The sequence below is a fragment of the Phalacrocorax aristotelis genome, chromosome 2 (assembly GCF_949628215.1).
Source record: "Phalacrocorax aristotelis chromosome 2, bGulAri2.1, whole genome shotgun sequence".
Lineage (NCBI taxonomy): Eukaryota > Metazoa > Chordata > Aves > Suliformes > Phalacrocoracidae > Phalacrocorax > Phalacrocorax aristotelis.
Genome location: NC_134277.1, coordinates 139918850 through 139990527, shown reverse-complemented (window position 1 = coordinate 139990527; position 71678 = coordinate 139918850). Strand labels below are relative to the sequence as shown.

At 44.1% G+C, this 71678-nt stretch overlaps 2 protein-coding genes across 5 annotated transcripts in view; both read right to left on the bottom strand.

The window, feature by feature from the left end:
• Positions 1 to 11413, bottom strand: part of LOC142053552 (Y+L amino acid transporter 2-like) — a 24851-nt gene extending 13438 nt beyond the window's left edge. Inside the window, exons 1-4 of one of the 3 annotated variants that reach the window (XM_075085351.1) lie at positions 11121 to 11413; positions 10957 to 11045; positions 4186 to 4703; positions 987 to 1112 (exon numbers count right to left, since the gene is read on the bottom strand). In XM_075085351.1, the coding sequence (XP_074941452.1) occupies positions 987 to 1112; positions 4186 to 4687 (628 nt within the window). In that variant the 5' untranslated portion in view covers positions 4688 to 4703; positions 10957 to 11045; positions 11121 to 11413. Of the gene's footprint in view, positions 1 to 986; positions 1113 to 4185; positions 4704 to 10956; positions 11067 to 11120 lie in introns of those variants that run through there. The other 2 variants (XM_075085352.1, XM_075085353.1) reach the window with 2 other exon arrangements.
• Positions 11414 to 29045: 17632 nt separating this feature from the next.
• RIPK2 (receptor interacting serine/threonine kinase 2) lies at positions 29046 to 64866 on the bottom strand. Of its 2 annotated transcripts, none has more exons than XM_075085348.1 (11): positions 64499 to 64866; positions 60253 to 60406; positions 58891 to 59046; positions 54544 to 54701; positions 51362 to 51411; positions 50859 to 51020; positions 47782 to 47867; positions 47510 to 47599; positions 46787 to 46892; positions 30852 to 31031; positions 29046 to 29646 (listed from the first exon to the last, which is right to left on the bottom strand). In XM_075085348.1, exons 1-11 carry the CDS (start codon positions 64684 to 64686, stop codon positions 29321 to 29323), a joined length of 1656 nt encoding a protein of 551 aa, XP_074941449.1. In that variant the 5' UTR covers positions 64687 to 64866; the 3' UTR covers positions 29046 to 29320. The 2 variants fall into 2 exon arrangements, with proteins under 2 accessions (XP_074941449.1, XP_074941450.1); XM_075085349.1 differs by lacking the exon at positions 64499 to 64866 and adding an exon at positions 64291 to 64360.
• Between the last annotated feature and the right edge of the window lie 6812 nt (positions 64867 to 71678).

Here is a 71678-nt window from a genome sequence, read left to right as displayed (position 1 = left end):
TTGAACAAACCCGAGACAACTTGCATGCATGGGTAACAGCTACAGAATTAAGCTGTCTTAAAGTCTGGTGTTGCTTTAGATCATAACAGCCAATGCATTAGAACTACAGCTGAGGAAAGCAGAAGGCAGCAGACAAGTGAAAACAAGCACGCTCAGTAGGTTTGTCTAGCTAGTTTCAGCAGGAGAAAAAGAATTTCACAGGAAAGGAAAATGAAGAAATCCTAGTAACTAAGCAACAGAGCTAGAGTTGGAAGAGACCTCGCTGTACCAGAGATGCAAATTAATAAAGTCAAATCTATTGTCACACGCCAAGATCAGAGGTAGCACTGGAAAAAACTAGTCTCTGGCTTTTCAGTGTATTCACTTCAGTCCAGGTACTGCTGCTACAGGGTGGCTCATCTGTCCTGTGGTGTCTTACAGTACCGCAGTGATTCAAAGGACCACAGTATTACAGCCTTTTCCCTTGTTTCTAGGAACAAGCACGCCCTCTCACCAATGAAGGAAAGGACCTCCCCTGTCCTCTCCCCACGCAGGGCGCCGTGTCGGCTCTCTGCCACGGGCAGGGCAGGGAGAGCGGCGGGGTGAGGAGCGACGCAAAGGATGTGTCCGGCAACTTCTGCTGTGCTGTCCTGTCACAGGACAAGTAGCAACACTAGCCTTTAACATGCGTGAGTCAGAGACACTGAGGCTGACTTTAAAGCAGTTAGCACTGAACCGATGTTAATTCAGCTGCTATTTGCTACTCAGCCTGAGCAGCGTAGAACTTGGTGTGTGTTGGTTTGCCACACTGAGGGTAGAAGAAGAATTCAACCCCCGTTGCTTAACGAGCCTTAAAATTCCTCTAATCCTCCTATGGCAGACAGGTGTTTTCCAGTGTAATTAGCACTTCTTGTGTTAGTCTTAGGAAGTCTGATCTTCCTGCACAGATTTTGAAACTCCTATATGGTTCGTTTTTAAGAATTGAAGTAAATGAAAAACATTCTCACCTTTACCGATTTTGTAGAGGCCAACAGATATCACCAAGATGAGAGCCATAACTTTTGCATATGTGAAAATATCTTGTACACGGGTTCCCCACTTCACATTAACACAATTAATAAAAGTTAAGGAACCTGTAGAGAAACAGAATATGCATGAGAGGAGCACTGATCTTTCATAATATCACCTAAAGCACATTTCAAATACTTTCTTCCAGATCCCACCCCTCTTTCAAGAAATAAAGCCAAACCAAATCTCACCATTTCAAGACCACCTGGACTTATTAAAAAGAATGAAATACCTGATTTAAAAGTTACACAATAGTTTTTTGGAGGATACTTTTTTCCTGACAGTAGGTAAGACAAAACGCATCACATTTTGAATTTTAGGACTCACTCCTGCTCCTTTCAAATAACCTTTGAATGTTACTACAGCCAGCAGAGTTGCTCACATGCAGAAGGTGATCTTTCTCTAGAGTCTTGTCTTTATGCTGAAGTTCTTCCTGAAGTTCTCCATGCCAATGTGAACCCTAGTCTACGTAGAGCGTAAGGACAGCTTCTGCACCAAAAAGCTGGGACGTGCTTGACCAGATGCTGAACTGAGCCAGGCCAGCATGCTGTTAGTCTGTGCCCTTGGCTTAGCAGCTGTGTCGTTCATGCTTTGACCCCAGCCCTGAAGATTACAGAAGTACTTACTTTGAGAGTTCTCTCAAGCCTCAATTTTGATGGAATTGAATATAAATAACAAAGCAGTGTGGTTGCAGAGAGTGGGTGGGATCAGTTAATTTTCCTTTCCTCCTTCTGCCGTATTCTTTGCATTCAGTTTTGTTGGAGAAGTTAGACCCCGATGAGCAGCTAAAGCACTGTGACCAGCACTGCTGCTCGGCTGGTGGCGCGTCCAGCCAGAGCTCCAGCCGTGTGCCCACCTCCTCTCGCTCTAGTACACGCACACACAGCATCACAGGCAACTTCTCTCTCTTACAACTCCATAACTCAAAACAGGGGTAGACGAGGAAAGGAAAGGGTATGCATTGGTACCAGGTACAAAGCCCAGCTGCTGGCTTCGTACAGCAGGCCAAATGCAGCACGGGCGGTCCAGAGCGCTCCCAAGCATGGATCAAAATGGGCTACTTCTTCTCTAGCAGTCTTGTTGGTCTTTCCTTGTCTTTCTTTGACCTGCTTATAATCTCCACTTCAGTTTTGAAAAGAAGAGAAAGGGTTTTGTGGTGCTTAAAATGAAAACCATTTAGAAACCTTTCTATGTAGGAAGGAAATCAGCATCCACCCACGGATGCTCACAGACTTCTTGCCTTCATTATCACAAGTGACTCTGCATATTTGCCAGAGAGTCCTGTCATCTGTCAAGGTAATAAGAGACCTATTGACAGGAGTGGGATCTGATTTGCCTCCACTATTTCCCCTTAATATACCAAAAGTGTGCAATGGGGACAGAACTTTGGTTTTATTCTGGTATTAAAAAATCCCAAAAGGTTCTACAATGATTGCTCATGCCTAGTGTCACGTTTGAATATAATTTTAAACCTGTCTGTAAATAATGACTTCTGTAAACCTTGCTGTGGTAAATGTGGCATTTATATTGAAATAAGATTTTATGCTCTATAGTTAAAAAAATGTGCCCTCAGTGGAACTTAACCATATAACTCTTTCTTAAAAGTATGGTAACACAGATCAGTTACTGTTAGAATTATAGGTCTACGTCTTGAAAATTATAAATTCAGTGTTGACTGATGTTTTTAGTACTGAACATTTAGGGGTCATTTGTGATGCTATGAAGTGCTATTTCAAACACTGCAAAGGGTATGGTTACTGCATCTTCGTATGACACATATCCTGTATCACGTGATGCAGTGCAATTCAGTTCAAGGCAACGGGATCTTGACATGGAATTCCCAGTAAATTCTAGTCCATATATATGGTTAAATAAGCTCTCCACTCTGTTGGTGAAGTGCCAGTTAAATCCATGATCCTGAGCCTTGCCTAAATTGCTCAAGGTAGGAATATATTTGCTATCTGTCACTGCTAAATTGCGTCTCACGGCTAATATAATACCCTGTAATTTTCCCTACAGTCTGGACTGTTACTCAAAATGCTAAGCCTAGTCAGTGGTGAGGCAGCTACTTTACTGTATGAGAAAGCAGCAGCTGCCAGCCACAGCAGGGGCATGACTCAGAAATCAGAGGTGCTGCAGCACACAGCTGAATCGCATGAAGACCTCAGCAAGACTAACTACAAAAATGAAGGCTTAAAGAAATATCAGCAATTGAAGGCTGCTTCTCTTAAGTGTTAGGATTTCATGAGGGGGACCTAGAACACTGGGAAAAGCAATTTTGGTCTAATAAATCACTGCTTTTCTGTGCAAGTGGAGAATTTCAGCTGACAAACTCTTTTGGTGTAGGGTTAGTTCCCTTTTTGAATGCTGAGTGGTCATGATGGTCTCAAGCTCCTGCACAGAGCCTCTTTCAGAAGTGGACTTCCTCTGCACCACAGTGGCAAGAGTCAGGGCCACAGAGAAAACACCTTCTCAGAACTGTCAGTATACATTACACTATCTTAATTTAAAATTACTTATCCTTTTGGAAGCTTTGGTTGAGTTGTACATTTTAAGCCATTTTTAAGAGATCGTGCGATAGCACGGCCTAAAAGGAACACATATTCCATCTTGACAAATCCACGTTTAAAAGGAAAAGAATCTGAGTGCAGTTCATCTACCAGAGGATAGGTTTGTAAGGCTCATCCCTGTGGTTACCTAAGACATAAAGTCATGACAAAGTCAACTCTGATTACACTACACATTTTTTCTGGAGACAAACTTAATATTAGGCAGAACATTATTAATTCCATGTGATTTTTGAGATTTCTGTTCATTTTTTGTGATGTGCAAGAAATAGGGGAGAGAGGACACGGACCAAGCGCAGGCTGTGAATTAGGTGAATGATCCATAGATGTATGTACCTTTAACCAGCAGTCACAGTTTCCCCCCAGAGAAGTGGCTGTAATTGTCCTCTCCCCTCTAACAATCCTAGCCCTAGATAAAATCCATCTGGAGTACAGATTATTAGATCCCAAGAACTTGTTTTAGAGAGGCAGTAATTATTTTCACAGAAGGAGAAGGAATAGAAGTTCTGAAAAATCCCCTGGGCACCTACAAGTATAGTTCTTAACTTCTAGGAATCATAACTTTACTTACAAATACAAGCAGCTGCAATCAACCTGACTGCATCGTACGGCGGCTCACATTGAGGAAAAATTGGTTGAACAATATAGTTAGCAAAGGTGATTGCTATCACTGCCTGGGTAGTTGGTTCGATAATTAGCAAGGAAGACCACAGTCGGATGAAGGCTACAAAGGAACCAAAGGCTTCCAGGATATAGGCATAACTGGCTCCAGATTTAACAATGGATGTTCCCAATTCAGCGTAACACAAAGCTCCAAACAGTGAAAACATCCCACCAAGTGCCCAGATGACTAGTGAGAGTCCATAGGAGGCACTGTACATTAAAACACCTCTGGGTGATACAAATATCCCAGAGCCAATCATGTTCCCTACAATTAAAGAAACTCCATTTAGTAACGTGATTTCTTTTTTCATCTGCATTTTTTCACTTGTGTCTGCCATGTTGTCCATTTCAGCATTTCCATTTTTAGTTTTGGGTTTTTTATTGCAGCATATTTGCCAGGGGAATGGCATCCTCGACTACTGTTACCTGAAAACAAAGGAAGAGAACATCTTTTGTAGCACACATGGCATCAGAGACATAGATGAGATAATTAGTAGACAAGGCATAAATGGTAGAAAGAGCAATTATTTTGCCTATTTTTTATCTTGCAGCCCAGGAACCACATACTACTGGATTTTCTTAACTTCTACTGTTCCTTACCTTTTCAATGGATAAAAGTGAGGCCACAGTCTTTGGTTATAGATTCTGAACCTTTGATGAACTCCAAGTACACTTCTATTACTTATCTTGAATTGTAATTCTATGTTCTGTTATTGAAGTTACCTTAGGACAGAAAGAGACTCTGTACCCCTGGAAACATACTCTAATACAGCTAGAGTGTCCCACACAGGTATACCTCTCCCTAAGTTTTGCTCTCATCCCAGGAAGGACTTCACTTCATTATTATTTGTTTCATCAAATCGCACCCACCTGAAAATTATCTGCTGAGGAACAGCAGAGAAAAGAGAAAAGTTTACTCAGGAACTCCAGCCTCAGGAGGTTAATGCTAATGTCAGGATAAAGAAAAGAGCTTTAGTTGTCCCTAGAGATGAGATTGCTGCTGCAGTGAATAATGCAGCTTGTTTAGTTACTAACCTCACTTGATTTCTGGCAGAAGCCACTCGCATGCATAGGGACTGAGTTTTGAACACCCTGTTCCTGGAATGCTTTTGTGTAAGGGAGCCCAGCAAAACATGACTGTAAAAGCTTCCCACTCCGATGCTCACAGGGCGGGATCCAAGTATGGGGGGAGCTGGGAAGAATGATGTAACTGCATAGTTACGTCAATAAGTCAGCCTTGTGCAGACATCGCACCCCTCTGGGGCTGTGGTCCTCAGGGGCAGGGAAGGGAAATATAACAGCCGGGACCGTAGCGGCCGTCTCAGTTCTTTGGTCCTGCTGACCCATACCGATGCTTACTTAGAACAATGATTTCTTTTGGTGCCTGCCTCAAAAGAAATGTATTTGTCCTTCCCTTGCCCCCTCCACACGCACTCTAAAACACTTCCAAAGAAAACTTCCTCAAAATTGTGTGAGCCAAAGCCAAGTTCTCCAAGCAGAACAAAGCTCCCCCGTGCGACGCTGGCCAAAACCATTTGACCACAACTTCATGTTGTTAAAGGGTGGGTCATTGGCCAGTTTAAAACAACCAACCTGCCCTCCCCAAACTTCCCAAAAGGTTTGCTTTCCTTTGTAAAGTATGTCTGGTTTAGCACCCCTGAATAATTTATAATTGGATGTGTTCTTTTCCAGCTTTTTTTTGGTGCAACTCAGTTTTCTAGTTGATCAGATAACCAATGAGGCCTGATGAGGATTACGTATTGAAAGATGTCAAACTCTCTTGAAAGATTAAATGCTTCTCTCATCCCAGTGGCACTTTCTCTAACCGCAGGAGCACTGTGGGAACATCGGGGTAATCTTAAACATTAATTTTTGCAATAGGTGTTCAAGCATGACTGCTGAGTCTCCTGTCTTTTGCTGACCTCCTCTTCACACATGGGTGTCGCCTCTTACTTCTTCCTTTGTGCCTCTAAGAAGAAAAAAGTCACCTTGGTCTGGGGGGAGGAGTTTCAGGCATCCAATACAACAGTCACATATCTTCCTTAAAATTCCTGGTAAGCACTCCCAGTTTCCTACCACAATCACATTTTTTTCTGATTGTGTGAAAGAAAGGAGTGGAAATATGTATGTCTGTTTCGCCCTGTCCCGTCTGTGTCCCCTTCCCCCCTACTCCCCCGAAATACATGCTAATACTTCTAGAACTTCCTGGCTCCTTTTCTGCTCTCCACAGCATGGGAGATGTTGACAGAAATCTCCTCCCATGATCACAGCTGTCGGACCAGAGGGCCCATCAGCACAGCAGCACACTAGAAATTTGGGCAGAACTCTGTATTAAGATGTCTTTGGCAGCAGAGCTCATTTAAAATCACATAGTGCTTCTTGTGCCTAATCTGGTATTTTTTTCATCTCTTATTTTTTATTTTATTTTTAAATGTGGGTCATTCAGAGGCCTACTGTGAGCCAAAATGCACTGTTGTTTAAGTGGGTACAGCTCAAAGGGAATGAGAATTTAAAATGCAGCTGTTCCTGAGATGATGTGAATGTGGAGCTATGCAAGTAGTGATCAAAAACAATGGCTATCTGTTTTCCTGAAATGAAGTCTTACTGATAAATGACATGAAGTTATTTTCCTGTAAAGTAGGATGAATAATGCAGTTGGTAGGTTTTCACTAGTACAGGTAACTGGCATACATAATATCCAACAAGAACTTTGAGGTCTAGTGCAGATGACCTGGTAGCTAAAGGGAGTTTGAGCATCTAAATTGGCAATGCTACTAGAGCCTAGTATAACTTTTACAATTTGTAGCTTTCATGACAGCACAAAGGTAATGATTATTTTCTAAAGTAACACAACGTTTTGCACATTTTTAATTCCCTCTTGTGCTAACGAAAGATTATTTCAGATCTCCAAAAACGTGTAACCAGAGCTGTGTAGGGATATATTTCTTTCACAAATAAGTGACTGTGGATGAAACTACTTTGAACAAAAAACAACCAGAAGAAGAAACAGATCAAACTTCTGTACTTTGAGAGATGTCACATTAGCAAAACTTTTAACTAGACCCTGAATTAAGTCCAGGAGTAGGTACAGCCTGAGAACCAAAGGATAAGAGATTCTGTTACCGTAACCAAGGTGTGTAACTTCACTGTAGTTAAGTTACCCCAATTTATATCAGCTGGAAATCTGCAAGAAAGTAGCAATTTGAGAACAAAAACATTTAAACAGCTTCTGCCTGGTCCTGTTCCCCACCACCCCCACTCAAATCAAAAGCAATATTCCCACTAGCTTTGACAGGGCACTGATTTCATTCACTGCGGTGACAATGTTGAAGTTGTTATTGATTTCTTTATTCAGGACTATGTCTTCCTTAAATAAACAATGTTTGAGTGAAGCAGGACTTATGGTGGTTCTTAGCAAAGTCTTCATACTATTACGAAAATCAGCGGAATATAGGAAATAGTCTCCTGTACAGGTCTTCGTCTGTAATAGGAAAATGAGAAGAATTTTTTCTCAAAAGTATAAAGAATTTCCTGCTGTTACAATCCAGGCAGTGATGAAAGCAATTTGAGCATATCCCCAATGTCGCCCTCATTTATAGCTTCTGCTATTTTCTTCCTACTGACCCTGGCCCACAGTTCTGCCTTAGTGTCACCGCTGTCACTTTGTCCTCATCCTACCGTCTTTCCTTTCTGGGGCCACCACTGCTGTTTCTGCCTCAAGATCGTGTCCCAAGAAGCTTAAGCTAAGAAGCGCAGCTGTTCAAGCACGTCTCTGTTCTCTGTCACTTGGGCACCTCCGTAAGTGCAGTAATTTATGCGGTAATTTAAAAACGGAGGTTCTTTGCATTCAGGCATTCTGCTTTAGCATGGTTGAGTTTTTAAAGGCTAACCCTACAGAAATAGTAAAACTTTATGGCACCAAAAATATAAGTACAGGTATTTTAGTATCTCTTGTGGATGAAGTCTGAAGAGCAAGTCATAAAAGCTTCCTGACATGAAGGAAGGTCCCTGTTCTCTTGGTCCCCGTGGACTGTGACAAGCAGAAAGAGCTTCTGCGCTCTTGAAATCAGAGATTCAGACAGGCATCGACATGCCAGTGTGCCTCGGAGCCTGCAGCAGGCTAAATGAAAGCTGCAAACACTTGCCTGTGCCTGCGTCAGTAAGGGAGCTCGACTACAGAACTTCAGCACCCTGTTTTCCTGCAGGTCCTGCTCTTCCTTAGGGCCTCTCTTGACAAACAGAGGAAAATTTTCCTCTCAGAGACAAAAGAGAATGCCTTGGGAGCACACACAGGCATAATGGCCCTAAATTCTTTACAGTCTCCTGTTTACCTCCCGACTGTATGTACAAAGAACAACAGAAAGGAACTCGCAGAGCGACACCTGAGAAGTTCAGGTGATTCTCCACAGCTCAGTTTTTTCATCAAGCCACTGCCAGAAACCATACAGAAAAGTGCAGGAAGAAGGGACAGCTGGATAGAAGTTGAAAACCGAAGTTGAAATCAAAGTCAGTTCTTCCATAAATTAGTGCAGGACTGGTTTGTCAGGCCAGGGTTTTCTCAGACACTTGCCATCCTTCAGGGATCCACATGCTCATGAGCGATTCCCTCCTCCTCCTCCTCGATTTGGCAATCAACCTTTGCCAAATAATTAAGTAAGGCTTGGTCAGGGGTTATGGAAGTGTGAACGGCTCCATAGATTTCCAGAGGGACCCAGCTGCCTCAATTTGTTAGGACCCTTTGAAATTCTCAGCTTTTAATTCAAGAAGTACTAGGGAATAAATCCGAGGAGCTCTCTCAGAGACCAAATAATATTTGCAGATTCCATTGGAAACTGAGGGCATTTAGAAAGTCATCTCCTATGAAAGATGTTGGAACATGCTGGACAGCAAATTTACTCCTTAATATTATTTCAGATACTTTCACGGCCTTTTCTCTCAGTGATTGTTGTCTACTGCTGCATCATTTCACAATAATGAAAGTGTGCTGTGCCATCAATAAACAGCAAAGTCAAACCAGGCAATGAAAGTGGTAAAACCCCAATATTTTCTCATTTCAGTTGGCAAATGGATGACATTAAGGATGTTGTTTAAAAAAAAAACACAACAAAATCCAGTGTATTTTAATTAAGTTTGTATTAGGAAACAATATATGTGTAGAAAGCCGTTTTAAAGTCATGAGCAATCTCTTATTTTCCCCAAGTACACTCTAGGAAGTTTTTTTTCCTGCGTGCAGCAGATTGACCAAAATAAAAATCCCCAGTCATATATATTTCTATGAGTAGCTATTGGAACATGAAATCAGAAGAGCCAGCCGTTTTCAACAAGACCAAAATGTGTAGATCAAACCTCAAAACACTGTTTTTTTAGCATGAGCATCAACAGGTCTTAAAAGGAGTATTCCTGGCAGATTACACTGATGAACAACTTCCAGTGTAAGAGAAGATCAAGCAAACGAAAGAAACTTATGTGTGAGGAAGGAACAGCATAGAATAAAACTTTTAGCAATAATAATAAGAAAAGAAACTACAACAATAGAAAAACCAGTTTGATGTCCTCTGAAGAAAACATATCCCACAGCAGTAGGGAAGGAGATTTCCTTTTGGTTTTTGCATTATGTGTTTATAAAAATACTCAGTAAATTAATTCTTCACATGCTCCAATCACATCTGTATGGTTTCCCCATCAGGGGGACTTGCTCCACCCTTGCTACTCCATTCCCACCCCAAAGCAAATCACATAGGATATTTGAGAGAGAAGCTATGGTGGTCCAAATCTAGGAATGTATTAAAAAGAGAAGGTAGCAGCTTATCAGAGAGTAGGTGATGCGCTTGTTCCCTTTAGCAGAAAGGCTACTGTAACTGAATAGTGACTCTCTAGCTGCTGCTCTAAATAAGCACACATCTGTTGCACTAGGATGGGTAAGATAATGCTGATACGAATAGCCTCTTCTCTCACTCTTGGTTTAGCCTTGCCTTTAGCTGCTGTTTTTGATACAGTCGCATGAATACTAAAATCAACGAGAGCTTTCAAGAAAGAAGATCCCAGACTCCCCTGGAATGTGGTTTCTCCAAACAACCTCAGCTGAGGTCATTAGCAGGCAGAAGCAGGCAGCTGAAATATCTGCTGCTCTCTATTCTTTAGGAAGCTGGGATAGAAATTAGACAAAAGGAAAGTTAAAAAAAAATAATTTAAAAATCCTTCATCCAGGTGTCACTGAAACCAAGAACAACATTTTCCCAGGTGCTAATGTGAAAAAATACAACCTAGTGCCTTCTTGTTAATTTAGAAAGCCAGAATGAGACTTGTTACTAGCACTGTACACAAAGATGTTGTTTATTATTGCATCATAACTTGCCAAAGCAGAAGGATTTTCAGAATGGGGAGACTAGCAAAGAGTGGTAGTTAACTGAAAATCGTAGGTATTATTTTATTTCAAACAACTTAATGTTTTTAAGTTTACTTTTGTTTCTATATTTTCTTTTAAATTTAATCTACTCATTATTAAATATTTTTCAACTTAGTTATCTTTCTTAACTGGAGAACTATACATCTGTGGTTTTTCTAATAATTTATGACATGCATGGTACACAAAATAGATTGATCTCATGTTAATATCTTAATTAAATAAGCCTTATAAAATAGTTAAGATAAAAAATAAACAAATAAAGAAATTACTTACACAATGTATTCAGCTTTGTCTTCTGAAACAATATGTTGCCCTGTCAATTAAGTGCTTTTGGAAAGCCAGTATGCCATACAGCACAATATCTACCGAAACAAGTAACCATTCAGAAATCAGTTTTCTGGGCAGAGCAAAAAGTTAATGAATGCAAGAGGACTAACCTGGGATTTTTGTTTTCCATGAACGACCAGGCCAATAGCAAGTCAAAAAATTGTATTCATGTGTCAAAGGGCATCTGGAAGCAGCTGATTCAGCAGGTCAAGAGTCTTAAGTCATTGGACTCAGTTGAGGATTCAGATAAAGGACTTCATGAAAATGAGCTACTTATCCACACAGGAAAGTGAAATAATTTAATTCAGAGCTATCTCTCCATTCAGCCTCAGTAATCCAACTGGAAAACAAGCAGGAGAGTTGCATCATGTTGCACATTCCATTCTGTAACCCATAGTGACTCAAAGGAATAATAAAAACAACGCAAGTCTTTCTAATATAAGTCAGTGCTCCGCCTATTTCTTCCTTTTAAAGTCACATCTTGTAAAAACATGCTTTCTGTGATAGATTGAGACAGGTCTACAGTTAATGTTTATACAGAAATGGCTGTGCTTTTTTAAAACAGAGTTCCAAGCAGGGATGTGACAAGTATTTTGAATAGACAGCCTCCAAGTTACTTTATTTTCATCTGTGAAGGGCAGTTATTTATCCCTGAGAGCTCTTTATGTCTGCCTGAAGAGATTGCACAACTCCAGCTGCCTGCAAGTGTATCGTTATGTACATCATAACATATCAAGAATCATTTTGGCAACAGAATTGTTTTGCATGGATGTTGCTCTCTGCTGGAAGCGCAGAGAACCTGAGTGCCATATTCTTTGATCAGGGCCTCTGCCATCTTATAATCTTTTTCTTCTGTCAGGGCAGTGTTAACAGACTATAGCCTAGAAGCCAGAATGCATATCTCCAAGAATTCATAATTACTTTCACTGTGAAATTTGAACTTGAATTTGTCCTGTTTGTGATCTGGGGCAGCAGACTGGTTTTTGATTGAGTGCTACACTGAGAGACTCTGTCATCAGACATTTGTCCCCTTAGAGCTGGAGAGCACCTTTATATTGTTCATATATCCCCCTCCTAAGCCACTTTCAGCCTTTGTTTTAGTTCTGTGTAGGCTGCATGTTGGAACACGAAACAAAACGAAACAAAACATTTTCTTCATTAACGCTTCCCTTATTGCTATTGGTCTGACCCTGATGGTTATGTCATACCTGACACTTCCCACAAATTTACGGTATCAGCACATAAATCAGCATTAAGCAATAATGCTGATTTATAAAGGATGCAGTGTGCATGAAAAACATTTCTTTCCTGAACATGTCTTCTCTGAACACAAAATCTAGTTCCCTTGCGAGGGAAGATGACACTTATTTGCATTTTAAGTGAGCAGGATGGATAATGTGAAGAAGTGAATGTAGCTTGCTTTGTAATATATTAAGTGTGATTAAAAAGATACTGCCAAACACCTTCTGCCATTATCTGCCAGAGTCTGAATGACGAACAGAGGCCACCCTTTTTGTTGTCTTGGTAAAATCTGATATTTACTTACTTTCCCATGAAGTTGATGCAGGATAGAGCCTAGTGTACAGACCAGGTCAAGAAACCTCTACCAACCATGGTAACTCAAGTTATGGGAGAAGAATGTGAGGATCCACAATGCACAGCACATACAGCAGTGAACTCGATAGCTGGTCAGTGTGACAACAACACATGCAGGCCTGAGCTCTGGTTGGCGTTGGCTTGCTCATCATTATATGTACATTAGATGCATGTAATGCACATGCATATATATGTGTGTGTGTCTGTATACATGTATGTATACACACATGTGCATTATATGCATATGCACAATATACGTATATTATATGCCAACCAAATTATGTTGGCACTAGTGCTGAATATTTCTAAAGTTTTCTTTTTGAAGAGTAGCAGCACATCACCAAATCCAGATGGCTTCCAGGTGCTGTGAAGGAAGACAAGTATAGTAAGGATGGTGAATAATAACCTAATGAAAGAATATATTGAGCGTAGTCAAAGATGATTGCAGAGACTTGAAGCAGTTACACTACGAAGTGCCCAGGTGCTAAAATGGCATAGGAAAGCTAATGGTAACAAGTGCAAAAGAATATGTATAATCCTGTACATCAGTTGGCGAGGAGCTCAGCAGCAGCAAGGGCGAGTCCCATGGCACAGTGCTAGGTGGGGGCAGGCAAAGTGGTTCCTCGTACCCGAGAAGCCCGGGGGTGAGCAGAGGGGCCCATCAGGAGCCAGCAGCTCTCGCGAGCGAGGCTGATGCGCAGCTGACGTGGCGTGGGGCGTTGCCAGAAGCAACGGCGGGAGATTTAAACGTCCCCTAGGGAGCGCGAGCGGCCAGGGCGTGGCGCGGCAGAAGGGCGTGGCGCGGCGGTTCGCGCAGGCAGGGCGAGCGGGAGGGACGCCGCAGCCCGCTTGTAGGTCTACAGCTCAGGCAAGGCCTTGGGCAAAATGGTGGGCACTCGCCTCAGAGCTAAAACCGCTGTTCGTGGAGCAAAAGCCCCCGAGATGTCAGATGCAGCCACCCAGGCGGGTCTGGTAAGAAAGGACACATCAGTACAGGCGGTGGGTTGCGGCAAATGCCCGAACGCCCCTCCTGACGAAAAGGTAAGTGCCTGCACGAGGTGTGCACAGGTCGATGACCTGTTACATCAGGTGGCCGAACTGCAGGAAGCAGTTAAGAGGCTGCGCAGTATTACAGGAGCTGGGGCAGAGATAGACAGGTGGCTTCAGAATCATGTTCCTGTCAGACACTGCCGAGAATGAGGCCCCTTGGACCCTGGTGACTAAGAAGAGCAGGATTCCACATCAGCCTGCACTCTCCACCATCACAATCAGAAACAGATATGAAGCCTTAACGACCGAGCACACCCAAAGTCTGCAAAGTCCCCTGCAAGGGTAAACTGCACCAGCAACAGACAGTAGACATTGTGAAAAGAAATGATGAGTGCTTGTGGTGTTGAAGGGTACTGAGGCACCCATCTGTCAACCTGACAGGGAGTCACGAGAGGTGTGCTGCCTTCCAGGAGCCAAGGTCCGAGACGTTGCTGAGAGGGTGCCACAACTCCTCAGGGAAACACACTACTATCCACTATTACTATTTCATGTAGGCATGAATGACACTGAGAGCTGCAACCTGGGTAAAATCAAGGAAGATTTTTGAGCCCTGGGGAAGCAAGTGAAAAACATTGGCGCCCAGGTGATATTCTCTTCCATTTTGCCAGTTCGAGGGAAGGGGGCAGCCAGAAACAGGTGCATAATGTATATCAACTCCTGGCTACGTGGTTGGTGCCACTGTGAGGGGTTTGGCTTCTACAACAATGGGGTGTTCTTCAATAACTACAACATGCCAGGGAGGGATGGAATCCACTTGTCTAAAAGGGGTAGGGGAATCTTCAGCAGTAGGCTGGCTAATTTGGTGAGGCGGGCTTTAAACTGAAGGACCTGGGGGGTGGGATCCGTGGAGAAAACGCTCACACCAACAAATCCAACGTGGGAGTAAGTTAGGCCAAGCAGTGTGGTGACAAAGGCTCCTTAGCTCTCTCCCAAGAGGTAAAACAGAAGAGTAATCACTTCAAGTGTAAGTACAAAAATGCACGCAGTCCAGGAAACAAACAGGAGGAACTGGAGCTCCGTGCCCACTCAGAGGTTATGACATCGTAGGAGTAACCGAAACATGGTGGGACAACTCAAACAACTGGGGCATCGCGATGGATGGTTATAGGCTCTTTCGTAAAGACAGGCAGGGTAGAAGAGGTGGAGGAGTGTTCTCCACATGAAAGAAAACCTCGAATGTATTGAAGTCAGCTATGGTGATTGCAACTGCTCTATCGAATGCCTCTGGGTTAAAATCAGAGGGGTCGTCTCCAAGCAGGACCTCACAGTGGGCATCTGCTACCGACCTCCTAACCACAAAGGCAAAGCCGACGAAGCAATATTTGGGGCACTAAAGCAAGCTTCTGGCCAACAGAACCTGGTCCTGATGGGTGACTTAAACTACCCAGACATTTGCTGGAAGAACAATACGGCAGCTCGCATGTCATCCACCAAGTTCCTGGAACGCATAGAGGACTGCTGCCTGATACAAATGTTAGATGTGTCAACCGGGAATGAGGCACTGCTGGACTTGCTATTCACAAACCGAGAAAGCCTGCTTTGTAGTATCTCAGTTAGTGAGAGCCTTGGCTGCAGTGACCACAATATTGTGGAGTTTGGGATCCTCCTGAGCATGCTGAAGGTCAGCTCTAAGACAAGGGTTCTGGATTTTAGAAGAGCAAACTTCAGTTCACTCAGAGCTCAGCTGGGAGGGATCCCGTGGGATGGTTCCATGGAAGATAAAGGAGCTAGTGAGTGCTGGGAGTTCTTCAAGAACTCTCTCTTGGAAGCAGAAAACCTGTTTATCCCCTATAAAGGAAGGGGAAGTAAGTGGAGCAAGAGGCTCCCTTGGCTCAACCATGAACTCCTGGGTCTACTCAAATCCAAAAGGGAACCATACCAGAAATGGAGAAGTGGAGGATTACACGCCAGGAACTACAAGGGCATAGCCAGAGATTGCAGAGATGCGGTCAGTAAAGCAAAAGCCCAATTTGAATTGAAACTGGCTGTAGACATAAAAAATAACAAGACATGTCAACCACAAGCAGAAAAAGATGGAAAGCAAAGGCCCACTGTTAAACAGAAAAGGAGAATCAATCACCAATGATGCAGAAAAGGCAGAGGTTCTCAACACCTTCTTCACCTCGGTCTTTACCAGCACTGTCAGGTCCCAGGCTTTGGGAATGAAATTGCCAATTGAACCAAGCACTGACCCACCATCGGTGAAGGAAGAGTTAGTATATGAATTACTACAGGAGCTTGACCCCCGCAAATCAATGGGCCCTGACGCCATCCACCTGAGGGTGTTGAAAGAGCTTGCTGACATCATCGCAAGGCCGCTCTCCATAATCTTCGAGAAGTCATGGAGAATGGGGGATGTCCCAGAGGACTGGAGGAAGGCAAATGTTACCCCTATCTACAAGAAAGGCTCGAGGGAGGATCCAGGTAACTATAGGCCCATCAGCCTTACTTCAATCCCTGGAAAAGTTATGGAACGAATCCTCCTGGGGGCCATCACAAGTCAAATGAAGCACGTGATTGGGAAAAGACAACACAGCTTCACAAAGGGCAGATTGTGCTTGACAAACCTGGCGGCCTTCTATGACAAAGTGACTTGCCTGGTTGACATGGGGCTGGCGGTGGACATTGTCTACCTGGACTTCTCCAAGGCTTTTGAGACAGTTCCTCACAGCCTCCTCCTGGAGAAATTGATGCGTTATGGCCTAGACAAGTGGTCTGCGCAGTGGGTGGGGAGTTGGCTGACAGGCCACACCCAAAGGGTGGTGGTAAATAGCTCTTTCTCAAACTGGCAACCTGTCAGTAGTGGGGTCCCCCAGGGATCGATACTGGGCCCAATGTTATTCAACCTCTTCATAAGTGATCTGGATGACGGGATCAAGTGTAGCCTGATGAAGTTTGCGGATGACACCAAATTGAGTGGGGAATGAGACACTCCAGAAGGGAGAGCTGCTCTGCAGGGAAATCTGGATAGGCTGCTGCAGTGGGCCAACAAGAACCTTATGAAGTTCAGCAAGGACAAGTGTAAGAGCATGCACCTGGGAAAACATAATCCGGGAGTGCAGCACAGACTGGGATGCACCTGGCTGGAGAACAGCTCTGTGGAAAGGGACCTGGGGGTCCTGGTGGACAGGAAGCTCAACATGAGGGAACAGTGTGCTGCAGCGGCCAAGAAGGCCTACAGGTTGCTGGGTTGCATCAAAAAGGGCATCGCCAGCAGAGAGAAAGAAGTCACCATCCTGCTCTACTCAGTGCTTGTCAGGCCACACCTGGAGTACTGTGTACAGTTCTGGTCCCCGCTATACAAAAAGGATGTGGACAGGCTGGAAGGGGTCCAGAGAAGGGCCACCAAGATGATCAAAGGACTGGGAAGCCTGCCATATGAGGATAGGCTGGGAGAGCTGGGTTTGTTCAGCCTTGAGAAAAGGAGGCTCAGAGGGGATCTCATCACCGTCTACCAGTACTTAAGGGGTAGCTTCAAAGAAGATGGAGACTCCCTTTTTACATGGAGTCACATGGAGAGGACAAGGGGGAATGGACACAAGTTGCTCTTGGAGAGATTCCAATTGGACATGAGGGGAAAATTTTTCACAGTGAGGACAGTCACCCATTGGAATAATCTCCCATGGAAGTGGTTGACTCCATCACATTGGACACTTAAGATTCGGCTGGAGAGGGTGCTGGGCCATCTTGTTTAGACTCTGCTCATCCCAAAAATGTTGGACTAGATGATCCCTGAGGTCCCTTCCAACCTGTGATTCTGTGATTCTGTGATTCTGTGTTTCTATTTTTCTCCATGTCTATGTAAGAAGTTGTTTTTACATGTACATTTTTAAAAGATTTTCGATGAGCTATTACAACGCGGATAAGATTCTTATTTTCAGCAAGGCCAGCACTCTCAAACATTAGCAGCAGTCCTCCTCAGAGTCAAAAAGCCGAAGTCTGTTAGGAATCACTAATGAAGAAGTGAGGAGTGCACAAAATAATGTTGTGCATCAGAAGGTGGGGGGGGGCATACAGCAGAAAAAAAATCTACCATCTTTTCAAATGGTAGTCTTCCCGAGTGCTTTCAACCATTTCCCTCAGAAACCATGGCCCCACCTACCACATCCAGAGGTCTGGCATGACTGTAGCAGACACCCCAGACTTGGGCTTCCTGACAGAGAAAAGTCATGCATAAACTGCATGACCTGGTGGACCCTGGACTTGCTGCCACAGTCAAAATCAGTGCTGAGTGTTCCAGTTGCACAGAAACTCTGTTCCTCTTTCATAGTACTGGAGTTAAACAACAGAAGGGTCAGACTTTGACTCATTGGCTCAGCTCTCTAATTTTTGCCTCCACACATCCTTCACACATCCTGTGTAGCTGTGGTAGGTTGACCCGGGGTGGGCGCCAGGTGCCCACCAATGCAGCTCTATCACACCTCTCCTCAGCTGGACAAGGCAGAGAAAATATTACAAAAGGCCTGGGGGTTGAGATAAGGACAGGGAGATCACTCAGCAATTACCATCAAGGGCAAAACACACTCAACTTGAGGAACTTAGCTTAATATAGTACCAATTAAATCAGAGTAGGGTAATGAGAAATAAAAACAAATCTTAAAACACCTTCCACCCACCCCTCCCTTCTTCCCAGGCTCAACTTCACTCCCCATTTTCTGTACCTCCTCCCCTCCCTGAGTGGTGCAGGGGGATGGGGAAGGGGGGTTGCGGTCAGTTCATCCCACATTGACTCTGCTGCTCCTTCCTCCTCAGGGGAGGACTCCTCACACTTTTACCCTGCTCCAACGTGGGGGTCCCTCTCATGGGGGACAATCCTTCACAAACTTCTCCATCATGGGTCCTTCCTACAGGCTACAGCTCCCCATGAACTGCTCCAGCATGGATCCTGTGTGGGGTCACAGTTGTGCGAGAAAACCAGCTCCAGCATGGGCTCCTCCCTCCATGGGTCCACAGGTCCAGCACAGGCTTCCTACAGGGTCACAGCCTCCTTCACGCATCCACCTGCCCCAGCATGGGGACCTCCATGGGCTGCAGGGGGACAGCCTGCCTCACCATGGTCTTCACCATGGGCTACAGGGGAATCTCTGCTCCGGCTGACGTTACTGTTGTGCAGCAAACTTTTTTTCCCCTTCTTAAATCTTTTGTCCCAGAGGCGCTACCACCGTTGTTGATGGGCTTAGCCTTGGCCAGCAGTGAATCTGTCTTGGAGGTGGCTGGCATTGGGTCTGTTGGCCATGGGGGAAGCTTTTAGGAGCTTCTCACAGAAGCCACTCCTGTAGACCCCTTCCACCAGAACCTTGCCACACAAACCCATTACAGTGACTCAGGCACACAGCATCTACCTCCCTTCCCTCATGCCTACCCCAAAGCTTTCTCCTTATCCCCTCTTCTGTACCCAACAAGTCCTGAGTGTGGCTGCTGCCGTCCTGCATTTCACTCTTGCGGAAACCAGTGTGCTTAACATGTTGGAGAGGGCCTGTTCATGGATCCTACTCCCTCATGGAGAGAGGCTCGGGGTTCAAGGAAAGAAGAGGTAGATAGGATTGAGTTCTTCTATCGAGCGGCCTCAGGGTTTCCTTGGAGGGCTGGGCTTTGGCTGGAACAGCACTTATGGCCTTTCAGATGCATGTATATTCAGGGCTGGGTGTAGAACATTACTTTTCTTGCAGTTGGGCCACCTCTAGGTGGTGGCAGATGAAGAGGGGTAGCCCTTCATGATTGCAGCAGCATGACAGTACCATTCCTCAGTGTGACACAGCAGGCCAGATTTGTCATTATCATTATTATTATTATTAACTGACCTCAAGCTTGTTCTCTACTGAGAAGCAAGAGTCAGCAGAGTTCAGAAAGTGGCAGGATGCTCTTTTCCCTCAGCTGGGTGTCCTATCAGTGGTGCTCATCTTTATGTCTAACATTTCCTCTCCACTATGAAGAGATTGGAGGGTGGACAACTAGCACAGCTGCCTTGGTGGCACCTGGAACAGCTCTGGGCTCTTTCCCGTCTGTTCCCTGGGACTCCTCCGCCCGTCCACATGACCTCTGTGGAACAGTAGCTCATGGGGTCCTGGCAGAAAAGCTGCAGTAGGCACGTTGGCAGGTTGCAGAACATGTCAGGGCTCAGTATTGGGGCTGGTCCTGTACAATATCTTCATTGATGACCCGGATGAGGGGACTGAGTGCACCCTCAGTAAGTCTGCAGATGACACCAAGCTGGGTGGAAGTGTCAATCTGCTGGAGGGCAGGAAGGCCCTACAGAGGGACCTGGACAGGCTGGATCATTGGGCCAGAGCCAACGGTATGAGATTCAACAAGACTAAGTGCCGGGTCCTGCACTTTGGTCACAACAACCCCACGCAACGCTACAGGCTTGGGGAAGAGTGGCTGGAGAGCTGCCTGGAGGAAAAGGATCTGGGGGTGTTGGTTGACAGCTGGCTGAACATGAGCCAGCAGTGTGCTCAGGTGGCCAAGAAGGCCAGCTGCATCCTTGCTTGTATCAGGAATAGTGTGGCCAGCAGGAGCAGGGATGTGATCATGCCCCTGTACTCGGCACTGGTGAGGCCACACCTTGAACACTCTTTTCAGTTTTGGGCCACTCACTGCAAGGAGGACATTGAGTTGCTGGAGCGCGTCCAAAGAAGAGCAATGAAGTTGGTCAAGGGTCTAGAGAACAAGTCTTAGGAGGAGCGGCTGAGGGAACTGGGGTTGTTTATTCTGGAGAAGAGGAGGCTGAGGGGAGACCTCATCGCTCTCTACAACTACCTGAAAGGAGGTTGCAGTGAGGTGGGTGTTGGTCTTTTCTCCCTAGCAACAAGCGATAGGACGAGAGGAAAAGGCCTCAAGGTGTGCCAGGGGAGGTTTTGGTTGGACATTAGAAAAAAATTCTTTACCGAAAGGGTTGTCAGGCATTGGAACAGGCTGCCTAGGGAGGTGGTTGAGTCACCATCCCTGGAGGTATTTAAAAGAAGGGTAGATGTGGTGCTTGAGGATATGGTTTAGTGTTGGACTTGGCAGTGATAGGTTAGCAGTTGGACTTGATGATCTTAAGGGTCTTTTCCAACCTTAACTATTCTATGGTTCTGTGATTCTATCCTATACGTCATCTCTAGGCATACAGAGGACAAGAAGGGTATCAAAAATAGTCAACATGGATTCACCAAGGGAAGATCATCCTTGACCAACCTGATAGCCTTCTACGATATGTGACCGGCTGGGTTGATGAAGGAAGAGCAGTGGCTGTTGTCTATCTTGACTTCAGTAAGGCATTCAACACTGCCTCTTATAGCCTCCTCACAGGCAAACTAAGGAAGTGTGGGTTGGATGAGTGGACAGTGAGGTGGATAAAGAAATGGCTCAACAACAGAACTCAGACAGTTGTGATCAATGGGGCACAGTCTGGATGGAAGCCTGTCACTAGCGGTGTTCCCCAGGGGTCTGTGCTGGGTCCAGTCCTGTTCAGTATATTCATCAATGATCTGGATGGGATAGAGTGCAACCTCAGCATGTTCGCTGATGATACCAAGCTGGGAGGAGTGGCTGATACACCAGAAGGCTCTGCTGCCATCCAGGGAGACCTGGACAGGCGGGAGAGCTGGGCCGAGGGGAACCTGATGAAATTCAACAAGAGCAAGTGCAAGCTCCTGCACCTGGGGAGGAACAACCCCATGCACCAGTCCAGGCTCAGGCTGACCTACTAGAAAGTGGCTCTGTTGAGAAGGACCTGGGAGTGCTGGTGGGCAACAAGCTGACCATGAGGCAACAATGTGCCCTTGTGGCCAAGAAGGCCAACAGTATCCTGGGATGCATTAAAAGGAGTGTGGCCAGCAGATCAAGAGAGGTTATCCTCCCCCTCTACTCTGCCCTAGTGAGGCCACATCTGGAGTACTGTGTCCAGTTCTGGGCTCCCCAGTTCAAGAAGGACAGGGAACCACTGGAGAGAGTCCAGCAGTGCACTACGAAGATGATCAGGGGACTGGAGCACTTTTCTCATGAGGAAAGGCTGAGATTCCTGGGTTTGTTCAGCCTGCAGAAGAGAAGACTGAGGGGGGATTTCGTCAATACCTATAAATATCTAAAGGGTGGGTGTCAGGATGATGGGGCCAGACTCTTTTCAGTGGTGCCCAATGACAGCACCGGGGCAATGGGCACAAGCTGGAACACAGGAAGTTCCACCTGAACATGAGAAAAATCTTCTTTCCTGTGAGGGTGCCAGAGCAGTGGAACAGGCTGCCCAGGGAGGCTGTGGAGTCTCCTTCCCTGGAGATATTCAAAACCCATCTGGATGTGTTCCTGCGCCCTTTGCTCTAGGTGTCCCTGCTCAAGCAGGGGTGTTGGACAAGATGATCTCCAGAGGTCCCTTCCAGCCTCTTCCATTCCGTGATTCTGTGAAACCAATGGAGGTGTGAGATCTGCTCCTTTTCAGTGATTCAAGCTTCATTGTGGGCATTACTGATTGACAACAGCTTAATTATTTTAATATCTGTCTTAACTTATTTTGTGACTTAAATCACAAGAATATGATGTATAATTAATTGGATAGGAAAGGGGTTATTTTTATTTTTATTGAAGTAAGTTTTTGGAATAAACTGGGAATTTGATTTTTATCCTGCTTCTCTCTGAAGGCTGTAAATTCCGACTAGATAGCTGAGACCAGCGCAATGGTGCAGTGAACTGTCATGGGTTTTGTAGAGCAGACCTGAAGGTGTCTAGCAAGGACAGGCTCTGAGGACAGGCTCTGAGGATAGATGCTAGCCTTGCCAGTGGGAGTTTGGTGCCAGAACTGTGTGTTTCACTGCACGTCACATTTTAAGCTGTGTTTGTTCATTACTACTAGTGCCTAAAGAAATATACGTGTCAAGCAAGGAAGGAAAATCACATTTCACCATGTATTAAGAGCTTTCCTGAATTGTGGCTTTAGTAACTAGAAGAACAGAGGCTTCTACAGGGGTATCCTTTTACCAGGTGGTATGTTGTTCTTGTAGTATGGTCTGCAGGAGTTGCAAATTTTGTGATTTATTATTTTAAATTAGGTGTAAGAAGGTAAAGGCAGTCCTACAACGCTGGGGGCGGGGGGAGGGGAGGGGAGGGGAGGGAAGAAAAAACACAAGCTGAGGGTGGTCCTTGGCCTGCCAGGTGGTATCTGATATCTCATGCCTGGGGGTCTGCACCTTCTTCCTATTTTCCAACTCACTAAAAGCAACTTCTGCTTTAGAGCAAAGAGAACTGGAGCAGAGCACTGATACTATGCTTCCTAGCTCTACGTGCCATGCACACTACATGATGATGCCTGTTCAGGCTGGCAAGCTCTGTTCCAAGTTCATGATTCATGGTGTTAATCCTGGTGCTGCTGCTGCACCTTTGCACTCACTTGCTTCTGACATAGAATCATAGAATCATAGAATTGTTAAGGTGGGAAAAGACCCTTAAGATCATCAAGTCCAACCACTAACCTGTCACGCCAAGTCCAACACTAAACCATATCCTCAAGCACCACATCTACCCTTCTTTTAAATACCTCCAGGGATGATGACTCAACCACCTCCCTAGGCAGCCTGTTCCAATGCCTGACAACCCTTTCGGTAAAGAATTTTTTTCTAATATCCAACCAAAACCTCCCCTGGCACACCTTGAGGCCTTTTCCTCTCGTCCTATCGCTTGTTGCTAGGGAGAAAAGACCAACACCCACCTCACTGCAACCTCCTTTCAGGTAGTTGTAGAGAGCGATGAGGTCTCCCCTCAGCCTCCTCTTCTCCAGAATAAACAACCCCAGTTCCCTCAGCCGCTCCTCCTAAGACTTGTTCTCTAGACCCTTGACCAACTTCATTGCTCTTCTTTGGACATGCTCCAGCAACTCAATGTCCTCCTTGCAGTGAGTGGCCCAAAACTGAACACAATAATGAAGAAGTGACTGGCCGCCAACTGGATTTGACTCCATTCACCACCACTCTCTGGGCTCAGCCATCCAGCTGCTTTTTAACCCAGTGCAGAGCGCACTTGTCCAAGCCGTGAGCAGCCAGCTTCTCCAGGAGAATGCTGTGGGAGACAGTGTCAAATGCCTTACTAAAGTCCAGGTAGACAACATCCACAGCCTTCCCCTCATCCACTAAGCAGGTCACCTTATCATAGAAGGAGACCAGGTTAGTGAGGCAGGACCTCCCTTTCCTAAACCCATGCTGGCTGAGCCTGATTCCCTGGGTGTCCCACATGTGCTGCATAAAGGCATTCAAGATGATCTGCTCCATGACCTTTCCCGGCACCGAGGTCAGGCTGACAGGCCTGTAGTTCCCCGGATCCTTCTTCCGACCCTTCTTGTAGAGGGGCGTGACATTCGCTAGCTTCCAGTCATCTGGGACCTCCCCGCTTGATCACGACTGCTGATAAATGATGCGGAGTAGCTTGGCGAGCTCCTCTTCCAGCTCCCTCAGTATCCTCGTGTGGATCCCATCTGGCCCCATGGACTTGTGAACATCCAGGTGAAGGAGCAGGTTGGTGACTGCCACCTCTTCAACAACTGGGACTTCATTCTGCATACTATCTCCATCTCCCAGCACAGGGGCCTGACAATTATGGGGATGACCAGTCTGACTATTAAAGGCTGAGGCAAAGAAAGCATTAAGTGTCTTAGCCTTCTCCTCATCTTTCGTGGCAAGGCTACCTTCCACATCCAACAAAGGAGGGAGATTCTCCCTGGCCCTCCTTTTGTCCCTTATGTATTTATAAAAACATTTTTTCTTATCTTTAACAGTGGCAGCCAGTTTAAGTTCCAGCTGGACCTTCGCCTTCTTAATCTTTTCCCTGCACAACCTCACAACATCCTTGTAGTCCTCCTGAGTCACCTGCCCCTTCTTCCAAAGGCGGTAAGCTCTCCTTTTTTTCTTGAGTTCCAGCCAAAGCTCACTATTCAGCCAAGCCAGTCTTCTCTCCTGCCTGCTCGACTTAGGGCACATGGGGACGGCCTGCTTCTGCGCCTTGGAGACTTCCTTCTTTAAAAACATCCAGCCTTCCTGGACTCCTCTGCCCTTCAGGACTGCCTCCCAAGGGACTCTGTTAACCAGACTCCTTAACAATCCAAAGCCTGCCCTTCTGAAGTTCAGGGTAGTGGTTTTGCTGACCCTCTTCTTTACTTCTCCAAGAATCGAGAACTCTATTATGTCATGGCTGCTGAGCCCAAGACAGCCTCTGACAACCACATCACGTACCAGGCCTTCTGTGTTCGTAAACAGCAGGTCCAGTGGGGCACCTCCCCTGGTTGGCTCACTTACCAGCTGCGTCAGGAAGTTATCTCCTACACGCTCCAGGAACCTCCGAGACTGCTTCCTCTCTGCTGTGTTGTATTTCCAGCAGATATCTGGTAAGTTGAAGTCTCCCATGAGAACAAGGGCTAGAGATTGTGAGACTTCAGTCAACTGCTTGTACAGTACTTCATCTGTCTCCTCATCCTGGTTGGGTGGTCTATAGCAGACTACCACCAGGATGTCTGCCTTATTAGCCTTTCCCCTGATCCTTACCCATAAGCACTCAACCTTATCATTACTGTCGTTGAGTTCTAGACAGTCAAAACACTCTCTAACATACAAGGCTACCCCTCCACCTCTCCTTCCTTGCCTGTCCCTTCTAAAGAGCTTGTAGCCATCCATTGCAGCACTGCAGTTGTGTGAGTCATCCCACCATGTTTCCATGACAGCGACCACATCATAGTTTCCCTGCAATGGCTTCCAGCTCCTCCTGTTTATTGCCCATGCTGCGTGCATTGGTGTAAATGCACTTCAGTTGATCTATTCATCTCTTCTCCAACACAGGCATGCCACCCCTAGGCTCATCCCTAGCAAGCCTGGTTTTATCCCCTTCTACATTCGCATCTAGTTTAAAGCTGTCTCAATGAGGCCTGCTAACTTCTGAGCCAGAATCCTTTTCCCCTTTTGCAACAGGTGAAACCCATCTGTCTCCAGCAGGCCTGGTGCCATGTAAACTGCCCCATGATAAAAAAAAACCCAAAATTCCACCACTGGCACCAGCCTCTGAGCCACATGTTAATGAGATGGGACATCCTGTTCCTTTCTGTCTGCTTCCCCACTAGTGACGGATGAAGGAAAACACTACCTGTGGTTCTGATCCATCAAGCAATCGCCCCAATTCTCTAAAGTCCCTTTTGATTTTCTTTGCACTTCTCTCAGCTAACTCATCACTGTCAACCTGAACAACCACTAGCGGATAATAATTGGATGAACTGCTCCATCACCTTTCTGGGGATGGAGGTGGGGCTGACTGGCCTATAGTTCCCCAGGTCCTCCTTCTTGACCTTTTTGAAGATTGGAGTGACATTTGCTTTCCTCCAGTCCTCAGACACCTCTCCTGATCTCCACAACCTTTCAAAGACGATGGAGAGTGGCTCAGCAAGAACACCCACCAGCTCCCTTACCAGGGCCCCTTCCTTGTTCAGCAGTGGGCCCACTGTGTCCCCAGTCTTCCTTTTACTGCTGATGTATTTAAAGAAGCCCTTCTTGTTATCTTTGACATGCATATTTAATTCCAAGTGGGCCTTGCCCTTCCTCGTCACATCTCTGCACACCCTGACAACATTCCTATATTCCTGCCAAGTGGCCAGTCCCTTTTTCCGCATATTGTGAACCTCCTTCTTCCATTTGAGTTTCTCTAGAAGCTCTTCGCTCATCCATGCGGGTCTCCCGTCTCCTCTGCTTGACTTCTTCCTCCTAAGGATGCACTGATCTTGAGCCTGGAGGAAGTGGTCCTTGAATACTGTCCAGCTCTCTTGGACTCCCCTGCCTTCCGGAGGAGCACTAGCCAATGGGATTCCTCCTAGTAGGTCTTTGGGCCAAAGTTGGCTCTTCTGAAGTCCAGGGTTGTAACCTGACTCAAAAGGTTGGACTAGATGATCCCTGAGGTCTGTTCCAACCTGTGATTCTGTGATTCTGTGATTCATAGCCCTGCTTCTTCCCTCGCAGTATCCTAAACTCGTCCATCTCATGGTCACTACAGCCAAGGCTATCCCCAACATCCTCAACCAGCCCTTCCTTGTTTGTTAGGATAAGGTCAAGCAGCACATCTCATGTCGTTGGCTCCTCCACCACTTGCATGAAAAAGTTGTCCCCGATGCTCTGCAGGAACCTTCTGGATCGTGCATGGCTCACTGTGTTGCTTTTCAGGAAAATATCAGGGTGTTTGAAGTCCCCCATGAGAACCAGGGCCTGCGACTGCAAGGCTACTTCCAGCTGTCTGTAGAAGGCTTCATCAACTTCCTCTTCCTGATCAGGTGGCCTGTAGCAAACACCCACAACAGCATCACCCATAGTTGGCTGTCCCTTAATTTTTACCCACAAGCTCTCAACTTGTTCTCCTTCCACTCCAAGGCAGAGCTTGATGTAATCCAGTGGCTCCCCCACATAAAGAGCAACTCCTCCACCTCACCTTGCTGGTCTGTCTTTCCTGAAAAGCCTGTAGCCACCCATGACAGCATTCCAGTCATGTGAGCTATCCCACCATGTCTCTGTGATTGCAATGAGATCATGGCCCTGTGACCACACGCAGACCTCTAGTTCCTCCCGTTTATTCCCCATGCTGCGTGTGTTGCTGTACAGGCATTTCAGAAAGGTGCTTGAGCACACAGGTTTCCCTGGAGGGGCGTACGAGGACCCACTATAGCTGTGCAGACTCTCGAGGTGGTTGGTCTCCTGGTTGCCATTGCATGAGACTGCCACAGCACCTTTATCACTGCTCAGGTTGTCCTGTCTTATTTCCCCCATTGTGTGTGATGGCATTAGCATTGCCAGTTTGTCCCCCTCTCCCCAAGTTCCTCAGTTTAAAGCCCTCCTCACCAAGTTTGCCAGCCTTCTGCCAAAGATTCCCTTGCCCCTTCCAGACAGGTGGAGTCCGTCCCTCCCTAGCAGCCTATGGTTGTTGAAGAACACCCCGTTGTCATAAAAGCCAAAACCCTCACACTGACACCAGCCACGTAACCAGGAGTTGATTTGTATTATTTGTCTATTTCTAGTTGCCCATTTTTCTCCAACAGGTAGTATGGAGGAGAAGATAACTTGGGCACCAATATTTTTCACTTGCTTTCCCAGAGCTTTATAGTCTTGCTTAGTTCTGCCCAGACTCTGGCTTGCAGTGTCATTTGTGCCCACATGGAAGAGTACCAGAGGATAGTAATCAGTGCTTTTGACAAGTTGTGGCACCCTCTCAGTGACGTCTCAGATCTTAGCTCCCGGAAGACAGCAAACCTCTCGTGACTCCCTTTCAGGTCAGCAGATGGGTGCCTCACTTTCTGAACAGCCATCACCATCACTTAGGCTTTCTCATTTATCTGCTCCTTTTTATATTGCAACTTAGGCAGATTTCAGCTTTCTTGTGACAGAAGTTTGGATTTTCCGAAATTTTAGATAGCATTAGCAGAATTTGTAATTATTTATTAGTGCCTGTGAAAATCATTGCCTGTGCTTTTCTGACAAATTAAACCCAGTAATTTCTTTACTGGGTTTGAAGCCACCTAGGTAAAAAACTCTAAGGCTTTCTGAAATGATAAAAAACCCACCTGCACACGTACCTTTTACTCTCAGATGGCCCCATTTGTGCCTCAACCTATTGGCACCATCCTTCAGACAAAAAAGGATAGCAGAGATGTAGTCCAGAGAAGGTTAAGGCAGACCATGGCAGGAGAGACCCATTCACATCACTTCCAATCTGGCAGGGCAGTGCATGCTTGATCTTTGTACAGGCCCAAACTACTGCTCATCATGTAAATACTGAAAATAAAATTTAAGTAGAAGCTTGATCCAGCAACATGACATGAGAAGCATTTGTGGCAGACGACAAAGTTAAGGGATGCATTAACTAAGGCAATGTAAAAGGGGCATTAACAGAGGGTTCCCTTCTATGAGCTGTGTGTGGATCTCATCATACTACAATTTCAAGAGGAATTTAAGTGGGTGTAACCAAATAATGTAAAAGGCTATAGCTGCACCCTTTCTAATGTATCAGTTCTCAGCAGAACAAAGATGATCAGCACAATGTCCTCCTTGGCCCCCAGCTCCTTTTTGGACTGACTTTCTTCTTAAGCAGCGGTCTGAAGCAGTTGCCCTGGCAACCAAATGGGAACACCAAAACAAAATGCAATAAAAATCCTGTAAAAATGTAGTGTAACTTCCTCCCACCTATTGCTCTTCTCAGGTTTCTTGGGAGGAGTAACCAGTATGGCAGAAAGAAGAAAATTTATTACAAACACAGCAAACAAGCCCCTAAATAGAGCACCTAGATTTTTTTCTCCCTCTTTGGGAAAGACTAGATGGAGGGAGAAAAAACAACATGCCAAGTTGAGATGGGTTGTCTCAATCCTGTGAGGTGAAAGGAAAGGATATGTATAAAGAGAAAATATGTAAAGCAGGGAATATTTAATGGTTTTTTCTTTGTCATGTATAAACAAAATACTTGTATGAATTGAGTCAAAAAGTGCCAAGTGTTTGGCTTTATGACTGCACTCCAACTGATTAATTTGTAAGTCACCAAATGCAGTCTAGATGAACTCAGTGTCCTTTCTGAGACTCTAGAAAGGCACATTGAAGACAAAGCATTACATATATAAAACTACTGCATGAGAACAAGAATTGTGTGGTAAGAAAGATTCACATGGCTTCACACATAATGAATAAATTCAAAGATGCAGTCTTAGAGAATTAGATGCAATGTCTGGGTAAGGTTGAAGTCCTAGCTGTTTGTTATCTTTCAACTTTTGTATTATAATTCTGGCAAATTCCTCTCCTTGGCTATCTGAAGTATCAAGAAGTTGTCGGACTTTTGATGTCCTTGTAGGTTTGGTGCTTATAAGTTCATAGTCTTCCTTCATGAGTAAAAATCTTGATAGAAGAGCATCCAGTGACTGATTCAAACATGCTTCAGTCATCTGATCAATAATTTCTTCTCTTTTACTTTGGATCCATTGATGAGCTACATTCTGTTGCATGGCTTCCAAAACAAAATCTGAGATGGGAGAGGATGAAAATAAAATTAGCATTGTAACTATCTATCAATAAATAGTGCCATAGGACAAAGAACAAGCTGAGAAAAAGCTGTTTAAAAGTTGGTTTTGGTCAGAAATACCCGAGACTACTAAACACACTTTTAACATTTCATTATTTTATTCCATGTTTAAAATGTACCAATTTGTCAGATTTGGTGGTTAGAATCCGAATCATGGAACAATTTAGGTTGGAAAGAACCCTCAAGGAAGTCGTCTGGTCTAATGGCCTGCTCAGAGCTGGGCCAACTTCAGGGATAATTCAGGTTGCTCAAGGCCTTGGCCAGCTGACTTTTGAGCATCTCCAAGTGACGGGATTCTACAGCCTCTGTGGGCAACCCGTTCCAGTGTTCAACCCGACCTGGTACGAAAAAGAGAGTGGTGGTAACTTCACTTTCCAGTGAGACTTTTATTCAGGTTTACTCAAAACACGCCTGTATTTCCTGTGTGTTTTCCTCAAGTTGAGGATTTGCACATTGAAAAGGTGCTGGTTCTCATATTTCCAGAAGAGGGATGATATGGCAGAGCTTTACGAAGTTGCATTTTATTCTGTGGCCCATAAAAAAAATCTCTCTGAATAATTCATCATGCATTAAAGTTTCTTTTTGTTATTTTTTTTGGAAGCACACTTTTAACAGTTATTGGATGCTTAGGAACACCATGCAGTAGACTCTCAGCTAACACAGTAGATAAAGGTGAGATGCTGACAAAGCTGCTGCTTCTCTTTGCCCTGTCATTACTAGGAGGAAGATTGACAAGCCTAAAAAGTGAGGAGAAGTGACAGGCAACAAGGTGAGTTAAGCTTGAGCTAAAGTTTATTCCTTTTTTGCTGGATTGCAGCACTGCTACAGCAGCAAGAGAAAGGAGAAATAATATCAGCAAAGGGAATGGCATAAAGATGACCCAGGGCAGCAGGAGTTAAGTTTGCTTAAAAGGACAGAAAAAAGCTAGGAGCTACAGGTATGTGTACTAGGTCACTTTTTACATTGGTTTTACTTACTTTGTAATATAAGGCTACAAGGACAGAATTACTGGCATTCTTAATTGTAGAATGCTTTATTTTAATTTTACAGGTGAAGAACAGTTCCCGTTTCCATTTCATACACACATATATTTCATATTAGGACACTTATTGTGGGTCTTGGAATTAAATCAGTGTTTGCTGTACCTGAAGGAATTGGTGACGACCGCAGCATACATGGTGCAGAATTTGAGGCATCTGAAATACTCTTGTCAGATGAAGGAGAATAGCTATATGGATGCACAAGAAGTTTGGCGCCCTGAGTTACAGAGATATTTTCATCCGTGCTCTGACTGCTGAGAGAGTGTAGACCTGAAGAATTTCCATCTTAAAAAAAAAAAAGAAAGGGCGGGGAAAAAAAAAAGAGAGAGTTGTATTACCTCTATGTTCAAATCAAATACAGCCATCAGAGACTATTTAGAGCAGTCCCATAAAAGAAGTCGTAAACAACGTAAATTCACTTCAAATAAAACACATTATTCCTTATACTCAGGGTCTGAGTACATTTATGTCCCTTATCTTTCATCTTTGACCATGGGTTTGGAAGTCTTGTTCTGTTTTAAAAGAACATTGAGAGAATAAATCACTAGATGTGAACTTTAAAAACACTCTGACAGAAAATTTCTGTAGGGACTGGAAGAACATAATAACTCCTTCGAGTGTTTGGAGAGGTAGCTAGGGGTCATAATGAAATTTGATTTTTTTATTAACTTACTTTTATGAAGTTTGGCAGCGTAACAAAGGTGGAAAGACTGAAAGAAAGATTCAGGTGAAGGGAAAGAACATGAGGACCAATGGTGACATTCGTTGGAAAGTCAATGGAAGCTTTTGGTAATCTGTCAAAACAACATATGACTTCAGGAAAGCTTCATGTAAACATTTGCAAAGAAAGGGAGAAAAAAAGGGATTTTGTCGGGGGAAAGCTTAATATTTTCTATTTTTCGGATTTTTTTTATGGCAGAAAAAGATGATGGATGTGAATCCAGCAGTAGGAATCACTCAAAGAAGAGATGACAAATGGCTGATGAGAAACCAATTACAGAGCGTATGCCTAATTCTGTGTGTAGTTTTCATTACAGACTTCCACAGTGTCACTTGATAAAGAGCTTCAGAGATATTAACTAAGAACCAGAGGGGCAGCTGTAACAATTCAGACGAACATCTAAAGACACAGTAAGAACAGGTAGCCCCCTAGACAGCTCAGAATTTATAGATACCCATCCAACGGGTTATTTGAAGGTGTATTCCTAGATCAGAGTGTGACCTGTGGAAGAATAGGGCTATAAGTACATGGAGCAGGAACAAGAATATGTGAAAGAAATGACACTCTCATTATTTAACAAATGGTGGACTAGAACTCATAATAACTAGCATTTAATTTCATTAAAGAGAGAGAAAGCAGCCGGGCAGAGCTATGTGGTGTGAAGCCGCAGATTGTTATCTACTGCATGAATGAGAAAGGATTAGGACATAATCAGTGTCAGTGAAAGATCATTTTAGAAAAGGATTTTAAACAGGTCTGCTGGGATATATTGTTACAGATTTCTAGGTGCACACACAGATTTTTAATAACACTAGAGACATAACTACTGAGATTGTACCAGTATGAGAGAATGACCTTGACCAGTGACCATAGCACAGAATATAGAAACATGCTAATGAAATTTGCAGGTCTCATTCAGAAAGAATGGGTTGAGCCAGGTTACTCAGAAAGAACCTAGTTGACCTAGAAGACTGGAGTAATAAAAAAGGAAATTCTGCAGCAAAAAGATGACATCTAGACTTTCTGCTTCGAGCTGGGGCAAATGATTCGGAACTGAGATGAGATTAAAAACAACTAGGTAGACTATTCTGTAATGAAGGATCTTGTGAGAAAGGAAAAATAAAATTCTAAGGTGTATTAAGTAAAGATTCTTTTTTTCAGACAGAAATGATTTAGAATCAGAGAATCATAGAACATCCTGAGCTGGAAGGGACCCGAAGGACCATTGAGTCCAGCTCCTGTCCCTGCACAGAACAACCCCAAAATTCACACCATGTGTCTGAGGGCATTGTCCAAGTGCTTCTTGAATATGGATAGGCTTGGTGCTGTGACTGCCTCCCTGGGGAGCCTGTTTCGGTGCTCCACCACCCTCTGGGTGAAGAACCTTTCCCTAATATCCAACATAAACGTCCACTAGCACATCTTCCTGCCATTCCCTCAGGTCCTGTTGTTGGTTGCCAGAGAGAGAGATCAGCGCCTGCCCCTCCTTCTCCCCTCGTGAGGAAGCTGTAGACCGCGATGATCTCTGCCCTCAGTCTCCTCCAGGCTGAATAAACCAAGTCAATTTAGCTACTCCTCACATGGTTCCCCTCTAAGCCATTCACCAACTTCATGGCCCTCCTCTGGACACTCTGTAGTAGCTTTATATCTATAACGTACTGTGGTGCCCAAAACTGCACACAGCACTCGAGGTGAGGCCGCACCAGCGCAGAGCAGAGCGGGACAATCCCCTCCCTCAACCAGCTGCAATGTAGTCCTTGATGCACCCCAGGGCACTGTTGGCTCATGTTCAACTTGCCGTCAACCAGAACCCCCAGGTTCCTCTCTGCGGAGCTGCTCTCCAGCCTCTCGTTCCCCACCCTGTACGTACATCCAGCGTTGCCGTGCCCCAGGTGCAAAATCTGGCACTTGCCCCTGTTAAACTTCATACGGTTGGTGATTGCCAGGCTCTCTGATTTGTCTAGATCTCTCTGCAGGGCCTCTCTGTCCTCGAGAGTGTCAACAGCTCCTCCAGATGTTGTGTCATCAGCAAACTTAATTAGCATTCCTTCAAGTCCTGCATCCAAGAGATTAAAGTGTACTGGCTTTAAAATGGATCCCTGTGGGACCCCACTAGTGACTGCCTGCCAGCCCCATGTAACCCCATTTACTACAACCCTTTGAGCCTGACGCATCAGCCAATTGCTCACCGACTGCATTGTTTATCCCACTATATGCTGGACATTTTGTCCAGGAGGATATGTGAGAGATGGAATCAAAAGCTTTACTGAAATCCAGAAAGTTCACATCAATCCAAAAAGATTACATTGTCACACCTCTTTCATAATGCTAGGAACAGATGTCTGGTACCCTTAGTTCAATGACTTAAGTTAGAAAATGTTTGGCAGTGATGAGGTTGTGGAGAGGAGTCCTAGAACAATCAAAAGGAACTTCAGGGCACTGGGGCAATTGGTTAAAGGACCAGGAGCACACATAGTGCTTTACTCAATCCCATCAGTGACAGGGAAGAATACTGAAAGCAACAGGAAAACTCATCTCATTAACACGTGCTCAGAGGCTGGTGCCATCAGTGGAATTTTGGTTTTTTTGATCATGGGGAGGTTTACATGGTACTGGGCCTGCTGGCTGCAGATGGAGCTCATCTGTTTCAAAGGGGGAAGAGGATTCTTGCACATGAGTTGATGAGTCTCATTGAGAGGGCTTTAAACTAGGTGTGAAGAGGGAAGGGGGTATAGCCAGGCCCACTAGAGAGGAGCCTAGGGGTGGCGTGCCAATGTTGGGGGTGAAACCGATAGCCCGGCCCAAGTGCATCTACACCAATGCACGCAGCACGGGCAACAAACAGGAGGATCTAGAAGCCATTGTGCAGTGGGATAGCTATGACTTAGTCACCACCACAGAGATGTGGTGGAATGACTGTCATGACTGGAGTGCTGCAATGGATGGCTATAAGCTTTTCAGAAGGGATAGGCGAGGAAGGAGAGGTGTTGGGGTGGCTCTATATGTTAGGGAGTGTTTCCGTTATATAGAGCTTGGCAACTGTGATGATAAGGTCAAGTGCTTATGGGTAAGGATGAGGGGGAAGGCCAACAAGGCAGATATCCTGCTGTGTGTCTGTTGTAGACTATCCAACCAGGATGAGGAGGTAGATGAAGTGTTTTACAAGTGGCTGGTAGAGGTCTCACAATTGGTTGCCCTTTTTCTAGTGGGGGAATTCAAGTTACCAGGTCTGCTGGAAACACAACACAGCACAGAAGAAATGGTCTAGGAGGTTCCTGGCGTGTGTAGGAGACAACTTCCTGACACAGCTGGTAAGTGAGTTTACCAGGGGAGGTGCCTCGCTTGACCTCCTGTTCACAAACAGAGAAAGACTGGTGGGGGATGAGGTGGTCAGAGGCCGTCTTGGTGTTAGCCACGATGATATACTAGAGTTCTTGCCTGGCAAAGTAAGAAGCGCAGTCAGGAAAACCACTACCATGGACTTCTGGAGGGCAGACTTTGGCCTGTTCAAGACATGGGTTGGGAGAGTCCCTTGGGAGGCAGTCCTGAAGGACAAAGGGCTCCAGGAAGGCTGGGCTTTCTTCAAGAAGGAAGTCTGGAAGGCGCAGGAGCAGGCTGTCTCCATTGGCACAAGACAAACCAGAGGGGAAGACGACCAGCCTGGCTGAACAGGGAGATTTTGCTGTGTCTCAGGAGAAAAAGGAGAGTTTACCACTTTTGGAAGAAGGGGCAGGCAACTCAACAAGAGTACAGGGATCTCATTAGGTTGTGCAGAGGGACAATTAGAAAGGTAAAAGCCCAGCTAGAAATCAATCTGGACACTGTTGTAAGGGATAAAAAAAAGTTTATACAAATATATTAACCACTAGAAGAGAACCAAGGAGAATCTCCATCCTCTATTGGATGTGGAGGGGAACATTGCCACCAAAGATGAGGAGAAGGCTGAGGTGCTTAATGCCTTCTGTGTCTCAGTCTTTAATAGTAAGACCAGTTATATCCAGGATATTGATCCCCCTGAGCTGGGAGGCAGGGAGAGATCGCAGAACAAACTCCCCATAATCCAGGAGGAAGCAGTTTCATAGAATCATAGAATGGTTTGGGTTGGAAGGGACCTTTAGAGTTCATTAGTCCAACCTCCCTGCAGTGAGCAGGGACATCTTCAACTAGACCAGATTACTCAGAGCCCCGTCCAACCTGGCCTTGAATGTTTCTAGGGATTGGGTATACACTACATCTCTGGGTAACCTGTTCCAGTGTTTCACTACCCTCATAGTAAAAAATTTCTTCCTTATATCCAGTCTAAATCTACTCTCCTTTAGTTTAAAAACAATACCCCTTGTCCTGTTACAACAGGCCTCGCCGAAGGGTTGCCCCCGTCTTTCCTATAGTCACCCTTCAAATACTGTAAGGTTGCAATAAGGTCTCCCCGCAGACTTCTCCAGTCTGAAAAACCTCAACTTTCTCAGCCTGTCCTCATAGCAGAGGTGCTCCAGTCCTCGCACCATTTTTGTGACCCTCCTCGGGACCCACTCCAACAGGTCCATGTCCTTCTCGTGTTGAGGGCTCCAGAGCTGGACGCAGTACTCCAGGTGGGATCTCACCAGAGCAGAGTAGCAGAATCACCTCCTTCGACCTGCTGGCCATGCTTCTTTTGATGCAGCCCAGGATACGGTTGGCCTCTGGGCTGCAAGCGCACATTGTTGTCTCATGTCCAGCTTTTCATTCACCAGTAACCCTATGTCCTTCTCCGCAGGGCTGCTCGCAATGCTTTCATCTCCCAGCCTGTATTGATACCGGGGGTTGCCCTGACCCAGGTGCAGGACCTTGCACTTGGCCTTGTTGAACCTCATGAGGTTCACACAAGCCCACCTCTCCAGCTTTTCCAGGCCTCTTTGGATGACATTGTCCTTCTGGTGTGGCAACTGCACTGTACAGCTTGGCGTCATCTGCAAACTTGCTCAGGGTGCATTCGATACCATTGTCTATGTCATTGATGAAAATATTAAACAGCACTGCTTCCAGTATGGGCCTGTGAGGGACACCATTCATCACCAGTCTCCATCTGGACATCAAGCTGTTGACCACTACCCTCTGGATGCGACCATCTAGCCAGTTGCATAGCCACCAAACAGTCCACCCATCAAATCTTTACCTTCCCAGTTTAGAGAGAAGGATGCTGTGGGGGACCATGTCAAAGGCTTTACAAAAGTCCAGATAGATGACATCTGTTGCTTTTCCCTTGTTCACTGATGCAGTCACTCCATCACAGAAGGCCACTAGGTTGCTCAGGCAGGACCAACCTGCCCTTGGTGTAGCCATGCCAGCTGCCTCGGATCACCTCCCTGTCCCCCATGTGCCTTAACATAGCTTCTAGGAGGACGTGTTCCATGATTTTCCCAGGCACAGAGGTGAGGCTCACGGGTCGGTAGTTCCCTGGGTCCTCCATTCTACCCTTTTTAAAGATGGGCACAATGTTTCCCTTCTTTCAGTTCCCAGGGACTTCACCTGACTGCCATGACTTTTCAAATATCATGGAGAGTGGCTTTGCAACTACATCATGGTGTAGTTTTGGGTACATTTATGGTGTAAATTTTGTACATTTTTGTGTACATTAATGGTATAAATTTGGGGTTATCCTGTGCAGGGAGAAGAGCTGGACTTGATGATACTTTTGGGTCCCTTCCAACTCAGGACATTCCATGACTCTATGATCAGCCAATTCCCTCAGGACTCTGGGATGCATCTCATCAGTCCCATAGACTTGTCGATATCAAGGTTCCCTGGTGGTCACAAACCTGATCTTCCCTTAAAGTGGGAGGGGTTTTACCCCCTGGTCCCCGTCTTGTGGTCCATCGACTCAGAAGGGTTGGGGAGAGAGGCTACCAGTAAAGACTGAGGCAAAAAAGTTGTTGAGTACTGTAGGGAAATAGACAGGGATCAGCGACTGGAAGATCACGCGCTGTGACAGAAAGATAGACTCCTCCCCGTAGGAGTGGCAGGAACAGGAAGCGCAAGAGCTATAGAAGTGTGTGACGCAGCTAAATAAATGGACATTTTGCATCCATCATACTGATGTCTGTGCATCACTGTCCCCAGGGTGGGTAGAGCCCTGTGTCCCGGAGATGTGCGGCCCAAGATAAGTTCTCCAACAGAAGCGTACGGCAACAAGTGGTGACCCCGACGTGATCGGCGGGGCGACACAGCAAATTCGCTGGGGAGAAATGATAGCTTGAGGCACGCAAGAGTGGGATGGTGAGCCGCAGGACGGCGGCGCGCAACGGATACAGTCGTAAAGGTACTGAAGGGATTGGGGAGGAATTTGGAACTTTGATTTCGAAGGCGCCTACCTCAAAATGTATCCAATGGATGATCATGCAGGGGCTCATACAGAGTCCTGTGGTCATATTTGATAAAGATAATTGGGCGAGAATTAAAGAGGAGTTAGCCGAAAGGGCTATGGTGGGAAAATCCCAGTACATACAGCTCTGGGGAAAGATACACCGATTGCTATTGAAAGCTCGGGAGGATCGGGAGACGGGGTGGCAGGTGCGGCTGTGCCTGCATGGTGCCACAGTCAACAATAGCTCAGAAATAGACCCAGGATGGGCAGTGGGGACGCAGACAGGGGCAAGCATTGCGGGGGATAGGGAAGAAGCGGGGGTTCGGACGGAGTAGCCTGGCCAGCGACTCAGTCTGAGGCTCCCGAAGAGGTGGATCGGGAAATGGCTGTGTTCTCTGTTGAGCCAGCAGGACCTTTGGAACGCCCCCCTGCATGCCCCTGGGACGATTTGGCATGGGCGTGGGTACTTGCGCGCGGGGAGGGGGACATAGCGGCGGATGCAGCGGGAGTGATGGAGCGGAAGGAGGAGGATGATCAGCGCCGGCAGTGGCGCCGCCCTCTGCCCGGTATTTGAGACTGGCTCCCAGGGCAACCCTTGAGATGGGAGTCAGACAAGGAGGATTGGGGTGCCTGGAGGGGAGGACAGGATGGGTATAGATCAAGCTCGAGTAGCAGCGAATCAGAAGTTGAGGGAAAAACCGATGTCCACATGTGGGAAGAAGGGGCAGATTGCCTGCAGCGCACAAAACAGAGGCATAAGGCAGCAGGGACTCGGAGGACCAGTCAGAATGAGAGAAGAGAGAGATTGCCAAAAGGGGAGGTCCGAAGCGCTGCAGCTCCGGAGGAGTCCACGGAGGAAGTGCTGCGGCAGCTGCAGCAGGCTATGCGCACACTAGGGGAAGTAACTCGGAGGCAGACAGGAGTCTTAACGAAGGGTGCGCCCCAGCGACAGTCAGTCGAGTTACCTAACTGGCAGCTGATAGCCAGATTGTAGTCTAGATGGAGTAAGGATAGAGATGCCCGGGATATTCCCTGTCTGAATAGCTCCTGGAGGAGGGGTGGAGTGGACACCGATAGATGCCAAGCTAGTGCAAAGTTTATGGCGAGAAATTAGGGAAAAGGGGCTAAAGGATGAAGGGGTAGGATTGCTGCTAGACGCTGCGCACGCAGCGCCCTTGACCCCCTCTGATGCTAGGCAGTTGGCAAAAGCGATATTGACTCCCACAATGTACATACCTTGGAAGGAAGCGATGAATAGTGCCTGCCATGCCCTCGTACAGCAAGCGGCAGCGGCTCCTGGCCACCCGCTGAGAGGGACCACTCTTGACCGGCTCACTGGAAAGGGTCAAGGGCTGGAAACCCCGCAGTTACACGCAGCAGCATTGAGGGGCAGGGAGCTGCAAGCAGTAACGGAGAGTTCCAATAGAGCGTATAGCGAAGCGGGCAGGTATGAAAAGAAAGCAAAACCTTGGCAAAAGATACAGCAAGGACTAGGAGAGCCGTTTACAATGTTTTGTGACAGGTTGCAGAAGGCTATTATAGAATCAGAATTGCCGCCAGCGGCCAAGGATGCAGTCCTTATAGATTGCCTCCAAAGTCAAGCAAATCCGCAGACACAAGATGTCCTCTGCACCCTGGTGGCGGGGGCATCATTGCGTCAAACCATCAGGCATGTCTTGCGCCAGGAGGCATTGAATCAGCATGGCGGTGTGGGAGCGCACATCTGCCAGAACCCTGACTGCGGAAGTGAAGAAAGGGTGATGGTGCAAGCGGCGGGGGCGGGGCCGAGATGTCATTCGTGTGGACAGCTAGGGCACTTTAAAGCCGGGTGCCCGCTAGGTGACAGGGGAGGACGTAATGGAGGAGGAGTGCACCCAGTAGGGAGATGCTGGGCGTGTGGAAAGCCAGGACACCTGGCAAGAGATTGTTGAGCCACAACGCTGGGAAATGGCCAAAGGAGGGCGAAGCGAGGGGGATTCGCGCCTCCTGTGAGTCAAATGGCCCCCATCATGGTGCCAGTGCCAGGAGCTTGGCCCACCGTAGCAGGCCAAGGGGGAGTGAACCTTCAGGAAGGGGAGCAGAACCAGCAAGACTTGCAGGTTATGGCCCCCACGTGGCTTTGGTCTTAGGCTGTAACAAGAGACCCATGGCGGCGGTGATGATTACCCCACAAGAGCCAAGTTGTCCGACACGGATATACCTGGGAATGTTAGTGGATACCGGGGCGGATGTCACAGTGATGCCACTGAAATGGTGGCCACCAACTTGGCCCCTCACCATGGAAAAAGCATAATAGGGGTGGGAGGAGAACAACAGACAAGGACTAGTACTTGCCCTGTAAAACTCGAAGTCATGGACGAGGAGGCAGGGAAGCTGCTCATGGCCGTAGTGACCATACTAGTAGCAGATGGGGTAGCAAGCGCCTTCTTGGGGCGGGATGCCCTTGCCCAGATGGGGATAGGGTTGAAAAATTTAGCATAGGGGCCACAGCCTCAGAGGGGCTTCGTCAGCACAAGTTGGTGTGGAAAACCGACGAGCCCATCTGGGTGGAGCAGTGGCCCCTGACAACAGAGAAAATAGAGGCTGTAAGAGCTACAGTAAAACGAGAGCACGAAGCAGGACACCTAGAGCCCTTGATGAGCCCCTGGAACACCCCTATATTTGCTATAAAAAAGAAAGATAAAAACTAATGGAGGATGCTGCATGACCTTAGAGCAGTAAATCAGCAAATGGAGGACATGGGGCCTCTCCAACCCGGCCTACCAGATCTGAGTGCTGTCCCAAAAGGATGGCAAGTCATTGTTTTAGATATCAAAGACTGCTTCTTCAGCATTCCACTACATCCGGATGATAGAAAGAGATTTGCCTTTACTCTGCCCACAGTGAACCGCGCAGAACCAGGTAGTAGATGGCAGTGGACGGTACTTCCGCAGGGGATGAAAAACTCTCCAGCGATCTGCCAGAGGTATGTGGCTTCTGCATTGCAGCAAGTAAGGCAACAGTATCGGGAGAGAATCTACATGATCCACTAACATGGATGACGTCCTTATAGCTGCACCCACCGAGGGGTTGTGTGAACAAGTCTTTTCAGACACCCCAAGGGGCCTTGAGGGACAAGGCCTCAAGATAGCTGAGGCAAAGGTACAACGAGGACCAGTGTGTGGATTTCTGGGTGCTAGAATAGAAGGGGATTGCATACAAGCTCAGCCCATTAAACTTACACCTAAGGTTAAAAATTTACACGATGTACAGAAGCTGGTAGGAGCACTGAAGTGGTTGTGGAGATTCGTGCACATCACTGGTGAGGAGATGCAACCTTTCTATGCGTTGCTGAAAGGGACCGACCCATGGGAGGCCAGGAGTTTAGACACCGAGGCAATCCAGCAGTTGCAGATGATAGAACGTCGAATGCAGAAGGAAGGAGTATGGCGGTGGGACCCTCGAGAGGAATTAATAGCAGGTTGGATTCTAACTGCCGGTGGAGGATTAGGATTACTGTATCAAATACAGGCTGGGGAAGGAAAACCACTGCGGTGGGTATATCAGAAGGTTCCCAAGGATGCATTCTCCACAAAAGTCAAGATAGCCGGGGGAATGATTTGGCATCTGCGAAGGGAAAGCCAGGAAATCTTTGGGAAGGAGCCAGATAAGCTGACAGTGCCGTGGAATGGGGAGAAATGGCGGAAGGTGGTAGAGAGTGAAGAGGATATACAATTGGCGGTATACTCGTACCCAGGAAAAGTCGTCACAGGCATGATACAGAGGTGGGCCGAGACAGCCAAAGTGGTGGATTTAAGTGTGGATAGTAGAGTTTTGGATACCCCTCACCCAGGACCAACGTATTTCACAGACGCTTCCTCGAAGATGAACAGAGCGGTGGTAGTGTGGAAAGAAGAGAATAGTTGGATGCACCAGACGTATGAGGAGCAGGGTAAAAGTGTGCAGTGGCTAGAAGCGAAAGCGCTAGAGATGGCCCTGCGAAAGGATAGAGATCGGCATATAAATGTGTGCACGGACTCTTTATACGTGTATAAATTAGTCATGTCCATGAAACGAGAGGGTGTACCGCACACGGAAATTGCCTTGATGCTAGAGGTTGCTTTATCGCAGCGAGGAGCAACTGTGACAGTAATTCACATTCGCAGTCATCAGATGGGGCCTGGACCACTGATTGAGGGGAATCGCATGGCTGATGAGGCAGCCGCGGGAGTCTGGACATTGACGGAGGCAAAGAAACTGCATGAACAACTGCACCTGGGTGCTAAAGCCTTGGCAAAGGAGTGTGGCATCTCAGTAAGAGCAGCAAGAGAAGTAGTAGCCACTGTCCTTACTGTCAGCACTCGCCATTGTGGGAGGCAGGAGTAAACCCTCGAGGATTGGAAGCAAATGCTATCTGGCAGACTGACTTTACTGAATGTCCACAGTTGGCCCCCGGAAGGCACCTGGCAATTACAATTAATACATATAGTGGAGTCATCATGGCTACTCAACATCGGAAGCAGACCGCAACACAGTTGGCTGTACATTGGACCACGGTGATGGCGTGGCTTGGAAAGCCCACCGAAATAAAAACAGACAATGGACCATGCTTTCAAGCTTGAAGTACTGAGGAATGGTGTAAAGCTTGGAATATTGTGTTAAAACATGGCATTGCTTACAATAGCATGGGGCAGGCAATTGTTGAACGCGCTCATCGCACCTTGAAAGCAAAGATACTGCAGTTTGGGGAGGGGGAAGGGTATAAGGGAGCTATACCCGTAGCACCTCAGCAAACCATTTTAATACGTGCGCTATATTCACTTAATCATATTATACGTGGCAAGAGCAAGTTACTGCAGTGAAGAAGCACTTTGGCATAGCTCAAGCAGGCGAGCGCTATCTGCAGGTACGAGTAAGGTTCCCAGGCAGTAAGCAATGGGAGAGAGGATGGAAACTGAGATGCCTGGGAAGGGGCTACGCCGCAGTTGAGAATGAAGGGCGCATGGAATGGGTGCCTGCAAAGCGTGTGAAAGCAGAACTGTGCAAGGATGTATAATGGATAATCCCTCTCTGAGTTGTCTCTTTGCAGGGTCTGCTGACACAGATCCTCATGCTAGCCATACCATTGGGAAGAGAAATGAGCTCCTTGACAAGATTGCAAGCAATATTGCAACGAGAGCGACACTGGAAAAGGGTGGGACAATTTTTGGCTTTCTGGTCTTTGCAGATGGATCAAATCCACACCTGAGCAAAGCAGAGTACTCAAAAGATGTTGGTAAGTTCTGTCTGCAAGGACAGAAGAGTACAGAGTTCTCATTAGGTCTTGCAGAGAGAAAATTAGAAAGGCAAGAGCCCAGCTAGAACTCAACCTGGCCACTGTTGTAAGGGATAACCAAAAATGTTTTTACAAATACATTAACAAAAAGAGAACCAAAAAGAATCTCCATCCTCTATTGGATGTGGAGGGGAACATTGCTACTTAGGATGAAGAAAAAGGCTGAAGTACTAAATGCTGCCTTTAGCTTGGTCTTTAACTGTCAGACCAGTTATACCCAGGATATTAAGGCCCCTGAGCTGGAAGGCAGGGACAGGGAGCAGAATAAATCCCCCATAATCCAGAACGAAGAGGTTATGACCTGCCGCACCACATGGGCACTCACAAGTCTATGGGGCCAGATGGGATCCACCCGAGAGTACTGAGGGAGCTGGCAGAGGAGCTCACCAAGTCACTCTCCATCATTTATCAGCAGTCCTGGTTAACACGGGAGGTCCCAGATGACTGGAGGCTTCCAATGTGACGCCCATCTAAGAAGAAGGGCCAGAAGGAGGATCTGGGGAACCACAGGCCTGTCAGCGTGACCTCGGTAGTGGGGAAGGCTATGGAGCAATACATACTGAGTGAGCTCACCAGGCAAGTGCAGGACAACCAGGGGATCAGGCCCAGCCAGCATGGCTTCATGAAAGGCAGGTCCTGCCTGACCAACCTGATCTCCTTCTATGACCAGGTGACCTGCCTAGTGGATGAGGGAAAGGCTGTGGACATTGTCTCCTTGGACTTTAGCAAAGGCTTGGACACTGTCTCCCACCGCATCCACCTAGAGAAGCTGGAGGCTCATGGCTTAGACAGGTGTACTCTTCGCTGGGTAAGAAACTGGCTGGATGACAAGCCCAGAGAGTTGTGGTGAATGGAGCTAAATCCAGTTGGTGGTCAGTCAGAAGCGGGGTTCCCAAGGGCTCAGCCTTGTTTAATATCTTTATCAATGATCTGGATGAGGGGATCGAGTGCATCCTCAGTAAGTTTGCAGACGACACCAAGTTGGGCAGGGGTGCTGATCTGCTCGAGGGTAGGAAGGCTCTGCAGAGGGATCTGGACAGGCTGGATCATTGGGCCAGAGCCAACTGTATGAGGTTCAACAAGGCCAAGTGCTGGGTCCTGCACTTGGGACACAACAACCCCATGCAACGCTACAGGCTTGGGGAAGAGTGGCTGGAAAGCTCCCAGCTGAGAAGGACCTGGGGGTGTTGGTCGACAGCTGGCTGAACATGAGCCAGCAGTGTGCCCAGGTTGCCAAGGAGGCCAACAGCATCCTGGCTTGTATCAGGAATCGTGTGGCCAGCAGGAGCAGGGAAGTGATCGTGCCCCTGTACTCAGCACTGGTGAGGCCACACCTTGAACACTGTTTTCAGTTTGGGGCCCCTGAGTTCAAGAAGGACACTGAGTTGCTGGAGCATGTCCAAAGAAGAGCAATGAAGCTGGTGAAGGGTCTGGAGAACAAGTCTTAGGACGAGAGGTTGAGGGAACTGGGGTTGTTTATTCTGGAGAAGAGGAGGCTGAGAGGAGACCTTATCGCTCTCTGCAACTACCTGAAAGGAGGTTGTAGTGAGGTGGGTGTTGGTCTCTTGTCCCAAGATACTAGTCATAGGATGAGAGGAAATGGCTTGAAGTTGCATCAGGGGAGGTTTAGGTTGGATATTGGGATATTGGATGTTAGGAAAAATTTCTTTCCTGAAAGAGTGGTCAGGCATTGGAACAGGCTGCCCAGAGAGGTGGTGGTGTCACCATCCCTGGACGTGTTCAAAAACCTTGTAGATGTGGCACTTCAGGACATGGTTTAGGAAGCATGGTAGTATTGGGTTGACAGTCGGACTTGATGATCTTAGAGGTCTTTTCCAACCTTAATGATTCTATGATTCTAACATGCATAAGGAGGACTAGTAGGACACCAGGAGAATAAAGAATCTTCTTTTACCAGTGGACTTCAAAAGAGCATATCCTGTTTGTCTAGCAAAATTAAGTGTATTAAAGGATTAATCTCTACCAGAAATAAAATGGGAAAAGAAGGAAAAGAGCCATTTAAGGTTAAAGCAGTGCCCAAGAATAAGTGTGTGTATAAACTGGCTAGGGGGGGAAAATTAAAGCAGCTGCAGGTTAGAAGAGAGCTCCTAACTCTGAAGTAGCAAGTTTCTGAAAAATTCTTCTAATTTTATTTGTGGAAAAAAAACAACTCAGCTAAAATCTATAGTCACTAACTTCTGCCTTGGTGCCATGCCAAACTCATCTCCTGTCAACAGGTACCTGGGAACAGGTTTTCACCTCAAAGAACTGCGTAATATTTTGGCAAAGTAAGAAGAATGTCAGTCTTGCTTTCTATTATAAAACTACCTGATGCAGATATTGGCAAAGTAATAACTTCTGCTGAAGTATGCTTTTGTAGACACTATTTTCCGAGGCTTTACAGTATCTATACATACATGCAACAAAGTCTAAGCAGTGACTTTGTAATGGACCACCAACTGATCAATCAGATTAATAGTACCACCACAATCTCATCAATGACTTCCACAGGCAGATATGATAACTGTTACCAGGAACCAGCAGCAAGAAGGGCTGACATTTATCATTGTCTTCTTCAGAGAAGATACACTTAGAGTCCACACTCATTTTAAATCTAATATTCCGTTTTCTAAAATTCATCACAACATTCCTATTATGCTCTGTAACCACAAGTTATTCTTCATCTTTAAGATTTTTATGTGTATAGAGAAATGCTTGGGTTGAGGTACAGTCAAACTACTCCACATTTGCTTTTTGCCATTTTCCCAGTAACTCAAATGCCTTAAGCCTCCCGTAATTTATTATCCCTGGAATTCCTGTTGAATTTATAACTTTCTAGTACATTGAATACAAGCCCAGAATTGTGGATGTGTTCAAACAGGAGCTGGAAAAGAAACTTCCTGTGCCCTCCTACCTCTACCAGAATATCTCCAGTTTTGCAGCACCTCAGCACACTAGTTAATGCCCTACTTAATAGCAGCGAAGTCAATCCTCTTGTCTGCTTTCACACCACTGGTCCCTGTACAGCCAAAGCATGCTCCCTTCTTTGGAAATATGTGTTTTCATTCTTTCAAGAGAAGAAACTGAAGTGCAATTTTAGTTTCACAATGTATTGCTACTCCACCTGGATCCCATCACATTTTTCTGGCTTCTGATGTCAGCAAAACCTCAAAATTGAGTTTCGCCTGGGAATTTTGCCAACTTTTATTCAGAAAAGGTGACAGCTACAAAAGGTCTGTGCAGATATTTTTGAAAGGCAATCTGTTTATTAAAGCTGTTCTATTTATTGAATCAAAAATGGTTGAGAAGTTGGGCTGCATTAGAAGCTTTCTGTTTACTCAGCTTTAGGAGTGCCTCAAAATGTTTAGCCTTTTTATCTTTAGAAGTAGTTCACAAATGATTAACTAAACTTCCAAGAGTCTGACAGGACACGTAAATGCTATCTCTGCACTTATGACCCTGAATAGGAAAAGTGAAGCTGTGAGGAACAGAAAAACAGAGCTAAAATACTCCAGTTTTTTACCCAGAGCACTAAGTTTACAACACATATCTCTTTTCTCTCATAAACAGAGATCCAACTATCTACTGTGCAAATGCAATGTTACAGTGGGAGTGTAAAGCTGTGATGGCAACTTAAGTTTATATGGATTCATTAATATCTCTACCTGATGAGAGGACATTACACTTGGGAACAGACTTGAGTCTTGATATATCTGGAGAGATGCTCCGAAGGGGAAGTGCATCACAATGTATGGAGCCCGAATATGTTTCCTGAAATGATTCCAGTGGAATACAGAAAATGCACAATAAATAAATACAAAGTTGCAATGATTTAAAGAGTATTTTCCCATCACTGTCTTTTCCTTACTGTCTAAATGCTCAATAGACAGCACAATTAAAATACAGTAAAGCAGAAGAAATCTATGTAATCCTAATACTTGTGTTTTTCCAAAGCTGACAGCAATTTTGTATATAAGTTTAATTATTAGTAAGAATCAAAAGAAGCAGCATTAAGAATCAAAATGTAAAAGCAAACCTATATGACCCTACATAAGCAAGATCCATAGAAGTGTAAGGGAGCAGAAGACAGTCTCTTACAAGTTTCAGACATTGTGTGCTGCATTACTCCTTGAGGGACTGGCTTTCCCACACTTAAAAGATATACGAAACATGCCCTTCTTATTTCTGCTTGCCTACCCTTTACTATCTTCACCTATATGGCTATGCATTTGCTACACCCTGGCTCAACTAAAGTATTTTACGCCCTTCCTGACCACATAGGAAAGTGAACTGCAGAACAATTCCCCCTTAGTAAGTTAACCTCCCTTTAAAGCTCTCAAGATCTTTAATGACACCAACATACCAAATGCAAGATGTAAAATATTTACCTCTTGGGGATTCAGAGGTATATTTAGAGATATCTGCTCCACATCTGCTTTTCTTCCACTCTTGTAAACACATCGTGATTCATATAGTGACTGGAAGAGATGTATTAACCTGTATTACATTTCTGCTGTAAAACAAGATGACAGCTGTGTACAAACACATACTTCAGACAGATACAAGATTAGATAAATGACACAGGAGATTACATTTGTTTTAGCAAGCAAAAGTTACCAACTTATTTGACCAACTCATGACTGCAGTAAAAGCCCCTTACCTTTGATCTCTTTAACTGAATTACTGCTTCCAGCATAGCTATTTCATCAAATGTTCGCAGGACTGGCTCAAGGTCTATTAAGCATTCTAAACAAAGAAAGAGTAGTTTACTGAGGGATTTATGGTGGAAATTAGGTTTTCATTTTGCTAAAGATACTTTCTTATATTTACAAAAGTAATTTGTCTATTGATACATATCAAACTACTTTACACTGCTAAAAATAAGTTTCTTGCTTTCACCTGCTACAAATGCAACAGTTTCACATCACCAAAGCAAACCCTGCCCTGGTCTGGCCTCCTCAGCACTCTCTATCAAAAGAGATCGAGGACTGTGCCCGACCGTAAGTCTTCTACTCCTGGAATGGATAGATTGGTGGGTTTGCTATATTTCAGGATAGGCCCAACAAGCCTGGTTTGCTAAATGGGACCAAACAGCACAAGACCTCAGAGTGGGTCACTGTCTTCCCACTCCAGCAGGGGTATTAAAGATTTATATGAGAAAAATAAACAACCCCACCACCACCACAGCAAAACCCAGAACAGATGCTGTGTGGCAGGGCCAGAGAAGATGGTGATAAGTCAAGGCACAGAGCTATTATATACAGTGAACCTAAGTGATAGTGTTTTCATGCTCACCAAAGGCAGCCAGTCAGAGAAGCTAAAATTGTCTGCTCACATAGGGAGACACGCGACAATCCAACAAACATGTGATAACCTGTGCTATGCTCCCTTGCTTTCCAATGCTGAAAGATTTACAAAACTAAAAATTTTAAATTTGGAGATGACTGTATTATAAAAATGTCTTTTTGAAACTGTGCTCAAGTACAACAAAACCTCAGGACAGGATGATGGCATATCACAATTGTACTGCATTTCTATGGACTCCACCCATTCGGCAAAACCCATTTATTGTACTAGCAATCCGTCACACTGCATCCGTATTAACATATTTTTATTTTTTACTGTAATTTTGCCACAGTTCTCCCATGTTAAGTTTTTTCCACTAGCATCTTCAAGATATATATTCAATACTGGGATTCTTATTTTCTTGCATCAGCTACAACAAAGGTTTACAGATTTGGTACTCCATTTTGCACACTGAAATACTAGCACTGTTAATTTTTGTTGATTATAATTAAATTGTAGGTACACATTCCAAGTACATGTAGAAACATGGTGATAAGTCTTTATCCCTTCTTTACAAGGGGGGCAGACAGGTTAACTGAGACTTTTTTTTAAAGTTTATTTAACAAAAAGAGGGTTGGGGCGTTTAGGTTCCCCTCCATGCTATGGTAATTGCAAAACTTCCCAATCAGTGAGCTTTACTTCCCTTAGTTTTGCAACAGTTTTGCAGCTTCCTCTTTCTTTTTATGATAGTAAAGTAGGGGAAAAAACAATGCATGTTTTCTTCAAAGACCATCTTACTACAGACATGGCACTAATAACAGAACCCAAGACAGCTCACACTTCAGTACATATTTGAGGTAATTATCCCTTCAGTGTGACCACAGACTTTGACTGCTATTTTGTTTTGTTTAACTGATACAAGAAAACAAAAATACATAAGGAAATATCATGATGTGTCTATTCTTTTTGATTTTAAAAAAATATTATAAATAGATATATCTCCTTCCTTGGAAAAAAAATTAACAATTTACAATCACATAAACCAGACTTATGCCAAAATAACTTGACATTTCAAAATGTTCTTAATGCAAAAATAAGAATGCCTCAAAATAGGTCACGTAATTAATTTTGGACTGTAAACTGAATAGGAAGATGCTGTATGTGTTTGGATGTGTCCTCATTTTGTTCTCTGCCAAACTGATGCAAAAAAAAGAAGTTATGAACATTTCTTTCTAACCTATCTGAACAGCAACTTTCCAGCTCAAAGGAATTATTCCTATAAAGGGTTTCAAAATAATAAATATGCTTCTGTTCATCAAAGCTACAAATGTGCTGTTCTATACTTGAATACTTTCCGTAACTCTCTTATTCTACATTTTTGCCTCTCCAGGGTGATTCAGCTTTCCCTACAGAATTAGAATCATGTTTTCTAAAGGTGTAGGGAGTAAGTTTTTAAAGCACATGCAAATTAAACAAGCACAGCGAGGCACCTGCAGGAACCACTGTTAGCTTCACAACACTGATATAGTGACCACAGCAACACTTGCAAGAACACATTTCACAGCTGAAAACAGGTAATCACTTTCTGTCAATTTTGATGGAATTACCTTTACACAATGGCCGAATGAGAGTTGAAAGTCACCACAAAATTAAGCATGTTGAAGAGAAATTGTTACGGGGGATAAATTTGGACTCAACATACATCAAGTATGTTGGTTAAGTGCAACAAACACAGGTTTGCAAAAAACAAACCAAAAGTGTTTCGGTTCACATTATGCCACTCTAACCTCTACAAGCTTACACTCAGCTTTATTCTCTAAATTCTGTAATTCACTGTAAAAAAGGCTGAAAGTATCTATATTTGGTCTCATGGTCAAAAAGCTGAACAAAGGAAAGATGGAAAGAGAGAGTTAAGTGTGTGGTTCAACCAGTCCGTGCTCAATCTGGGAGGTGGAACGGTCAAAGCGAAAGTGTCAGTGAAAAAGATTTATACTCATATGCAAACACAAGGTGAAGTCACTATAGCTTATCTGATGTGCAATTAATTGTTGGTGTGTTTGCCAGCTTGCTCATAAATCCCACAGAACTCATTACGCACTTCACTTCCCCACTTCTTAAAATAAGAAAGTTTCCTTCAACAATAAACAAAAAACCCAAGTGCAAGTAGTTAAAGAAAATATGCTTTTTTACCAGCAAATTAGAGATGGCAAATGTAAAAGACTCCAACTAACAACTTGTTTTTATGGCATACATGTAATTCCATTCACAAAAGTTTGTTTACAGACATGGTGGAAGCAGACAAGCACCTTATCATATGCACCAAGACTGAGCACATGTATCTAGGCACCTTTACCATTTCCCTTTTACATCTATAACCTTGCTCTGTAAGTACCATGTTCAATAAAAATCTGGCAATTTAAAATCTTTTCTCATTTTGCAAGGTAAACTCACTTAAGAACGATGGTCTTTCATCTGGGTTTTGTGCCCATCCGCTTCCTATCAATCTTATGATGAGCACTCGATGAGGAACGTCCATTGATAAACTTTCTTCACTTAAGTCTAGTCGCTGTCCTTGTGACACACTATACATTATCTGCAAGGGGTTTATAACTTCTGTCAAAATAGACATCATGCATTCATTAGAAATATATGCAATATAAATAGCTTACTATAGGAAGAATAATTTAGTTGCAGAAATAGTATTTATAGTTCACTAAAATAAGGTTGTGTTTCTTATTTTACAAAAAATGTATTTTTAATTCATCAAACAACACTAATTTAAAAAAAAATACAGAAAAAGAGTCCAATTTGAAAAGTAACTCAAAGGGTTTTTCAACAAGATTGCAAGTTGAATTATTAAAGTTACCCCTAAAACAAAGTCCCAGGTACCCAGGTCTCAGGTTTAGCTTTTGCATAAGGCTGGAAAAATAAATTAAAGGAAGACATGGCCTTACCTTCAAATGGCTGTTTCCTTGACATCACTTCCCACATAATAATTGCATAACTGTTTATAGTATAAAAAGTATAGAAGACATTATTTTAGATTACCAACACTTAATAACACAATGTGCTCAGCTTTACATTTTATTAAAAGCATTTTGCTAAAATGATCCCATACGCACACCCAGGACTGACTATAGCTAACCACAATGATGACTTGAATATATGAAAACTAGCAGGAATTTTAACGAGTGACTTCAACTAGAACTAGTTAATAATATTAAGTACAGAAAAGGTACATGGCATATAAATTCCTGTTCCAAATCTATACTAGCTCTGCTCTACTAATACATTGTGAATTATGTACTTGTAAGTTTAAACATCAGTACGCAAATTAAAGTGAGTCCCAGAGTCCTAACTGCTCTGGTGTGACTGCAATACTGTGGCATCTCCCCAGTCTGGGTCGACACTCTGACGTTCCCATGGGACGCAGGGTACTACCAGGGAGGATGGCATTCACCCACATCTCTGTCCCAACACAAAGTCAGACTCAGTTAAGATACGGACTTGCATCTGGGAGGTACACTCCAGCTTCCCCCCCAGATATATATGCTTCCAACATATGCAATCTTCTCTATAGGTAGAGATGTCACTTTTACATACATGATTCACTTAACAAAAGAGACTCTCAGGAAGACCACCCTGAACTATAACCAGCAGACTGAACACACATCTGCTTGCTCACACCGGTGAAATTTTTGTCCATTCACATCAACATGAATGGGAAGTGGCTCAGTGAATACAAATCTGCTCCATTTTCAGTAGACTAGTCACTCTCTTCAATCATCAGGATACATATTAAAAAAAGGTAACTTTGAATAAGTTTGTAATTTAAATTGGATTAGATAATTTAAATGAAGCATTGACTTAATTTATAAAAAAAATAATCAATACAGTCAAGGCAAATAAAATAATTCAAAAACCACAAATATGGTTTTCCTATTTAAGAACAGGAATTTGGTGTGGGGAGTAAATCTAGTAGTTCTAAAGCTAAAATGAGAAAGCAAAAAGATTTCACTGCTTAAGAGCTTAATTTCCAGTGTCAAACATATCCTTGTAAACTTACCTCTACTCCTTTATTTTTTCAGTCAAACAATTTAAAAACAGATTGCAAAGTTTTTAAAATTTTACTTCAAAAAAACTGAAATCCAATTTCCACTGACACAATAAAAATGAAATTATGCAAAGAATATTTTTTTTTTGCTAAAGAATAATACATGTTTGTTCAACTACTCAAGTAACTATACACAACGGCAGTACTTTCCTACATCACTAACAAGTACCAAATTTTGCATACAGGTTACATTTAACTGCCTCTAAGCACTGTATCATCTAACAGCTACCAGTTAGGAACAATCAAAAAAAATAAGAAAGAACAAAATAACTGATGCTTAAAATCAATCCCATAAATTGAGATTTCCTAACTGGTGATTCTGAAGTAACTTTTAATAAAATCAGTCCTCCCTGTTCAAAAGCCTGCTTTTGATGCATTCCTAAGAAATTCATGCAGGCTGATCTTTTTTTTTTTTGGCATGGCAAGTTTTTCCTTTTGTAAAAGTTAATGCTGCTTGACTGTTGTTTAAATAATTTGTTTCTTTAAGAAAGATCCTTTCTCACAAATTAGCTTCAATATCTCAACAACATTCAGCTGTATCTGCTGTGGTCAATTAATCAGATATCCAGCCTTTCATTCAGTTTGGAATCTCTCTAAAATTAAAGATTATTTTCCCGATTCTACAACACTGCAGCATACCACTTTCTGCTGATTGCCCTTTACACTATTCATGTTTTCCTTTCTTATTTCTGCTTCATAGCATCTCCTTCTGATCCTGAGCACAGATCTTCCCGTGTGACCTTTCTGGTGGTCATTTCCTTCACTGTCTCTCTACCTTCACGTCTTCCTGCCTTGCACTGCTATCCCTCTTTACGATGTTGCCTGTTTCTTTTCTCTCTTCTCAAATAACCTCTCTCCTTCCTAATTTATCAGTTTTTAAAGCTCTCCTACTGATCTTTTCCCTCTTATTTTCCTCAATTTGGTTGTTATTCCTCTGCACACATTTTTTTTCTTTCTACAAAACATTTGTCTTCCTCATATCCACACACTTATTAAGCCACCAGCCACACTTTCAAATCCTCTAAAATCTTCTTTCCCCATCATATACCATTATTCCTTTCCAATGCCTTCCTAGTCCGGAATATTGTCATCAAAAGGTGAGGAAAGCAGGTATGTTACCATCTCTATTCTTTGGACAAGAATGTCACGGAACTTTGTATGCCCCTTAAGGGTAAGGGATAATTAAGAGAAATAGTGGTCTCCCTGTAAGTCGGTATGACCCTCTGAGACTGATTCATCTCTCACCAAAATACAATCCTATCAAACATAGCTGAAGGTAAAGGTGGTAGAGTGCAACAGAGAGATGGACTTTGTGACAGTGATGTGCCTCTTCATGCCTCCTCAATCTCCATTTACACGTGACAATTCCTTCCACAATCGTTCAAGAAATCTTTGAGTGCTCCAAACCTTTTCAGATTAGCTAATTATAACTCTAATATCCTAAGAGCAATTGCCATTTTGTCATATAGATCACCACCACTTGACTACTTCCTATTCTATTACTTCTACTACTCAGAACTGACGCATGCAAATCTACCTGAACTTTCATGAAGTAAGGTATTCCTTAAGGAGATGTCTCTAAATACTTCCTCCAACCCCATACCCAATTTTTTCCTAACCACTTTCCAAAAATGATTTCTTCTTTCCCTCAATTACATTCTGTAAATTATGCTAACTGATATGCACAAAGTAGGAGGGTATGTACATTGAGATAACAGTGTGAACAGCTTTTCCTCTCCCTACATTGCCTCTATGTGTACACTTATTTGTAGAAATCAGTCTCCTCAGTCTGTTTCTGTAGTTCTAGCTTAATTTCTAGAGCATTACACTTCTCAGAGTGTTTAAAGAAACAGGTGATCAAATCCAGCTATCACTCAATTCTATTTTCCCCAATTCATTTTGCTTATACGTTTATCACACTCCTGAAAAGAGTAAAATTGCTGAAAATATTTTAAAGTCTAAGTTCAGTAAATCAAATTTGAATTCAGATTGCAAAGCCCACTTGAGAACAACATGAGTTACCTGTAGATATCGTGTTTTACACTTGCACGGGTTTTCTGACTGGGATTGTAATCTTCAGGTGGCATGTAGATAATCGTCCCTCCTTCTGGCAAAGAGGTTTCACTTCGTGATTGCGACATGGATATGACACGCCACTTTGACATGCCAAAATCTGCAATCTGGAAAGGACAAATCAGTTGTCCTGAGAAGAAAAACTGGATTTATCTGCTGACTGTTGTTAGAAATTCCTGAAATATGCCCAAATGAACAGGTCACTAAAAGTCCTTAACCTGACACACAAAAAGCATGTGGTTGTCCTAGCAACAGAGAACACCAGCTCTAGTTCAGAAAGCATTTCCAGATCATGACTCGTGCTATCCCTACAGCACTGCCCTATCCTGTTGTTCTTTTAAGGAAGGACTCATATACTCTATGGTTTGTGAATCTGCTAAGGGAGTCTGTCCTGTATAAAAGAAATAACTTTCTTTGGTTAAAAAAAATCAAACAAAAAAAATCATTGAGTACTTCTAGATCCCTGGTGGTGAAGAAAGTACAAATTTAGTATAAATCATAATAGCTCTATGTAACTTAGCTTGCAGACATCCCAAGACAGTTGGTCTCACAGAAAAATTTTAGGGCACTCCATCTCACCCCCAAAACTTTGAAATATTAATCTTGAATTAATAAATTTGATATTCTGAAATTCTGTGCTGCAAAAAGTTGCTCAATATTTTGTTTACTGTGCACTCTGGGACCTTGTCCCTTCCTACACAGTTTACAGTACACCTACATAAAGAATGAATTGACTTCAGTGTACATTCCCAGACATCCACGACCCAGGCAGCAAGATGTCAGACTAGGTTATGGGTAGGGAGACAAACAGCCAGCAGGATAAGATTGCTGGCTGAGCCGCAGTGTCTGGCATACACAGGAGAAAGATAAGCAGCCAGGTACAAGCTCTGCAATTGTCCAGCATTTGCAGAAAAGCAAAAACATTTTCAACAAAAATGCCTGTGCGAATACTGCAGCAAGATAACAGAGCATACAGTCAAAATCCACAGTGAAAAATGATCTTTTATTCTCTACATCTTACTCTCACCAAGCCTTTGTCACTGTAATTGGTTGCATCATCTTGCTCATTCAGTAGCCAGAAGCACTCCATGAATAGTGTTACTTTTGTACATATGCAATACTACTACTATTTGGCATGCATAATAACCTTCCTTGTATTTCCTGCCAGTTGTCCTAATTTAGAGAATCTTGCTTTGCACCAAAAAACCACTTAAAAACCCTAAGGACAGACTTCCAGAGACTCCTTACAAGAAGCAGGGCAGGTATGCAAGAATTAAGATCAAGATCTTCCCTTCAATTGCTCCAGCAAAGTAACTGTTCAGATGTGGTCAGGCAGAGCACCAGACCACACCAATGCTGTTAGGGATTAAAAAAAGAGTGGATAAAAAATTACTTGGACCTGTTCCCCAGTCAGGTTTATCAGGAAGCTTGAGAGATGGCAATACCAGCACAACTGAGTGGGAGGAGGTATGACCTGCTAAGGGTGTGAACGGCGGCAAAGCTGCGTAACACGCCTTGCTGCCAAGAAAAATGTCTTTGCAATGGAGAAAGAAGAAATCAGCACTGGATCTTTGATCTTTGCTCAAAGGAATCACAAAAAGATAACAACTGAAGCATTTGCCATTCAAGTATAAATTAAATGCAAAATATCTTTTATTTCTCATTTACTTGAACAGTATATTCTATCAATTTTAGAAACAGAGGATCTTTTACAAAAAAGAAAACCAAAAAAACCCAACCCTTGCAATTACAGAAGCACCTAACCATTTTGTCAGAAGTACCTTTAGTCTCTTTTTTACATCATGGCAGTGATATTTTAAAAGGCAGAATTAAGGTTTTAAACTAATTTTACTTCTCTGTGTGTGTTTGCTTACTCTAAGGAGCTTCACACAAGCCATCTTCCAACACATTCAATTTTGAAGTTACATTTTATATGCTCTCATATTGCACTACCAGAACATATACGTAAATATTGCGTGACAAATATCAAATGGTGTACTAACTTTGAATTTGACCTATCGTCCTCCAGAACAAACTTGTCTGTGCATCCCAGACAGGGACACTTCCTATTTTCTCCTCAGGAAGGGCCAGATGTAGCTACCCTTGGAAGATTATCCTATGAGAGTGTCACTGCTATTGAGTATCAGCTACTGCTATAGCACAAATAGCCCAAATTTGGGCTTTCTGGTCTTTGCAGATGGATCAAATCCACACCTGAGCAAAGCAGAGTACTCAAAAGATGTTGGTAAGTTCTGTCTGCAAGGACAGAAGAGTACAGAGTTCTCATTAGGTCTTGCAGAGAGAAAATTAGAAAGGCAAGAGCCCAGCTAGAACTCAACCTGGCCACTGTTGTAAGGGATAACCAAAAATGTTTTTACAAATACATTAACAAAAAGAGAACCAAAAAGAATCTCCATCCTCTATTGGATGTGGAGGGGAACATTGCTACTTAGGATGAAGAAAAAGGCTGAAGTACTAAATGCTGCCTTTAGCTTGGTCTTTAACTGTCAGACCAGTTATACCCAGGATATTAAGGCCCCTGAGCTGGAAGGCAGGGACAGGGAGCAGAATAAATCCCCCATAATCCAGAACAAAGAGGTTATGACCTGCCGCACCACATGGGCACTCACAAGTCTATGGGGCCAGATGGGATCCACCCGAGAGTACTGAGGGAGCTGGCAGAGGAGCTCACCAAGTCACTCTCCATCATTTATCAGCAGTCCTGGTTAACACGGGAGGTCCCAGATGACTGGAGGCTTCCAATGTGACGCCCATCTAAGAAGAAGGGCCAGAAGGAGGATCCGGGGAACCACAGGCCTGTCAGCGTGACCTCGGTAGTGGGGAAGGCTATGGAGCAATACATACTGAGTGAGCTCACCAGGCAAGTGCAGGACAACCAGGGGATCAGGCCCAGCCAGCATGGCTTCATGAAAGGCAGGTCCTGCCTGACCAACCTGATCTCCTTCTATGACCAGGTGGCCTGCCTAGTGGATGAGGGAAAGGCTGTGGACATTGTCTCCTTGGACTTTAGCAAAGGCTTGGACACTGTCTCCCACTGCATCCACCTAGAGAAGCTGGAGGCTCATGGCTTAGACAGGTGTACTCTTCGCTGGGTAAGAAACTGGCTGGATGACAAGCCCAGAGAGTTGTGGTGAATGGAGCTAAATCCAGTTGGTGGTCAGTCAGAAGCGGGGTTCCCAAGGGCTCAGCCTTGTTTAATATCTTTATCAATGATCTGGATGAGGGGATCGAGTGCATCCTCAGTAAGTTTGCAGACGACACCAAGTTGGGCAGGGGTGCTGATCTGCTCGAGGGTAGGAAGGCTCTGCAGAGGGATCTGGACAGGCTGGATCATTGGGCCAGAGCCAACTGTATGAGGTTCAACAAGGCCAAGTGCTGGGTCCTGCACTTGGGACACAACAACCCCATGCAACGCTACAGGCTTGGGGAAGAGTGGCTGGAAAGCTCCCAGCTGAGAAGGACCTGGGGGTGTTGGTCGACAGCTGGCTGAACATGAGCCAGCAGTGTGCCCAGGTGGCCAAGGAGGCCAACAGCATCCTGGCTTGTATCAGGAATCGTGTGGCCAGCAGGAGCAGGGAAGTGATCGTGCCCCTGTACTCAGCACTGGTGAGGCCACACCTTGAACACTGTTTTCAGTTTGGGGCCCCTGAGTTCAAGAAGGACACTGAGTTGCTGGAGCATGTCCAAAGAAGAGCAATGAAGCTGGTGAAGGGTCTGGAGAACAAGTCTTAGGACGAGAGGTTGAGGGAACTGGGGTTGTTTATTCTGGAGAAGAGGAGGCTGAGAGGAGACCTTATCGCTCTCTGCAACTACCTGAAAGGAGGTTGTAGTGAGGTGGGTGTTGGTCTCTTGTCCCAAGATACTAGTCATAGGATGAGAGGAAATGGCTTGAAGTTGCATCAGGGGAGGTTTAGGTTGGATATTGGGATATTGGATATTAGGAAAAATTTCTTTCCTGAAAGAGTGGTCAGGCATTGGAACAGGCTGCCCAGAGAGGTGGTGGTGTCACCATCCCTGGACGTGTTCAAAAACCTTGTAGATGTGGCACTTCAGGACATGGTTTAGGAAGCATGGTAGTATTGGGTTGACAGTTGGACTTGATGATCTTAGAGGTCTTTTCCAACCTTAATAATTCTATGATTCTATTCTAAGAAAACATCTGGCATACAATTACGTCCTCTATATGGCTGCATCCTCACTCTTCCTCCTCTACAATAATTAAATCACTTTCACTCATTCTGGATGCTGGAGAACATAAGAATTGAAGAACTCTACCTTGACATGAAACTCATCGTCCAGCAAAATATTCTGAGTTTTCAAGTCATGGTGCAGCAATGGAGGATTCATGTTGTGCAAATAGTTTACTCCCAAAGCAATTTCATAAAGAATGCGGAATCGCAGGCACCAGGGAATGCTGGGATAGACATCTTTCTGCCAAGATAAAACCACAAAACGGAATATAATCCTCTATTCAGATCTATCAACACAACACAAACTGTTTCATAATAAGAAGAAAGTGACTTGGACCAGCTGTAATCTTTTAAAACATATGTTTTTTTAAGGATTTCATGTAATTTAACTGAGAATTAAGACTGGTTAGCTGTTAAAACAAATATATAAATTCTAATTATGCAGTGTTGTTTCCGTTCCCTGGCATTTACATAGTATAGTTCATAACTGATATACATGATGTAGGACATTTACTATATTACTCATTCACATGAAAATATGATTTAGAGATGAACTCCTGTATGAAACTTGCAATCCACAGATATAAGTACTACACATAGAAGCCAAGAGTCATATCTTCAACTGACATTGGGACAAAAAAAAAAAGTTGTGGTGAAACTAAGCACAAAATACTACCTCTATAAATATTAACAAACCAAGAAAAAGGCATTAAAACTCAGCTGAAATCTTAAAACTTACATTGACACTAATGCCGCTATGAAAAACACACAGCTGAGCCCTCAGAGGCATTAGCTACATACTGATTAAAGGTACAGACAAGACTGCAGTGCTGTTGGGACACAACTGCAGTAGCTTTACAGCAGCAATACCGGATGCTCAGACCAAACTAATGGGAGCAGCTGCGACTTCCTGTAGCTGCGACTACAGGAGAACTTACTCCTGAGAGTAAGATCTGGTAGAAATATCCATATTGTGTTTAGATTATCAACATTTGACTTCTATAAACTAAAGCAAAAATATTCTTTCTTCTTCTTTTTTTTTTTTTTTTTTTAAATACAGATTCAGATTCAGGCAAAAACCTGATCTTTGTGTAATATTTACATTGGCAATAATTCTGACACCCAGGATGAAGTAAGTGTGAGTATTTCAGCTTCAAATTACAGAATAACAGAGATTTTTGAAGTAATTGTAGATGGTAATTCAGCATGAAGCCAGCTATAGGTCACAAAACTAACGGAAAAAGTGTAATAAAACAAAAGTCTGCTGAGTTTGGTTGTCTTTTTTGGAATACAGGAAGTCTACCCCAGCACCAAATGAAAATTACTGTCCTTTAATTTGAAATATTAGTAATAATGTACTTTACTATACTACTTCCCTTAAGTATGGAAATCACAATCTGTTTGAAACAACCAGGGATTGTATTTAAAGACTGTCAAGTACACTTACCCCATGTAAAAGCTGGTTTAACGACCCATTTATCATGTATTCTGTTACTATCCCCAGAAATTCAGGCTCATTGCAAATTCCCAAAATTGGCAGAATGTAACTAAACCTTGCTTTGTGTAATATCTCTGCTTCTTTTAGAAGGTGGTTTCTATCACTTAAAGACAAGAAAACAAACAAACAAAAGTTACCATACCAATACTAAGAAACTCCAAGCAAATATTGGGTTCACCCTCTTAAAAAAATTACATCTCTTATGTCTGTCAATATGGTCTCTTAAAAAAAATTATGCAGTACCACCACCTTTCACCACTTGTTTCCTACTGCGCTGTTTTGATAACAAGATACTGTTAAGAAAAATGAGAATCTGCAAATGCAAATACAAGATAGGTCCCCCAGTTTTGTTGTACCACACAAATCTATTTCCATCACACATTTCATCCATGTTTCCAGTAAATAAGGATACAGTCAGAATTCCAATTTTTCACCATCCTGTGTAACCATAATGGTAATAACCAACTACATGTGTCCTATTTTACTGCTCAGCTTCAAACCCTGAGTTTTCACTGAGGCCTAGTATTAACCTAACAGAGTGGAGATTCTAATACTCGCAATTCCCCAACCATTTAAATTCAGTGGACACTGATGTGCACTAAAATAATATGGTTAAAGGAATGCACCTTCAGTTTCTGAAGGGAAAGGAATGACCAACTATGTTTTGTTTTCACATAAATTGTTTCTTCAAATTGGGCCCCTGCTTTGAATCACCCTCTGGAAAAAACATTCATTGTGTCATGGTTTTAGCTGGGATAGAGTTAATTTTTCTTCACTGCAGCTGGCACAGTGCTATGTTTTGGACTCAGTATGAAAACAATGTTGAGATAACACACAGGTGTTTTGGTTGTTGCTGGGTAGCGCTTGTACTAGTCAAGGACTTTTCCAGCTTCCCATGCTCTGCCAGGTGCACAAGAAGCTGGGAGGGGAGGGGGCACAGCTAAGAGAGCGGATTCAAACTGGCCAAAGGGATATTCCGTGTCATGTAACGTCATGCCCAGTATGTTAATTGGGGAGAGCTGGCCAGGGGAAGCAGACATCATGGCTTGGGGACAGGCAGCATCAGTTGGCAGGTGCTGAGTGGTTGCATCGCTTGTGGGTTTTTTTTTCTTTTTGTTTTTTTTTCAGGCTTCACTTCTCTCTCTCTTTATTTTCCGATTTATTATATTATCATTATCATTATTACCATTATTACTATTACTGTTTTGTTTTAATTATTAAACTGTTCTTATCTCAACCCACGAGTTTTCTTGCTTTAGCTCTTCTGATTCTCTCCCCCATCCCACAGGGATGGGGGGTGTAAGTGAGTGGCTGCATGGTGTTTAGTTGCTGACTGGGGCTGAACCACGACACACTGGTTGCATAGGAAGCAGGAAGGGACCAACCTCATGATGTCTGGACACCTGAATTTGGCTGTATGAGAATGCTTTCTGTCACATCAAACCTCCTCATAAATATGCATTTGATGCATCTTTACAAATTCAGAATTTGCAGTATGTGGATTCAGGAAGCTCAAGTTTTATTCAAGAATCTATCTATCCCTAAAAATGATAAACGCTTCTATCCCTAAAAATGCTAAACTTTTTGGTACGCTTTATATCTCAAATGTTCTTGAAAAAAAATGGGTTTGTTGTCAGTGAGGATACTTGGACCATGAAGGATAATTCTAAGAAAAAAAGATTTAAATTTTATACCAGCGGAGACTGGTACAGGTACAAGTACATGACTAGGATATCCAAATACAGGACTTTTACAGCATACCTAAGACTGATCCTTTGGATATGAGCCAGTCTGATTCAGAAGCAATACAGCTGTCTTGGGGAATGGCTGCGTACAAGCCAGGGCTATGCCCATCATGATTTGCTCAGCACAGTGCCAAGTCAATGTGGCTATACAGCTCCCAGGTGAGAGCTGGCTTACATCCATCAATCTTAGGGCACACATTGCAGAGCTCATGTCAGTCTGGGCCCATTGATGTAGATCTAGGCCTCACAAAGAAAAGACTGTCAGAGCATATGGGGGAAAAGAGGAAGCCTGGAGAACTAAAGCCTCCTGCTTTTACAACAGGAAAACTTTGAATTTAGATGAATGTGAAACTAAGGGCAATTGTTGGTCCTTATCTAGGTGGTGGAGAAAGCCTTTTATTATGGGAAACTCTAGGAAATGATCAAAGTGAAAAGGCAGCCTTCAAGAAAAGCATGAGACAAAAGCCACAATTCCCTCCCTTCCTCCCTCTCTCCAGAAAAGGCTAGATTTGAGAAAGCTAGGGGTTTTCCTAGACTGTGAGGCACAGATGCATGGGATTCAGCTGTAGCCAGGAAATGAATTGCAACATATTGAGGTCTATTCCTGGGTCTGTAAGTCACTTCACCTTTGTCTGCTCCATACCCGAAGAGCATTGAGTAATGCCTACATTAGTACAAGCCCACAATATCTTCTAAACTGGCTTTGCTGTTTGGCTGGTTACACACCAGGTTCTGGGATACACAGCACGGGCTTCCTGTTTGGGGATAATTCCGTGAACTCTTCCCTTTTCTTGACAGTATTTACAGAATGGCATCTTATGTTGCCTGCTATACAACCAACAAACCACTTGCTGCAGAGACTTGGGTATAACAGATTTCTTTGAGCTTTTGGTCTTTTGATAGCATTTCCAAGCTTCGCATGATATATGCTAGGCGGCTGAATTATTTTTATTATCTCAGTTGCTCTTTTCATCATAATTTCATGGGTTAGATGTTACACTAATCTAAATTCTGGCAAGGCTAAAAACAATATTTGTTGTTTTCTCACAGCTGAGCTCAGAGGATAAATGTATTTCTGATTAGCAGAGATTTAAGCAGTCATTTAAATTAAAGAAAAAAACACCAACAATAAACTTATCAGAGAACGTAATATTCCTACTTAAAAACATAACTGAGCTTCCATTTCATTCTGGCAAGATTTCAGAGATAAAGCCTGTGTATACATACCTGTGGAGTAAGAGGTGAGATAGCTTAAAACAATGTATCTTATATTCTAGCATACTGGGTCACAAAACTAGAAGCCTTGTTATTTTGAGTGAAGCTATTCTGCCTGAATGCCTAATACCAGATCAAAGAAAGCTGAACTGATTAAATACACCCAGGTAAGACACAAGAGGCAGGCGTACAGGCTTCAGACAGCCTAAAAAGAGGCAAATTTGCATTGATATGATAAAAAAAAAATTGGCACTACAGACAGTAAACACGGCAGAGATGAATGAAAAGTTATCACCTGCTGCACCCTGAAATCGAGTGACAGCTCCTACAATAAACATGCTGTCACTCGGGCCCCAGGAAAATGGGGAACCGTGACTGCTACAAGTTGAAGAGCTAATGGAAAATATCAGTTGTACGTGGGGACTTACAAGCCTGTTATTTTAAATTAGCTTCTCTCAGTACTGAGAGATCTGGGGGAAAAAAAAATAATCAATGGTGCATTGTCCCGGAGTAGCTTCTTCTAGGACCTAGAAGCAGCCTCTAGTGGATACAGTAGTATATTCCTTATATTCTCTTTGTCTCTTTCTATAAAGAACGAATCTAGAGTAATCTCTGTATTTTAATATCCCACGGATATGTCAGCCAAACGGTTGGTAACCAACAGACCCAGACAGAAGCTGAACCGTGCAACTCCCACCTTGAGGAGGGACCAAGGTGTGCACTGCAGAAGGAAAAAAAAAAAACCTTCAAAAGAAGCAACCTGCTTCTCACACGCTGAGAGTGAAACCACCCATTTTCAATGACCGAAAGAGAGGAAGCTCCGAGGCTGGTACGTGCTCTCTCATCGCTCCAGCTGAATCAGTCTTCATGGAACCTCCTTCGCCCCTGGATTTAAAGCAGCGCTGCCTAACAAGACACCCACTCTGACCCACCAACCGGAGAAACCCACGCCAGCACCTTCGCCGTGGCTGCTCAACCCACGCCCGGCACAACCCGGGTTCCATCACCCCGTGGCCGCTTTACCCACCGACGGGACGCAACCACGGAGTGTCCCGGGCAAAGAGAGGACGTGGGACCCCCTTCCTGGTTTAGGGGAAAGGCGGATTCAGCTCAGTCCTTCCCCACGGGGCGGGTGGGGTTAGGGGCATGATGGGGGTGCCCCCTCACCCGGTAGCCGCACCTCCCCCCTCCCCGCGATGTCCCATGCCGGTGGTCCCCCTCCTTACCCCCGTTACCTGTCTAGCAGTGGTCCCTGCAGGCATTTGAGGGCCACCGGGACCCTCCAGTCAGCGTGCCGGGCGGCGGACACGGTACCGTAGGCGCCACGGCTGATGAAACGCAAATCCGAGAGTTTGTTGGAGGAGATGGAGGGAAGGGCGTAGCTGATGGCGCCCGGCCGGCCTCCGCCATCCCCGCCGCTCATCCTCGCACTCCGCCGCCGGGGGCGGCCGCGCCGCCTCTCCGCCGGGCGCCGCGGAGCCCAAAGCGCCGCTCCTCTGGCCCTCCTTCCCGCCTCGTCTCGCCCCCTCCCCAACGACTCCCGGGTCTGGGTCCGCCTCCTCTCCGCTCCGCCGCCAGCCCGCTCCTCCTTCAGCCCCACGGAGGAACGACTTCCCTTCCCCGCGGGAAACGGGTTCCCGCGTCGGGGAAGGCGGAGCCGCCGCGATGAGTCCTTCGGGGAGGAGGAAGCCGGGAGCGAGTCGGTCCCCCGGCAGAGCCGTGCCGGGGCACCAGCCGCCTCCTCCTTCGGGGGAGCCGGGAGGCATCCCCCGGGCCGGAGGGGAGGGGGGGAAGCATCCCCCTCGGTCCCGGAGGCGGGCGGGGAATGTGTTATTTCGTTTCCCGAAAGACGACGCGGGATGCCCGGCCGGGAGCGCCGCCGCCCTCCGGAGCTGTGATTTGTGCGTTTCCGAGTGTATATACACTGCTCAGGTGAAGCGAGAGGGGAGTTGGCTTTTCCACTCGCTTGTCTCCTCCATGTCTGTCCTAGACAGAGTTTTCAGGATAGTGGCGTTTCAAAAATGTAATTTCGAAATTTCCAGAAAGCGCAAGTTCACCCTTGCCTGCGCTCAGAGTGAGCTGCCTGATCGGCGGGGGCGCCTGTGCTAGCTTTACGCAAGGGTTACGCAGGAAGGCTTTTGCAGGGCCAGTTCACCAAGTCAGCTTCTCATAAACTAACAAAATGCTTTAGAGTTGGAAGTCTGTAGCTTTCCACAAGGAGTGACAGTTCTGCTGGATGAAATGGAAGTAAATAGAGCACATCCCTCACTTTTCCATGTGTGGATCTTCTGCTGAACGTGTGGCTTTTCACCTCTCCTCTTTGCCCAGTAACAGCTAGGGACTAGAGAATGAGGGGAAGGAGCTAAGATTTGAGGCTATGATGTTGTGCAATGTTTCACAGCATGCATTTTAAAGCACGGCAATTATTTTTCGGTTCTGCCTAGGTCCTAGTGCTTTAGATAGCTTTGCTCTGCTTTTCCTATTTTCTTATATCTTGGACAATTAACATTCTCCAAATGCTGCAGCATCACTAACATACTGGGCAGCCATATAAAGCAAGTGCTGAGTTACTCTATTTTCACTTTTTGTTTAGCCCATGTCCTTCAGACACACTAGGTGCTTTCCCAGAAGTGTAATTTTGATGCAGTGTTTGCAATATGCAGGTTTTGGGTATTTGCTGATGCAAATCCCTCTCTGTATTTACCATGTCATTAGTACTATTTGTCATACTATTTCAACTTTGATATATAAGAAAGATTTTGTTTCCTAAAGAAAATAGTATGCAATGGACATACACAGTCAGCATGGCCTAAAAAAACACAGTGTAAATACATATTTATGGTATTTCCCATTAAGAGATTACGAATGTCACTATACTAAAAATTTTAAGATACCGTACAAAAAGTTATTTGCGCATCTTGTTGCTGTGTATTGTGTTGATTTCATGTATATTTATAATTTTAAATATACTAACTTAAAAAATGTGTCTGTAAAAAATGACATTGGTAACAGTGCCAAGAGTATTATGACAGTCGTTTATCTAACTAGTTGTTTTGTTATAAAATGTAGAGAGATTTTGTGGCTGACAGTGTTATGTATTGCCTGAAGAGCCTGTCCATTTCCGTTGATGTCAGTGGGTCTTGGACCATGCTAAGACAGCGCTGGGCTAGTTTCTGCTAGCTGAGTAGAAGCAATATTAACATTTTCATCACAGTAAAGGAATACGGGATAAGTAACAGGAACAAGTAGTTAGTTTCTCCCTTCTACAGACCTTTAGGAATTTTGTCAGCGTTTGAAGGCAAGCTGGCTAGTAAGGGTGGAAAAGGAAGAGGAATGCTCCATTTGATCTGAGTTCTGTGGCTGTAGTGCTGAGGTGAGCTGTATGTTTTGTTGGCACACAAAAACAGAAGTTCCAAAAAGATAAATTGGTGACTTGGAGTTCCCAAGACAGAAAGGGGCTTCCAAGGGAAAAATAAGAGGAAATCATTACTGCTTCTGGAAACCCCGCTTTTTTGTTTTGTTTTGTTTTGTTTTGTTTTGTTTTGTTTTGTTTTGTTTTGTTTTGTTTTGTTTTGTTTTGTTAGTATATTCTCTCAAATGACACAAATGGCATCACAGCTGGCTTAAGTTTTCATTGTTAAAGTTATGTGGCATAAACTGCAGCTAAAATACAAATTAATTGCAGTGCAAATTAAAGTTTAAAATATTCCTTTGAGATTGTGTTGAAACTGTTAACTGTTGTAAAACTCAAATACAACGTGACGTCAATTGAAGTAGTGTATGTGGTGTTCTGATTTTTTGATTAACTGTATAAATGTCTTTAAATCAGTGCTGCAATGGCGTTCAGGAAAGCCATGTAACAATTCCTGTTGACTTTCTGTTTCCAACTGTAAATTAGGTTGCAGCCTCATATCTGAGAGACTTGTATTACACTTACTCATGGTACGTGCAGTTGATTTTGATTTTAATCACTTTTAACAATTTTTGAGAAATACCTTCATAAGTGTATTTCTCAATCTGTATAAGACCTAACTTGTTTCAGCAGTTCATCACATGTAAAAAAATCTAAACTTTATTGTTCTCAGTGTTACTGCTTTTTACTTAAAATTGCTTTGGTATCTCTATATGTAAGCAGGATCCCTTCTTGCAATAAGTGCAAAGTGATCTGCAGGAAATATCAGTAGCAGATTTAAGGATAGTCAGTGACTGAACGGTGAACTCTGATTAGTTTTTACACTTTCAGTATGTTGAACATTGAGAAAATAAGCATTTTCCTGTAAAACTCCATCTTTCTGTCTATGCAACCATAGTGACACCTCAAACTTCACTCACAGAGGAAGTGCAGCTCCCTTGTAAGTGAAGAGTATGTGATGGACTTGCCAAAGGTGTGGTTGTTATGAGAAGGGTGATGGAGACAATGTGTAGCGAAGCTGCTTGTGCCAGTGCTTGTTTGTGTGTTCCTCTCTGGTGGTGTTAGCGGGATACAATGCTCACCTAGAAGAAACCTGAGCATCTCTGCATTGCAAAGCACTGGCATTTTCCACCCCAGTTTTCTGGAATCACATTGAAGAGTTAAATCTGCAGGAAGTTTCAAAGCAGTGAGCAAACAGACTTTCTGGATAAATTAACGTTATTTCTATCTGAATAATCCTGGGATAAAGAAAGAATACAGACCAGAAAGTCAGAATATAGGGACCAGGGCCTGAGCACAGGACTGGGGAGGAAAAGTAGGTTTTAGTTTTCTTCCGGTTCCTGGGGCTGGCTGTCAGAACAGCTTTGCTTGTTATTGCACAGGCCTTTAGCAAAGCACAGACCTGTTAAACTGCAATTTGAAAATGTGCAGTTGACAATAGAGAAGATGCATACTTGCATGATTATACTAATAAAAACAACTGGGAATATCTGCTAATCACCTTTAATGTGTTATTTATGCAATAAACCTCTTTTGGTCCTAATTAAGTCCACACTGTTTCTGACAGTGCTGCTGCTACATTTGAAGGAGCAGTTGATGTAATCTGTAATTTGCCGTCTGTTTTGCTGTGTCAGATGATAAACGACCTGGTACATCAAGGTGTGCCTTTCACATTGCTTGTTATCTAATGCAGGAGGTAAGAATAAAAAAGTACTCTTAATACTCAAAGAGATGCTTCAAAGTCCTTCGTTATGATTGTAGATAGGATCCCTATTCATGTGGGCTTCCTAAGGTTTTTGAAAAATGAAGGCTTTTGTTAAATGCTGTTTCTAAATGATAGAGACAGTATTTAGACCATGTAGCAGATAAACAGCTGCCTCTTGGTTTCTTCTTTGAATTTTTAACTTGTGAGGATTCCCATACTGACCTTTTCATTCTTGTTAAGAAGTCTTTAGTCTGACCCTTCCCTTCACATGGGAATTTTCTGAAGGTCTGTGTTGATAAAGTGAGTAAACTCATGGGTTGAGATAAAGACAGTTTAATAGGTAAAGCAAAAGCCGCATATCCAAATAAAGCCAAGCAAGGAAATCATTCACTACTCCCCGTTGGCAGGCAGGTGCTCAGCCATCCGCGGGAAAGCAGGACTCCATCACGCGCAACGGTTACTTGGGAAGACAAACACCATCACTCTGAATGTGTCCCCCCTTCCTCCTTCTTCCCCCAGCTTTGTATGCTGAGCATGATGCCATATGGTACGGAGTATCCCTTTGGTCAGTTGGGGTCAGCTGTCCCAGCTGTGTCCCCTCCCAGCATCTTGTGCACCCAGCCTGCTCGCTGGTGGGGTGGGTGAGAAGCAGAAAAGGCATTGATACTGTGTAAGTGCTGCTCAGCGGCAACTAAATCATCTCTATATTATCAACACTGTTTTCAGCATAAATCCAAAATATAGCCCCATGCTAGCTACTATGAAGAAAATTATCCCAGCCAAAACCAACACAGCTTAGTCTTCATCTTGCAAAATCTGGGAGTGCAGCTACTGTATGTTCAGTGTAGGGGAATAGACAGGGATCGGCGACCGGAAGATCACGGGATGTGACGGAAAGATAGACTCCTCCCCATAGGAGTGGCAGGAACAGGAAGCGCAAGAGCTATATAAGCGTGTGACGCAGCCAAATAAACGGACATTTTGTATCCATCACATTGATGTCTGTGCATCACTGTCCCCGGGGTGGGTAGAGCCCTGTGTCCCGGAGATGCGGCCCAAGATAAGTTCTCCCGTAGAAGCGTACAGCAACAGTTCAGTACATGATGATAAGGACTTGTAAAATGCTTTCCATGCCTTGTATCTCCGTATAAAAGATCAACTAAAATAACAACTAAAATTAAGTACATTTTTGAGACTGAGGTGGTATTTGCTTTCTGACATTCTTCCCTGTGGGCAGCATAGAATGGAAAGAGCTTTTAGGTTTCTACTGTAAACAGGTATTCACACAGATGTTGAGAAGATATTCTGTACAAAATACAGAAAGGTGCTTTTTTCCTCTTTTTTTTTTTTTTTTTTTTTTTTTTCTGGGAAGTGTGTATCTGTGGAACTCATGCTATCTGAAAGACAGGCCTCCAGTGCACAGATGTTCATGCACCCCTTTATATTCTTATATATGTGTATAAACATGCACACCACATGCATATCTTTACTAATTGAAAGACTCGTTTTTCTGAAGTAACTTGTTGCAGCCTTTTCCCTCCATCCAGAAGGTTTTTAGTGCCTTCATTTTTGTGGACATTAAACACCAAATGCAGTTGTGGTGTTTCTAAAATTCACCAGACTTGCTGTGTTTCTACAACAGCACAGGAAGTTGTACAGATCTCTTTGTTGTCAAGGCAAGATGTTCAGATTTAAAGAAGCTATGGTTTCATGATCTAGTTTTAAAACTGATATAATCCTAGCCAAAGATCATTTTCTCCCTATAATTCAGTTTCAATTTGTTGTGGTTTCAAATACTTTCCTTTCAGTGCAGTTCTCCTTGTATGCCAGTTTTTAGAAAGAATAGCTTTCTGGTTTGTTCCCATTTGTGCATGTGTAATTTATGCTGCCTATATGCCTTAGGTCTGGCCTTTTTGGTCATTTGTTTTATAAATATATCTGGGTTTAATGGAACAACTGGAATTACACTGAAAATCAGAGACTACAATTGAATGATCCTCTCTGATGTCAATAGCTGGAAGACTATAAAAACCAGGTGACTGTATCAAACACTTAGTCTATGACTGTGTGTTGGGATCGAGGATGGATCTCAGTCTGGATGTGCCACCTAGCTGTGACCTATCTGGAGAAAATCTGGGAGGACATCTACCTGCATATCATATTATCCCTCCTCATTGCCTCATCTTCTTGTGCTGTGCTTCCCTTACAGTCATGCAATATTCAGAGAGGACAGCTATCAATAAGTCCCACCAAACAGTGGCACCTGAGCTGTGATCGTCAACATCTGTCCTGCCTCATAAATACAGCCTTACTTTGGCTCTGCCAGGGCCCTTCCTTGGTTTTTTAGACTATTTTTTTAATCTTATTTTTGATTATATTTACAGGTATTTTGCAAGTAGGATCATTTTTATGTCAGGATTTAAAATGACTGGACCAGCATAATGGAATTATTATTTTGCCCACAAAATTTGTAGAGGTTCATATAGCAAGATGCCGTATTTTTTGCGAGGTAGTAAAAAAGCAAATGGTAAGTGATTAAAATCAAATAGAGAAAGTGGTTATGTCTTGTGAAGTTAATTGAACGTGTGTTCAGGTCACTAATATAATTTCCTATGAACATAAAACATTTAATATCCATTATCAAGATTTACTGGATATGACTAACCTGAGGACAGGGAAATGCTGATCTTAAATACACTAACCTGTATCACTTAAATAAAACTGTTTACATGATCATATGAAGGAATATAAAAGCATGGAAATAGTCAGAACTTACATATTTAGCCGTTATACATCTCATACAACTTTACTGTATTTTTTTTGTTGGACTTAAACATGACGGAGCCTGTTACCTATCAAATATTCTGAACCATTTGGGGAAAAAACATTATTTTTCTCTCAATTCTTGATACTCCCTGAATTTTATTTGTATATTTGGAGTTGTATAAAGGACCCTGTTTTAGAAAATGAGTTTTTATTCGGTAATCACAATGCCTTTGTCCTTGCTTTTTTTGGTGGATTTTCCAAGCTTTTAAATGAAAAGAAAATGAAAATGTGGTTTATAATAACTTTTTTAAAAGGAATGTTTTGTCTGAATATTTTGTACTGTCTGCGTACCAAGAATGAAGGAGTTTGGTAGTAACGTCTTCAATTGTGCTTGTTCTTAGCAGTGAGAAATTGTTTCCAGTCCTGGTATTTTCTAAAAAAAAGTCAGGTGTCTAGATTCTGGCTGAGATCCTGTTTTGCCTGCTGCCACCCTGGCAATATAATGATACACTTGCTCAGATCTGTTGATAAT

What these genes read in the sequence shown, in the direction of transcription:
- RIPK2 (XM_075085348.1), bottom strand. Translation starts at nt 64,686, where the DNA reads ATGAGCGGCGGGGATGGCGGAGGCCGGCCGGGCGCCATCAGCTACGCC. An exon ending in CAGGGACCACTGCTAGACAG is followed by an intron (nt 60,407 to 64,498) that starts GTAACGGGGGTA and finishes CTTGTCTTTAAG; the next exon opens with TGATAGAAACCACCTTCTAA. An exon ending in ACGATGAGTTTCATGTCAAG is followed by an intron (nt 54,702 to 58,890) that starts GTAGAGTTCTTC and finishes TGTCCTTTCCAG; the next exon opens with ATTGCAGATTTTGGCATGTC.